This window comes from Mastacembelus armatus, chromosome 20 (genome assembly GCF_900324485.2).
Source record: "Mastacembelus armatus chromosome 20, fMasArm1.2, whole genome shotgun sequence".
NCBI lineage: Eukaryota > Metazoa > Chordata > Actinopteri > Synbranchiformes > Mastacembelidae > Mastacembelus > Mastacembelus armatus.
In genome coordinates this window covers 2346676-2418764 of record NC_046652.1, presented here as the reverse complement: position 1 = coordinate 2418764, position 72089 = coordinate 2346676, and the positions used below count along the sequence as shown (strand labels likewise).

The following is a 72089-nucleotide window of genomic DNA, read 5'->3' as shown; positions in this document are numbered from 1 at the left end:
AAAAATGAGCAATTACAAAATAATTAAAAACATACATTTAATAGCAATACAATATATAACAGTAACAGGTAGAATAAGGTTTACATAGTTACACTGCTATTTCTTCACAGTATATCAGTTCATGGTTGAGAAGCAAATATGGACAATCTGAAGAATAGACAGACGTGTTTATGATATAAAATACATCTTTAAATAATGAATATGATGAGTGTTATGCACCTCTAACACCTTTATCCAGCTTTCTACACACAACCACATAGATTTTGTTCATAAACCTAATAACTGTGATTGCTGTCATGACAACAAAGCTCTCAGCGCTGGATGGGACCTGTGCTTTGTATACTGAGGTGGGGGTAAACTGCATGTTGTTATTTATTGTGGTGCCTGACAACTGCTGTTTTTGTATTTCAGGCTTGTTAAATAAAAATCTGCTAAAAGTCAACATTCAACAGAGGAAAGCAGCAGTGAATCATTGACAACGAAAACACAAGAGTATTGATTGCAATCATGCACACAGAAAGACAAACTGCAACAGTATCAGTGACCTTACATAGAAGAAACTCAGTCGTCATAAAGGAGGGACGATCTGCTTATTATACACCATATATTTTACAGAAGAACTGAAGACAGAAAAATGTATACAAATAAGGTGTGCAGACAAAAGTGTTTAAACCCACAATTTCTAAAAAAAAAAAAGAATTACACTGTCTTAAGTAAAATTAAGGTTTTCTTGGTTCAGGCTGCGTGTTGCTGTATGTTACTACCACTAGGGGGTGCCAAAGTGAAAGACCCTTCACAAGTCAAGTTTCTGGGTGGTAAGAAAGCTTAGCAGTATCAGTGAGACATCTGGGCCTAAAGCTGTGACTGTACAGTTAAAATGACCTAAACAAACCTACAGACAAAAGTGCCAATCTTAAGTTCATGATATTACCGATTTTAATTCAGCATAACACTATTTGAGAACATAGTAGTGTTTTCTTACCACATATCTGTTGCTGTGCTTATAGGCTCATAATTAAGAACCTCAGGAGCTGAAAACAAAAACACAAATATACTAATTATCATTCAGAAATCTATTCATTGAAAAATTAGGACCTTGGTGGAAGTGAAGTTGAGCAGCAACTCACCAACGTATTCTGGGGTTCCCATGATCTCTCTGAGCTCATGGTGGTTGCAGACCCTCCTGGACAAACCAAAGTCCACAATCTTAATGTCACCCAGAGGAGAGCTGCTGGTGAGCAGGATATTCTGAGGCTGACAGGACACCAGAGCACAAACAGTGAGACACTGAACACTCACACGTATAACTGTTGAATCTGGACCATCTTCTCTCCTTCGTGTACTCTACTTCATTTCTTCTTGAAATGTTAAGTACCAAAACACTAATTCATTCTGGCTTTTAATGAAACTGTGAGCACCACAAACTAAACTTAATTTACCTCCATTGTGTCTGGTAAGGAACACAAATCTTAAGAAATAGATCATCTGAAAACCTGGATGAATAAAACCCAGTCAGATAACATATTAACTGAATGGTGCTAATAAAGGAATAAGAGTCGAACTGAATACAAAATAAATCTCCACTGACTTTCAGGTCGAGGTGGACTATGTTGTTCTGGTGGAGGAAGGCGACTCCCTCTAGGATCTGCTTCATGAGCCTCTTCACATCCTCCTCAGTGAAGGCTTCATCCTCTCGGTGTGACACACACTGGTTAAAGATCTCTCCTCCAGCAGCACTACAGGGGACACACATCAAATGAGAATTACTTGCCCCTTTGAAATTCGTGAGTGTCAAAAAAAAGCCTCACACCCAGGGATCAGGATCAATCACTAAGATCAATCTTTGTGTAAGGTCAGCAGAGCTGCAGCCTGAGCAGGTCACCGGTCTCATACACACACACACTTGCATTTCTCTGACCTTTACACTTGGTAAAACCAGCGTGTGTTTGAGCTGTGGGAGGACGACAGTCCCTGTTCTTTAGTTCATACAGAAGCAAAATGCTGACAGGAATTTTATGGTGAGTCGCACAAGAGACCATGGAGATAAATCACTTTCCAGGCCCAGTGTGTGAATGTGTGTTTTGTGTTGCTGGAGGCAATGGCCAATACAGCAGAGCACCTCTAATTATGAGCAGCTTCACTTGAACAAGGCCATGCCTACAGTTAAACAATTACTTTCCCTGCAGCTCTGATGTGAGAAAACAGCATAATGATTAGTAAATAAATAGCCAATTCTAAAGTGTTTGAAACTATTAAAAATACCCATCATTAATAACTATTACCCTCCTCAAAGCACCCCAATTTCCTTTGCCCTGATTTAAACAGGTGAATAAATTCAATCAGAAACTCGAGAAGAAAATGACAGAGGGGAGTCAGGAATAGACAAGGTGTCCCCTCAGGGTGCTGGTGAATTAGGCTTTATCTCAGAGGAAGGTGGCGAAGGGGAGGAAGAGGAGGGGTGAGTGAGACTGTTTTCAAGGCTGAAAAGAAAAGGCCTTTAATCTACAACCTGGAGAGAATATCAACATTGGCAAACAGCCCGGAGGTCTGACCAAATGAAAGTCAAATAATTTCTCATAAGACCTCTGTTGGACACACTTCAGAAAAACGTGCAATCTGGTTCCAGCCTGTACGGCACCTGATTCTGATGCAAAGTAAGTGCTTAGAGGACTACATTTAAATCTTATTAAAAATAATTCCAGCTCATTACAAATATTTTTTGCCCAGTAGCTTTGGCCATCGGCGTGGTCAGTAATAAAAACACTGTGCTCCAAAACTGTTTAGATCTGTGAACAAGGAAAAGCTGCTTAAAACTATTCAGACCACACAAAAACACAAGCAGGTGGACAGATTTTTAATGGACTCTGAGGTTAGTTAATTTTACTTCAATTATTTTGTATTCCCTTCTGAAAAAATAATGTTGTAGACTAAACTTACTATCTTGTGTGTTACATACTACACAGTAGAAATTGACCTGTCTCACTGGAGCCTTATCATGGGTCATAGAAACAATTTCCAAAACTATGAAAACAGTAATTTGTTGCTAGGTTACAAAAGGTTTGATTCAACTAATTCACACAAAGAAAAAAAATTCATACTTGACTAGTTAAACTTTGTTTCCATTAATCCAGATTTAACATTTTGTTTGTAGTGTTATAAGCATAAAAATCATTTGTTGATTGCAATACATACAATCTTTCTCAACTGTATAACAACTTTTATTAATTTCTGTACAAAGACAACATGTGTGTTTGCAGCAAGTTTCTGGAAAGGATGTGGTTGCTGTAATGTGTCCTCACACACTCACACACTCACACACTCACACACTCACACACTCACACACTCACACACTCACACACTCACACACTCACACACTCACACACTCACACACTCACACACTCACACACTCACACACTCTCTTACTACAAAGGGTTAGTTGTGCCTCGATCCAGATCCTGCTCCTTTAATGACGAAAGTAGTGTATATATGGATGAAGAACTAGAAACCAGAGAGCACAAGAAGAGGAGAATTATGATTAATAATTAGGTCAGCTGAGAGCATGTGTGCAAGAAATGACTCGTTCCTAATCTGTGTCACACACACACACCTGCACCCGACTGCTTCAGCACGTGAAGTAAACTGTTGGAAAGTTTGTTCTTTAGAGGATCAGACAGAAACTAATCCAGTCTGACATACAAAAACAACAACTGCAGACTACCTAAGCTTCCTGCTCTGTTTTGGAAGGTCCCACACAAAGGAGCTTTACTAAATCATTTTTGACCTGTACAGATAATCACATACGATGTAGATATTCTCAAAAAATGCAGTGTGTGTGTGTGTGTGTGTGTGTGTGTGTGTGTGTTTTCTGCTGGCTACTATCTGCTTGGATTTGAAAGATCAGTTCAGGAAATCTTCTGGTTGTTTATTAACCATGACGTAATTAACAAGACACTAACATAGATGTTTAAGGTTCAGTTATGTACTGACATTCTCCCATAGACACACACACTAAGCCTCTAATGGTAGCACTGGTGGCTCAACTACAACACAGAGACTCTCAAAGAGCCATTAACCTTCCAGTGACTGTCAAAGCTTCACCAGACTCCCCCTCTCTCCATCAGAGACAATGAAAATCCAACTCTCATGGCTGTGAGCTCTGGATCATGGCTGATCAGTCTCCTGTCTGTCCCCTGACCCTAATATGTGTCCTCACATTACGCTGAGATTTAATTCAAAATGTACTTATTTGGTTTGTCTCACTGACACTGTGTATTTATTGATATGCTCATAATTTCTGATTCTCAGTAAAAACAATGACATAATTCCCAAGGTTAGTTACACACCAGAAACAGACAGACCAGGAACATCACCTCTACTACTAATGATCCCAGACAACGCAGACAAACCTGTGTGTGTGTGGAGCCTGACAGTGGCTTTGAAGCCCAGTGAAAGGACAGGACAGTCAGAGTTTGACTGGCAGGATACTGCTTAATGATTTCAGTAATTAACAATTAATGAAATCAGTTTCAGCTCAGTGATGTGGGAATTCAGCTTTGATCAGCCACCCATTGAGCTCGATCCATATCAGGTTTGGAAAAAAAGAACGGAAAGAGCTGACCTAAAACAATGATATAGAAATGATCAAATTCTCACTGTCCCATCAATATTAAGGGAAATGTGCACCAATGTGGAGATGAGGAAGCCATTTCCACAAAGAACAGCAGGGACAAAGAGACAAATGCAGACAGAGGGGGAGCCATAACATCAGAGTGAGGTCAAGCGAAAGCCTCAGAGTGTCCATCATGTTCTATTCATGTCCAACAAACTGGAGTTTCCCACATGGTAATGGCTCCATTTACAACACATGAACAGACACTTACAGTTTGGTAATGGACCCACATTTGCCCAAATGCTTGAAATCTCTAATTACATTTAGGGCTAAGTTAACTTTCTATGGGATCCCAGGGCAAAAACGGTCTGCAGGCCTCTATTGAGCCAATCCAACATGATCCCTGGCTGTACTTTCCCAGAGCACTAGGAACTATCCAGTATTTTTGCACTGAAATACCTAAGACCAAGTAATATTATTTAATTACGCATAGATTTATTTATGAATATGCATCATGTGAACATTATAGAAAACATTCATATTGTATATTCTAGAGCAGTATGAAAAAAGCAGAAACAGGATCTTAATGAACAAGGTTAAAGCAACAAATTAACCAACAAACAAAACAAAGAAACAAGCAGATAAACATAAGAACACACAGATTTGACTGACAGAAAAACTGAAGACGAGATAAAAAAAAAAAAAAATTGTCAAGAAATTTACTTCTAATCAGTAAAGTAGTCATATTTGTTTTAAATTTTATGGAATCCAAAAATATTGTTAGAACGTGAATGATTCAGGTGAACAAAACACAAAATAAAACATAAAAAACAGTTTGCAGTATTAGACCTTCAATTATACAGCAACGTATCAAAGTAATAGACATTTTTGATCTTTTCATGGGATTTGTAACCAGAGAGAACAATATGGAACAACACTAGTCCCATGGATTATTTTTGAACAAGAGTGATTAGAAACGTAACTAAGACAATCTATACAGTTACAGACCAGTTTGGGGGTATGCCTATGAAATCAATCTGAACCGTCCTGTGTTTTTCCGCTGTATGTGAGTCTCCGGGCGAGCAGCCATGCTTTGGCTGGTCACATGCGGTTTAACTGACATAATAAACTCACAGCTGGAGCTCAGCCAGCAATGAGGCCATGGAGCTCTGTCACTCTCATTCCTCCTCTCTGGATGCTTTCCTCTTTCTGCATAACTGTCATCTCCATCACATTTACGCTATTCTTGCCTCTGTCTTTTCCTACTCATTTTTCTTTCTCTCCCTACCAGCCTGAAATAAGCTTTGGCCTGTTTTCCTCTTTTCAAAGGGAGGGATGAATGAGGGAGTTGACCCTCATTCACAGAAAATGTGATCCTCTCACTCCCTCCATCCACCCTTCAATTCTCCTCCATCACCATTTGCCCCCACTACTGAAATATCTGTCAGCTGTCAAAGAAATAAAAAGACAAACAAAAAGAGTGTTTACAAAATGCCACCCAACGGGACATTAAAGCATTCTGCTCTATTTTCCTTCAATATCAAAAAAACAAGTGTGCTTAGATGGACTGAAAGGTGCAAACATGAACTCCAGCAGTCTATCAAACATTTATCCCTTCACTCACATGATTCATGCGTTAACATCAACAAATGCTCTTTTCTTTGGTTGCTTTTAAAGGTTTATTTACCATAATTGGTGCAAGTAGTTTTTACTTGAAATATTTTTATTTTAAAAATTCATTCATTCATCTCAATCCCAATCAGCAGACATAATGACTATATATGCTGCCACATATTACAATATATATGGAGGGTCATATCATTGTATACTGTCAAACAATATAAAGTGTTGAAATAATTACTAGAAATGGTACCTACTACAGCAGGTAAAATGTAGAAGAGTCTGCAGTCTGACCCATAATAGGAACCAAACATTAGGACAGTCGGTGAACTTCAGAGATGAGCAATGCTAAATTGGAGAACTCTTTCATTCAGGTCAGACTCTTTTCAGAAGATGAAGACATACACTACAGGCAGTAGATAGTAAATACCCTGTTCTGTTGGTTTTGCTTCACTTAACCTCTGCTTTTGACACTGTTGACCATTCGATCCTAATAAATTTCTTAGAGTGGGCACTTGGACTCGGGATCAGCTCTTTGCTGGTTTTGATCATATTTCTCTGATCATCTGTTTTCTGTGTTTGGTAATATTGAATCTACACCCGTCAGAGGTTTTAAAAGAAACCCGGACAGAACAGTTGATGATGACTGGACTCCTATATGTAAGTCATTGTCAAATAATGTTTGATTTTTATTTTCTGTACAGTACTTTGTGTATAGATTCTTTGTCTAAAAGCACTATACAAATAAACTTCACCATCCTGTCAGTGGCTGTATGTGTAGAGGTTATAAACAGAAAGCGACAGCTGATTGAAAATGTGTCAATGGTGGTTTGCCTTAAACTTTTCATCTGTATGTGTATGTGTGTGTATGTGTGTGTGTTGAGGGGGGGTTTCTGGTTGAAGGATGGAGGCAAAATCCAATATGTCACGTGGAGGGACAGACAAGGACAGAAAATGCGAAAGCAATTGAGAGAGACCTTCTTTGATCAGCCTGGTGTGTCATGAACTGATGCACACAGACACACAAACACGAACACACTGTGGGAACTAGGTCAAGCCCAGTCCAGGCATGACCATGAGATGAGATCATCCACAACTGGTCTGCCTACTGTAGTCACCACCATACAGTATCATGTATCTGTCTGTCTGTGTGTGTGTGTGTGTGTGTGTGTGTGTGTGTGTCAAACTAAGCTGTGCTCCAGTTGGTCTTTATTCAGTGTTAGTGATGAAATTAACACATCGAACTGTTGTAACTCTGTTTGTCCTGATCTGCCCCTCTCTAACCTCCCCAGCCATAACCCTGGGACACAGGAAATCTAATCCAAATCTAATACAGGATAGTTCAGGGTAATGGGAGCATCATCAGTGTTAGTACAGACACCTTTATTTTACAACAGACCTGTCATACAAGCACAATTCATACTGGTTATTGTTGGGGATTGGATACTCACAACTCCAGGACCAGCACCATCTCAGAAGCCATCTCATAGACTTCATGTAGTCCAACCACCTTGGGGCTGGCTGTGGCCAACTCCAGCACTGCGATCTCATGAATGATCTCCATCCGGCAGTCTTGGCCTTTCCGTCTCTTCCTCATGAACTTTGCAGCGTACTCCTGGCCTGTGCATTTCTCTACACACTTCCTGACCACAGCAAACTTCCCCCTGAAAGACAAGAAGACATCAGTGCTGTGACACACGGGACATGTCGAGCTAAGGATATAACTGGAAGACCCCTTGCACTCTCTTTGTGTGACATCATCATGGCTCGACATTTCTAATTACTGTATGTATGTTTTCTTTTGTGCTCTGCAGTGCTGTACAAACACTTCACTGTACATTCTGTATGTCAGTGCTTCTGCACAATAGACAAAGCATTTTGAGGAAGTAACGTGCTTCTCTAGGTGTTATGAGAAATGACCTTACTTACTTACTACACACTGCAATTCTGATCTGAAAATGCACCTAGGCAAAGGAGAAAAACTGTCCTGAACAAGACAAACTGCCTTCAAATTATTTTGTAACTTTAACTTCCACAAGCTGCCACAAGTGTGACTTAATGAGAATTACTTTAATCAGAAATTTGGAAGCTCCTCGCCTCATTTTTCTTGGAACACACCCAAAATTGTATGTCATCGTGCAAATGACCTCTTTCAAGAAGTGAAACCAACTCATTAAGTTTCTTGGGTTTTGTCTGATGGACTGAGACAAGCAGTCTGCCAGGTTGGTTAATAAGATTTTCAAACAACAACAAAAACAAAAAGTCAGAAATCATTTAAAAAAGTTGTTTAAGTGATATCTAGAAAAGCTACAAAATGTATATATTAACTGCAACAAAGTGATTTACAGAAAAACAAATATCTGTAATTGCTAAGTCCAAATCTGGCTGTACTTCAGTGAGTAGAAACTAAAGTTGCTGATGCTCTGGCATCCAAAGTTTCCAAGTTAAAACACAGCACCAGGTTGGGACTAGGCCAATTTGGCTCGACCTAGTTTTACTGCTGACTGGAAGGTGGTTGCTGCCCAGGGGAAATCCTATGAAATGCAACCGGTGATTGAGATGACAAGCTCACACCAGGCTGTCTGTCTGGTTCCTGTTGGTAGTCAATGCTCCAATAATCAGTAGCAACACCCTGGCTGAACCTGAATGATCCACAGCCAAGTCTCACTAACACAATGGCATGTCTGTGCCTCTGTAAATGTGTTTGGACACACTTTCTCATTCAATTCAATGTTAACATGTCCACACTTTTGACTGGTACTGTAAATAAAGACTAGATATAAGGATTAGAGCAGAGGTAAAATACCATCTTTGCAGAGTTTAGATAGTTTGGACTGCATATCTTCCTGGTCTTACTCACTGTTGAGTTACAAATATTTCATCCATCCATCAAATCATGATTTACCATTCAAACACTTCCTTATTAGTGTTCCTCATGGTTTCATTTGGACATATCTATGAACATGACTGGAAAGATTTTAGGAGACAAAGGCACGACTGTGTGTGCACAGCTTTATAAATCTAATTCTTTTTTGGTGTGCACCATTTTTGGTTTCTGGGGGCATTATAACTCTCACTCTGAGGAGACTGTTACATCACTTAACATGAAATAAACATAAATGGGATATTTTCAGCATGTTTTCTATCGTTTCTTTTATTTCTTTTGCAAAGTTTTTGAAATTCTGTCCAGTTTTTACTCACAAATAATCTTTTAATCTAATCACAACATTGCAAAAGCAAAATGCCACATCCATTTTTTTGTACAGGTTAATGTCACACAGGAGTTTTAATTTTTCAAATACAAAACACTTGTTTAGACCTAGTTACAATAAGATATAAAAATTAAAAAAAATGAAAAGACTTCTGCGTATTTATGAAATATTCTAGCCATAACACACAGGACCTTCCTGATTTCTAGACCTGAACCGAAAAAGATTAAAATGTTAAATATTAAACATAAGTGTTTAGCATTTGACTGAGCTCAGTAATTATTCACTATGTTTCACTGGGTTTCTTGATTTCTGAGAAAAACCTTCTCATCACTGAGATTTTATATAAGTCAAGTTAAGATTATCGCCCACTGGATGGGGACAAGTATTTCTTTAACTCTATATGTCCAGATGTTCAATGTCTAATCTAAACTAACTTTGACCCAGTGCACGTTCACTGGGATCAGATCCAGAGAGCAGTGAAATGGGCAGCATCTATCCACATCTCAGTCTGGAAACTGCTCAATGTGCACATCCCACACTGCGTACTTACATACACACACACACACACACACACACAATCTCTCTATGACTGAACACACACACACACACACACACACACACACACACACACACACACACACACACACACACACACACACACACACACACAGCTACCAGGCAGAATGTTCTGTAATGTACACTTGTTTCATGGTCATGCTTCAGTGTTAGACTCTGTTGTGTAGCTGTGAATTTCACCACAACAGATAAAACACTGTCATAATGTGACAGAATCTTCTGTACAATAAAAAACACATTCAGTTTCAACTGAATGAGTAAAAAAACAGTTTAATTAACTCACGATAAATACAAATTGAAAATAATGAGTAAGTAATGTGTCTGTGTCTTTATGTATGACTGATGATTTTTTCTTTTAGTCCAGGTAAAAACTCGCAGTCACCACAAACCAGCAGAGGGCAGGGCATGTTAGACCACCTAATGGACAAGCCTTTAATCTGAAAAGACCCCATGAATGAAATTCCACCACATAGTTAAGAAGGACCAACCAAGAAACTGGCCTAAGTGTGAGAAAGCACAAGCTGTGTGGTCACAGAGCAACAACCAAGTGGTCCCTGTTAACAAAGCTTTAAACAACATCTGAGCTGAGAGCTCACAGGTGCAGAATATGCAAAACTGATCTGGTATGATCCTTATCTACGTTGTCAAACTCCCATTATTGCTCCTAAATGAAGGTGAATCTGCAGTAGCTGAAGCCATTGGTCTTCCAGCTGTGAGTGTTCATGTACAGTGTGTCTATGTAGAGGAACAGAACAAGCCAAATGTCCTGTACAAAACACTAAATAACGTGATTAAACAATGTTTGAAAAACACAATCACCTTCAACTCACTTCAGGCTCAAAGTCAGACTCACTAGGACTGGACTCAATGGATGTTAGTGCTGAAGCAGCGAATGAACTCACAGAAACCTTGACATTAGGAAGTACAACCATATTACTCCTGTTCTCAGATCTCTGCACTGGCTTCCTGTCGCTCAGAGAATAGACTTTAGCACTGATTGTGTATAAGTCTCTTCATGTCACAGCACCACAGCACATCTCTGACATATTGCTGCCAACCATCTCGGACTCCAAGAACATCAGGGACAGGCCTTCTGCTGGTGCCCAGAGTCAGGACTAAACAGGGAGAAGCAGTTTTTTATTTTAATTCTTGACTTTCAACTTGTCTTTTATTTCTGAAAAACACTTTGAATTACAGTGTAAACAAATAAACTCGCCTAATGTGCATTTCTCCAACAGTCCCATGAGCAGCTGAACATCAGTAGAAATATCTGAGTAACCATGATATGACAGAAGTGAGAAACAAACAAACAAACATCATTTGCTGTAAGCCTCATCAGGCAGACAAGAAAAGTCCATGAGATACTTCAATCCAGAAACAGCCACACTCATCTCTGATAACTGGACCCACAGCTGTTCTTACCTTCCGAGCTCTTTGCCGGGGATGACGGTGTAGTGGTCGGTGAAACACTCGCTGTTGATGCTGATGCGGATTTCTGACAACAAGCCGCTGACGCTGCGCTGGAGCAGGGCTCTGCGCCTCGGGTGGCCTGGGCATGGACAGTCGGGGATCATGGCCGCGTTAAAAGCACTTTAACAAACAGAGACTCACAACATTGACAAACAGTGTGAGAGTTTAGATCCTCCCTCTGCTGTGTTTTCCCACCGAGCTCATTCTGCTGCAGTGACTCCAAGTCTCAGTCTGTGTCTGTCTGTCTGTGTCTGTCTCTGTCTGTGTCTGTGCGTCTGTCCTCAGCCTCTTTACTTTGCTCTTCACTCACAAACACAGCAGCTGCTGCGTAATTGTGTTGATTGGCAGCTGGGCTGGCCAATTACACGGACCAATAGGACCAATAGTCCCAAACATCTAACAAATATAAACTAATATAAAATCTAACATCAACAAAATGTCCAAGTGTGATGTAACTTCAAAGTTTTTAAAATCATTTAATATGATAAAAGTTATTTTATCACTAGGTGGATTTTTTATTGACATTTTACTTGGAAAAATAAATTTAGATGGGATTTTGTTTTCAACAATGACCCCTCAGCTAACAATGCCAGCTGATAATCAAAACAATGAACTGCTGCTGTAACTAAACACAAACCTGGTTCCCTTGCAGTTTTCGCCATTTTACATGATGTTTGTTCAGTCAGACACTTCAGGTAGTCCATGTCTTTACTCCACATTCACCACAGACTTGGCACACCTAAGGATTCACAATCGTTAGACCAATTGTTTCACCATTGAGCTCATAGTCGCTACCACCAAGGAAACTGCACAGAACCATTAGTGAGGCACAGAACCCAGATGGTCTTTGTTATGGATGGATAGAAGTTAATTCTCATTGCAGTGCATCCCCATGCTTGACTTCTCCACAGGCTGAGGCACAGAATGACACGGTGTGGTGTCTTACCACAGCTGGCATGTGTAGAGCGCTCAGGGGAATTACAGACCAGCTCTTTGATATTTTCACAATATTCTGAAGTGCTTCAAAGTGGATTTCATTCAACAGATGACACCATTGTCACTGCGCTGTGTCTGGACAGGAAAGACACCTGGGCCTGCTGGGCCTGAACACCTCCTGCTGCAACTTAATCCTGGACTTCCTAAGTCTTAAACACTGGAGCCCCACAGGGCTCCCCAGGTTCTACAGAGGGACTACTGAGAGCATCCTGTGCAGCTGCATCACTGACTGGTTTGGAAATTGCACCATATCAGGTTGTAAGAACCAGCAGTGGTTATACGACAGTTGAGAAGATCAACTGGGTCTCTCCTCCCTCCATCAGGGACATTTACAACACACAACACATCTGTAAAGTCACCAGCACTGTGAAGAACGCTACACATCCATCACACAAAGTGTTCACTCCATGCCATCTGGCAAAAAGGTAACAAACCATTTGGCCCCTCACAACCACACACACACACACACACACACATTGCACACACACATCAGATCCCATTGCATGTATGTGCTGCTATTTTCCTTTGATGTTTACAATATGCTAATATGTTCTGTCCACATTGTTTATACTGTTTACCTGTTCTTCCTGCACTGGATGAAAATCCCACACACACAGCTAAGTGTGTATCGTGTCTGTGCTGCTCTCTTGTGAACTGTCTGGGTCTTTGCACTTTGTATATATTTTCTAGGAGTAGTTTTGAGCAGCACCTGGTGTTTTATTTTACCGTGTACTGTACCTACTGTATATAACTATGACGACAATAAAAACCACTGCATAACAACAGATGTTATCAAGACTGTTTTTCAATCTCAGTGCTGAGATGATGATCTTCCATTGATCTCAGCAGCTTTCTTCAGGTTAAGTGCACTTTAAGTTAGCAGGAGTTTTTCTGATAACACTACTCTAATAGGTTAGTTGTCTGCATGCACCAGGAAACAGCAAGTTCAATGTCTTTGGTGTCATCACACTTAAATACAACCTTTTCTCTTTCAGTGGCAGAAGCTTGGACAAAGTATAAGTTCAACATTAACTAGACTGATGCAGAGATGTCACAAGTGTCACACTGGGCAGTTTTTATTTTTTTCTCCTCCACATCTACCACACAGGGGCATCTACATGGACTGTATTTCCTATAGTTGACAGTAGGTGTCAGCGTAGTACCATCCATCCATTATCTATACCCACTTATTCCTAACCAGGGTCACAGGGATCTGCTGGAGCCTATCCCAGCTCTCTTTGGGTGAAAGGCAGGGGTCCACCCTGGACAGGTCACCAGTCCAACATCCTTTCCCTTAAGGTCAAAGTTTGAGTGTATTGATGTTGAGAGGCCTGTGTGTGTTTTGATTTTCTCTTAAATTAATGTGGTAATCTCCGGGATGTCGGTGCACACTAAAACACTGTCTCGATGTGTTTTGGTGCGCATTTTCCACAACAGCAGTTAGACCTGGAAGTATCCATCACTTTCAGAGGACCAAAACACATAGCACTCCATTCGCTGGTCAAACTCTGGTCCTCATTTTTAGCATCACTACTCAGCTGGGTGCTAAACTTGGTATATGTGAGGAAGTCTTGTTTTTGTGATGCTGTTTTGTTCATGAATTGGTTCCACAGAACAAAACATAAAAACAGGATAAATGTGAGCACTCTCTGGCTACAGGGGCATTATTTTACTTCTCAACACTACGATCTAGTTTGATATGTCAGTGAAGTTTAACAGAAACAATGCTACGTCTGGCTGTGGAGGATTTGGAGCTGTTTAATGGCATATCTGATGGAGCTGACAGCTGAACAATAAAAGTAAATAATACAAATAATAAAACCCATTAAATAAGTAACAGGTGGTCTTACTGACTCCAGCCTGGGCATAGATTACCAAAACTGCTCCTGAGCAAACTCGTAAAGGCTCTGCCATATGGGCAGAGTCATTGTGACATGTCACTGTGACAAATCCAGCAGTGAATAATGATCAAGCTGGATTACCTGGATTTGGATGTTCTGATCCTAATTAACAAAATCTTTGGGCATTGCACTTGATGGTGACAGCAGTTTTTGACTATACTGCTGTTTTAATGAAAAAAACAAAGAGGGTGGCATATTTACCATTATGTTTTTGTAAACATTATAACAATAATTTGACAAAATGGTTTTCTTTTTGGGGCAGCACGGGGGCTGAGTGGTTACCACTGTTGCCTCACAGCAAGAAGGTTCCTGGTTTGAAACCCATCAGGGGCCTTTCTGTGTGGAGTTTTCATGTTCTCCCTGTGCTTGTGTGGGTTTTCTCCAGGTACTCTGGTTTCCTCCCACAGTCCAAAAACATGTATGTCAGGTTGATTGGTGACTCTAAATTGCCCATAGGAGTGAGTGTGTGAGGTTGTTTGTCTCTATGTGGCCCTGTGATGGACTGGTGACCTGTCCAGGGTGTACCCCTGCCTTTCACCCAAAGAGAGCTGGGATAGGCTCCAGCAGATCCCTGTGACCCTGGTTAGGGACAAGGGGTTATAGCTGATGGATGGATGGTTTTCTTTTCCCCAAAAGTTAGAATGAATTTTGAAAGTTTTGGCAAGTGTTGTAAAATTCATGTTGTTGCTGTATTTTCAATCCACACACATGATGGCAAAGTGGTAACAAAGCAACTTTTTTATTGAGATTGTTGAATGGTATGGTGGAGCTATAGCACAGCTTGCATACTTCCCGTTCTCAGACAAAACAGAGCTGTACTTCTCAACATTATGTACATATGAAGATAATACACACACACACGCACGCACACACACACACACTAAACACAAAAAAGCATTTTTCTGCATCACCCCAGAACAGGTGCCAATATTCAGCCCATTCACTTGTCCTTTTGTTAAATTCTCTTTCAAAAATGAAAATAATTAGACAATAGTGTGAAAGGACACAAATACCAAACAGCCTCTACGATTTGCCGCCACCTCAGCTTTCTGTAGACATCCCGTGATTTCTTACTAAAGCTTATTTAAATATTTTTTATAATAGCATCTATTAATGCACTTACATATCAGGAGTGTTCATAACCACTATTTTTCTAGAATAAATAGCAGAGATCAAGATCTATAATGTATTTACTCAATATAGGAACCCAATAAAACAAGACGTCTGTATGCTCTCTTCATTTTCAACAAATTACATACAAAAAGCTTATTCTATGTATGTCATTTGTTTTCATTCACTGCTCAAAACACAGATTACTTGCTGGATACATGCGGCGGTGAATTTTATGACAGACATATGTGACATGGAAGTAAACAGAACCTGAAACTGTCACAGAGACAACAGAAAAAGAGAAATACTGTAAGACCACTGGAAATATAAACACCATGGCAGCACATTGCTTGCACTGAGCGACAGATAACCAGCGAGTTTAGTATACAATAGAAAAGATACAGATATTAAAACACAAAGGTTTCAAAAGTGAAGGCAAACACTTTGACTGATGCTTCTCATCACGTCATCAAAAAACTGAAAACTAACAAAACATTCAAGGAAAGCTTTGCGACTTCCCTTTACTTATAATTACAATACAGTATAAATAACTGTACAAAAATTGTAGAAAAAAAGACAGAATGCAATGTAATCACAGCCTTGTCCTCTTGGTTGTAGACGTGTGTGGATTAGACCTCACCACTGCCAAGGATGACAGTGAGTTTATCATGACAAGATAAAGATTTCAATCATTTCTGTAGCTAGCAAGCAAATGAAGAAACATTTAGGTGACACAGCACATCATTTGAGATGTTTATCTTAGTCTGTCAAATCAAAACAAAGTGTTGAACATGAATATTCAACTGTTTTGAGAGAACAGTGTCATTTTGTGAGGCCAAATTCTCTCGGCTGACAAACACAGAAGTTTGTCAGAGATGTTTGTCACACCTACAGTATCTCTGACATAGGTTGTGAGGTACTGAATTACCGTATGTGTCCCAGGGATACTGGGCTGTATGACTGAATAATCTCGAGCTGTGATGTAATACATTGTCATTTATTCATAGTCACATTTAATGCATACAACCACCTTCTTCTGTGCTGGACCACAGGTAAAGAGGGTGACACTGCTTGGTGACTATAGACTGTCTATAAAGACGGACAATGTGACAGCTCCACAAATAAAACCCATACAAGTCTGCGGCCTCCTGGTAGCTTCTTGTCGTATAGGTCACAAACCACACTCCCTCCATGTTAGCAGGAAATGGAGGGAAATAGAACAAATGAAAAATAAAAGTACAAATCAGATACATTTTTAACAAAGGTGATTTCCATCATCTTGGGTTTGTCTACAAGTATTCACTTCTCTAATAGGTTTCGTTTTAATAAGTGAGGACACATAAAGAGGTGTACTAACTGGGAGCCAGACACTGCACAGAATCTAATTGCACAACGCATCATAAAAACAAGACGGCAACCTGTGCATTCGCAATATTTTGCCATGACTTTTGCATAGTGGCAGGAAGTGGTGACATGTTGTCCATCTTCATATACAGTCTGCTGGTGACACACAGGTTTGGGTTGCATTGCATTTCTTCATAAATGCATTGCAAAGTTGGAGCATAAAATCCCTCCTAAGTTCTTACCAATTACTAGCTGGTTTCAGACCATTGATTTTTTAAATTGGGTTGCACCATTACAACTTAAAAAGTGTCATGAGTAGCTTAAACTTTAGAAATACGTCAATCAGGGGCTACAGAATATTTGTAATGCTGCCCAAATCACATACATCATTTATGTCAGTGGGAAAACAGTGTAGCTCTACAAGTTTTAGAGATGTAAAAGATATAGCTTTTGTAAATGTTGGTACTGTTTTATCAGTGTACATGAATAAATACATGTTCAGAGTAATCAGTTTTTATGAAGTTGCAAATATCCAATTATGTTACCAAACTATTATTTACTGTCAAATATTATTGGTAAAATGTTACAAATTTGAAATATTTTATTTTTGTGGAAACTATTTTAAAATCTCAAAGATTTACAACATCATTAAACAGCATTTACAGGTTTAAGATCAGATGTGTTAACCAGACTCCATGTAACCTCTTTTATGCTTTACTCTAAGTGGTTTGGATGTTAAACAACCTTCGGCTGCACAAGCACTATGTCTGGGTTTGGTGGGTGTGAATATTTGCCAACAATCTCCACCTGCAAAACTGGTTTTTGTGGTGCAGCCCATTTTAATTTTGTCTTTTGTAAAAAGACATTGAACTAAATAAGTTATTTACCCTTATTAGGCCCACAATGGGGAAATTGCATTACCCACCCAAAGTGGACACACACAGCAGTGAACACACACCCGGAGCAGTGGGCAGCCATTGCTGCAGCACCCGGGGAGCAGTTGGGAGTTCGGTGCCTTGCTCAAGGGTCTCACCTCAGTCGTGGTGAATGAATTTACGACAAATAAGCAGAGCCAGAGATGCCATGTTTTGTTTAAATTTTCTACACGTTTATTCCTGGTCCTTGTCTTTTTGCTCTGCTACTTTACTCCCAACAGCTCAGCTCGATTGTGTGTCTGTTCTACTTGGTAGCAGCCAATGTGGCCCAGAGCAGGACATAAGGAGCACGCTGCAGGAAAACTCACTTCTTTCTAATTCCACACCTCAAAGTTTATTTCATTTTCAAACTTGTAGTTTTTGGATTTAATTGACACTGATTCAAATGACATCTATAAAGGACATTTATCTCAAGCTTAACTCAGGGCTTTTCCTATCAGAAGCTCAAGTACTAACCACTGAGTCCACAGCGCACTGGGCCACATATGAGGCAATGCGTGACTGAGGCACGGTTTCATAACTGGACTGGAGATGTTAACAAAGGGCGGGGGATCACTGTCTGAAAGACCACACAGACTGAAGGACAGACTGACATAAAGGTCTTAAATATTGCATATGATACACTGGTTTGTCCAAGAGCTCCTGTTTGCATGACACCAGATGGGCTGGTCCAGAAAGCTGAGCCAATGGAGACCCACACACTGCTTTGCACCAGACTTATTGTTTGAGACAGTAAATATTCACATACTGAAGTACCTGCTCTGTGCACTGATTGACACCATGATGATTTGTACGCAGAGAGGAAAAGTTCCTCCGTGGAAGACTTGAATAAAAGCACACACACAGCTCTTATTCAAACAGCAGGAGCAGAGATGCTGCCAGGTGGAGCACCACTCTGGCCAACAGGATTAACAGAAAGTCCTCTTTAGCCAGCTGGAGCACCCACATCTGCATTGTTTGTCATCAAGAAATCATGAACTATGCTCTTTGCATAGCTGACATGCTCCCCCCCGTCTCTATAGGAAGAATCCCAGAAGCCCTTGAGTTGGAATCATATCTACTTTGTTAAGAGGAGACATGACATCATTGTCTCTGCTTTTTGAAGCATTGCAGGGCAAGACAGCTTGAACAGCCTGATGGAGCTGTGTGTCAGTAATATTGCTGACCCTAATGATAACTCTTACCGCACCCATTTACCTGGATTTGTTGTCATTGTACTTTATCTGAATTAGATTAAAGGACAGTCGCTTATGAAGTTATTCAGTATTACTCTTTCACCCATTTCAGTGTGCCAGGCCACTCCTTTTGCTAAGCACAGACTTTCAGTACCCCTCGAAGTGTCTGTGTTCACTAGTGAGGAAGAACAGCTATAAAATTGCTATAGTTCATATAAGATGTATGGATGACACTGACATATATTCCTTAGTAGTTCAGGTCCTGAATTTCCTTGTGTGTCATTTTCATGATCTTATACAAACACTCACCAGCTCCTCATTTTAATCTATGTCTTCATCATTTTCAGGCTTCATCCTGGATTCTAAAATTATCTACAAACATGTTTTGCCTCCACATCTGTCTGATGACTTTCCCTCTCTCCTCAATAACCTTGCAAAGTGCATGATTAGATGATTGCCAAAATGTCTTCAACTTGAATCCATTATTATTTCTTCTTGTTTCTGTTTGTTAACAGTATATGAGCACACTTGTGGTTTGATTATTAAATCTTCTCTGTTTATTTGAACAAATTAAAAGTTCTCAAGTGCTTATCTGACCTTATAATTTTATGTAAAATTCTTTTCAGTAATGTTGTGTTGCCAATATTTTTCTTAATCATATATATTGCTCCTTATTTGTTGCTGTTTTTGATAGCATTAAATATTTTATATTTCATTTGGATGGATTTCGGTACATGCAAGTTTAAATTGCATCCTGATTCCATTTTACATACAGCTTTCTTTGGATGTACACACAGACACACACACACACACACACACACACACACACACACACACACACACACACACACACACACACACACACACACACACACACACACATTGTCCAGTAAGTGAGGAACTTTATCTCCACACAGTACTACCAAAATAGTGACGTACATATATCCACACGATCAAACCCTTTGTACAGTCCAGGAATCATTCTGAACTATTGAGCCCAAAACATCTGCTTTCCTTTGCAGTCATGCACAGAGAGATACAGTGTTGATTTGCTGGTCCTATCTGTCTCATTCCAGACCAAATGTGCTGGTTTCCTCCACAGCAATTAGCAGTTTCTCATACAGCATGTTGTATGAAGGGTATGGCGGCAGGTCCAGGCGGTTAAAACAGGTATGAGCCCTGAGAGAGCAAGAGAAACAGAGACAGAAAAGTTTATTGTCTCCCAAGAACTAAAGAAACTGCTGCAATAAAACAGACACGTCATGAACACATACAGTAAATACTTGGTGAATGAGAAGAACTGAAACTACCACTAGAAATTAGAATAAGACTGGAAATATGGGAATCAGCTTAGCTAACATAACCAACCTACAGTACCAGCATCTCTAAAGCATATTTTTCTATTGTATCAATCAAACACACATGCAAACACCCCTATCTCCTTTATAAACCTCTTCTTATTAGTAGACCTATAGTATCCTACAGTTCTGGCACTTCTCCCAGCCCTGCAGTGAGTGCTGCTCTCTGTTTCTGCTGAGTGCTTTCATAATTTAACTGCAAATTTAATGTCCTACTGTAAGGTCACAAACTTTGTCCACTTGCACTGCAGAGGAAGGAAAATAACATATATAGCTCCTCTGATGAGCTACTGCTTTGTTGTGATTGGATTTGAATAATGTCAGAGCAATTTTATAAATGTCCTAGTGATGGCAGCATAATATTACATGTATGCAGTAAAGAGAAAGTCCTGGTATATTTGGAAGGTGTGTGACAATTCAGCTGTTTCACCAGCCACCTCGCACTTGTCTGCAGTCAAAAAGTGCTGCTTTGCTGACAAAAGTAATACATATGAGCTGCCACTTTAGGGTGTGAGGACTTAGTACTGTACGATTGTGGACTTGCCTTTACAAGAAACAGGGTTATATACCTGGGTAGTGATGTAACTTTGCCCCACTTCTCAATACAGAAACGTCGGAGACCATTGGATCCCCGCAGGGCAGCGAAGCCCTCATAGGGCACACTAGAGGTCCCTGTGACAAACTGCAGCAGGCGAAGGCGCTGCTCATTGTTGAACCGCTCCACAGTGGCCCAGAACCAGCGCATCACTATGTGACCATCATGGTAACCTGTTAGTGGGAGACAAGGTGTTAACACGAATCAACGCAGATTAAGGGTCTATTTCCAAGTTGATGCTTTATGTAATGAAATAGCTGTATGTAATTCACAATTACATATAACTATAGTCAATTCACATAAAGTAATAATTGAATTAAAACAAAATACTGGACCATTCAGGGAATATTGGAGACCAGTACTTAATTATAAAAAATACACATATTAACTTTATAGCTGAGAAGATTCCTATCATTCATATCTGTACAATAAATGTGAGCTAACAGCTGGTTTATCTAAATGTACCATTCAACTAATGATGTGGACAGACCATACAGTCCGTATTCACATCTGTCTGAACCAGTGTGAGCCAGATGTGGTCAGACAACATGCATTTTTACTGATCTAGGTGGTACAGATGTGCATGTTTATAACCAGGTGTCAAAGGGCTCTAAGGGTTATTTAGCTATAGTTTCACACATACACACCTCCTCTGTACTCCGTGTTGCTTCTCCAGTCATTGAGGTCGATTTCAACTGTCCCAGCAATAACCAGCTCCAGCTCTCGTGCATCAAATACGGACACCAGCCTGGAGTCAACCACCTGGCATGGAGAAAGCGTTGACAGGTAAATATTTCAGCTGCCATATGAACTGTGGTTGTGCTCCACGTGTACGCATGTGTACTATGATATCTTCACAATCTATTGGACTTTGCTGTCTAAATGAACTAAATGACTTTTAAACCAATTAATCAAAGGTGTTTGCCTTGTTTTGTTTCACTACAGATTTGATCTTATCACAGAAAGTGTCTTATTTTGTTAAACTGTATATCTGACTCCTGTTTACCTTCTGGTGTTAAAATCATTCCATTATGTTTTCTTCCATCTGAGAGCTGAAACAGTATTGCTCAGTACTGTTTACCTCATAGAAGCCTCTGACCAGTGCCTCAGTTTGCTGCACCACTCCTCTCTCCACCCTCCATTTGGCCATTCGCTCTATATAATCCTTCTTGTTCTTCTCAGTCACCTGCAGGTTGGAGCCACCTGACTTCAGTTCCCGCTCAGTCACCTATCAACAAAGGAAGGGTGTAGTTACCAAAAGTTACGAAAGCAGTAGACTGAGGAAATACATGTTGTGCATCATTAAAAAAGAGATCTGCATGTACAACAGATCATGTGCACATGGGTTGGACGTCGTCATCATCATCATCATCCACCGTAACAAATGCATGCAGACACACACAAACACACACACCTGGCCAAATACTTCTTCATTGACAGTGAAGGTGAGGTCCAGGATGTTGGTGATGTCATTGTCTTTCATCCACTGCAGAGACTGGTGGAACTCCTCATCCAGATACTCCAGATCAGACAGGTCTGTTGGTCTGTAGGAGACACAGAGCTCATATATACAACCCACAATACTACAGTACTGTGGATATACTGGTACACAGCACTACTAATCTGTTAGCTGGAGCAGTTTCCTATCAAATCAATTCAAAACAACAAAAATACAAGTACTATAAATCCATAGTTTGTCAAATAAAGTGTTCTGAGCCCAATGATTTAATTAACTGCCCTCAAATCTAAAAGGTAAACAAGTCGAGCTGCCCACTGCATAACTGGTTTTCTTAACCTAGAACCTTGAACTTCTGTTTGCTTTTCCTGGGCAGCAAAGGTAACTAATGCATAAAAATTATATTTCTGAGAAGTTTGGAAAACATAAGTAAATGCCAGTGTGTGGTACTGACAGTCTGAGCAGGGCCTTGTAGAAGGGTCTGGTGAAGAAAGCATCCAGCAGGTATTGGTGAATCAAAGCCAGGCCCAGGATTCGACCACTGAAACGGAACCTGGATATAAACAGGAAGATTTAGGAGAAATTGGTAAGTGAAGGGGTACAATTAGCCATTGTTTTCATTATTTTCATTATGTGTATTGGGCTGCTTACCACTCCAGGTGATTTTCAACAAATGCTGACATTGGGCTGATTTGAACGGTGTAAGTGTCATTGGCTGAGTATTCAAACAGACCGTAGTACGGATTAAACAATTCCTGAGATAAGAGGAAGAAGAACTCTCTGGACGGACCACTGTAATCTAACCTGAAGAGTCCAGAGAGAGAGAAATGGTTTTCTTAGATTAGAGCTTTCATATTTGGACAGTTAAACTGGTGATACAGACTTAGATATAAAAAAAACTCAATCTGACCATTTATCTACCGCAAACAAAACAAAAAAAACCACAACACTAACATATTGCATTGCATGAATGTAACACACACTTTCCTTTTAGCTTTTCTCTATAGAGGGTTCATCAGAACCTTTTCACTGAAAACCAAACCAAAGAGCTGAAACATCCACATAGGTGAACAGAGCTGAGAGAAAATACAGAGTACACTGAAACTTCATCCTTGCATTTGGGAGCTTTACCTCAAGTACTCTAACTACCTCTAAACAGTTAGGAAAATTTGAAATGATCATATAGTGCACAGTTGCAGCGAGCTTTTGGGCATAATCTCCTGCAAGAATTGCAGAACAAATCTAAAGGAGTTGTGGTGAGGAGACTGAGGAGCTGCAGCTGGCCACTTCAGCCTTTCTAGTGATTACTCAATAAGTAAATTATGTCCTTTGGGAAAATTGCCCTCCTGTTTGGTATACTTTTTGGGTGGTACAATTTGCAATTTTCTAATTTTGGTTACATTCCTAGAAACATCCGCTCAGATATGGCTGTGTAATTATGCATAGTGGTGCTTGATGTGGCTTTAAAAGCCTGTTATTGTGTGGCCCATGATCAAACCATATGTGTGTGTGTGTGGGGCATTAAAACACATTTTCACAATATAATTACACCTAACATAGGAACATTTTCACTATTTCAAAATAAAACACCTTGAAGACTATTGTTCACAGGTGAATTTGTATGTGACAGACACTGGATATAGAGCATGCCATGCTACATTAATGCAACAACATTTGACCATGGCATAAACAGGCAAAGCTTTTTTTCCTGACTGTGTAAATTATGTCCTTTGGGAAAATTGCCCTCCTGTTTGGTATACTTTTTGGGTGGTACAATTTGCAATTTTCTAATTTTGGTTACATTCCTAGAAACATCCGCTCAGATATGGCTGTGTAATTATGCATAGTGGTGCTTGATGTGGCTTTAAAAGCCTGTTATTGTGTGGCCCATGATCAAACCATATGTGTGTGTGTGTGGGGCATTAAAACACATTTTCACAATATAATTACACCTAACATAGGAACATTTTCACTATTTCAAAATAAAACACCTTGAAGACTATTGTTCACAGGTGAATTTGTATGTGACAGACACTGGATATAGAGCATGCCATGCTACATTAATGCAACAACATTTGACCATGGCATAAACAGGCAAAGCTTTTTTTCCTGACTGTGTCTTCAGCATTACTGATGAGAGACTAGGTCTTGCAAGGATACTCAGCAGTACAGCAGTTTTATTTTCTTTCCTGGAGACTATATGCATAGAAAGACACATTCTCAATGATCAGCCTGTACTTGTACCAGCTGTCTCCAACTGTCAGAGTCTTATCATTATTCATTAAAAACCCTAAGACACAAATTAATTGTGTGAACTGCCTTACCTTAGAATTGAAGTTTATTCCTGCATTTTCAGTATTTAAGCTTAAACTGCTGTCTTTAAATCCAAAGCTCTGACCAGATTGCTGCAGCTAATTCTGCTGTCTGAGAATGTTTTCAGGTTATTAATATTTTCCATTTTGTATATTTCTTGTGTAGTTTTAGGCAGAAATCCACATTTTCAGGTTGCTCCTCATAAACACTCATTTTAAGTCATTTTAAACCCTCTGCCCAGGAAACCTGTCTGTAGAATTGTTCTTGCCGTACTGGATTAGATGGAAACAGTAACTTAACTAATTTCCTTGTTGTTGGTTGTGTCCATGTAGATGTGTGAGTGCATGCATGCCTGTACACAGTACAGTTTTTATTTACATCTCTTTCTCCTTTCATGCAACTATGCAAATCTAATTAAAATCCTAAATATACCACATAACACACTGGAGAACAATGTATTTTGATGTGTTGTATCACTTGTTGTGTGTGTGTGTGTGTGTGTGTGTGTCTCTCACCCCTCCTCCCCAAGGAAGGTGATGTACAGCTTGTTCCTCTGCAGCTCTTTGCGGGAGTACGCCATCACCTGATTGAAGGTTCCTTCCAGAAGGTGTTCTCTCCTGATTAGCAATCTACAACAATCACAAACATTCACATCACGCAGGAGCTACATGAGGTTACAAGTCCCGGATAATTACGATCTCATGTACAAGTGGTTGTCTTTTTCCTCATTATGTGATCAGGATATTTGATAATACACCTGGTCTAGCTGCCACAATCAAACAGAAACATATAATAATATAATTCTAGGATCAGTCAGTTTTATGTTGGTGGTTACAATTATGGTCAAATTATTTTCTAGTCTAATTCACAGTTGCTCTTACTTGATTTTGCCTGGACCTTGGCCATAGCCCTTGGTTTCTAATTTCCTGTAGAAGTTTCTTAATTTGGCTTCAAAGTCTCTGCGGTAAGGAGCTGGAGCCCTGGCCCTCTGCAAGCCTTCACACCGAGACAGACCAGAAATACACAGAAAAAGACAGAAAGATTGGAAAATATAAAAGATTAGTTAAAATAAAACACTGTTTCATGCAGATGTTTATAAGAGGCAAAATACCTGAAATATGATCAGGACATCAAAGACTATCAATAGAATTTGCAGACAAAGGCTCAAATATGTTCAGAAATGTCTAATTCTGTTAAAATTGGTTTTCATAGATTGGTTTTCATTTTGGTACTGACAACGCCACTCCAGTTCAAAAAGGTAAGTCTCTGCTAGTTGCTCTTCAATACAACTGTGTGCTCGATGCCTGTGACCTTTTTTGCAATAACATCTAATAGCAAAGAACCTCCAGACACTGTGTGGTGATTTTCAGGCTGGAGGACCTACCAGGAGAGTTCTGTGGCGAGGACACAGGTGAGCAGCGAGGAGAGAAGCTGAAGCTGGGGTGGATGGGGTGAGGTGGAACATAAGACATGATTTCCTCTTCAAATAAACTGCAAGAACAGGAGACAGAAAAGCAAAGACATCCTCTCACTGAAAACCAGAAGAGCCACTAACAATCAACACATATAAATATAAAGTTACTGCAAAAACTGAAGGCAGCTTTAAAGTCATTCAGGAGCAGGCAGAGGTGGAAACATCTAATCAATACAATGTGTGCCAGCTGACTGCTCAGGTACATCAATTACACTGACCTGCAACGCTTGTGAGATTAAAGAGCAATAACAGTTTCTGGGAGGCTTTTGAAACATTATGGAGAGGCAGACATGTAACACATTAAAGAAAAAAAACAAACAAAACTTAACATGTTTATTAAGGTGTTGGGACGTCATATGGCACCAGAACAGCTTCAATGTGCCTATTACCTGAGCTTTACTGGATGTAGGACCAAAAGACATTCAGATATGCAATGTCCTACCTCATGCCCTAAGGACGGGGGCGTCTCACTGTAGAATAGACTCTATTAGGATAAAAATGTTTCATCAGGCACATGGAGAACATGCAAACTCCACACAGAAAGGCCCTAATCAAACCCAGAACCCTATTGTTGTGAAGCGACACAGTAACAACTGCACCACTGTGCTGCCATATCACAAGTCATCACAGAGAAAATGTGACATTGAGGCAGATTTAGTATGGAATAGTCTACTATCAACCAAGGGAACATCCAGAGGTTATTGTGAGTCCTGGCAACAAAACTGAGCAGAGATAGCCAGAGTCCAGGCACAGGTCAAAAACATGAAGACAGTCCAAGCTGAGGTAACAGTACAAATCAACTGGAAATTTAGGGGCTAACCCAATAGTCTAGGACAGAGTCCAAACACAAGGAAAACATTTGGCATCATTGGATATTCCTTTCTATATTTCTTAGCTTATTCAAACAGTTGTTTACATAGTGTTATGAGCATTGCCTGCTAATTTATGTTGTTGCTGTTAAATCTCAATCTTTTCAGAAAACATCATCAGCCTAAATGCACCTAAACAGTCCCATGGCACACCTGGGATTTACAGTATAATTAGCAGTTGTTTCCTTGTCCCCTCTTCCTCTACCTGATAATTGTTTTAAAGAAAACTCTCCCTCTGTCATTTACGTATCAACTTTACATTTGCTGTGATATTTTTTCCGCACTACATACAAAGAGAAGTTGGGGGTCATTTGTGAGCACATTACTGAATGGTAGGATGAATCTGGGTTTAGCATTAACATCAGTGAGGCTCCTACCTTAACAGAATGACCAGGTCTGCGTCACACGACAGCTTCTCCACCCCCTGAGTACCTTCTGTCCGGATGTAGTGAATCTTTTCCCTGATTAGTCAAAAAATAAAATAAAATAAAATAAAAAAAGCAAAAGTCCAATTCAAGCAGGTGTTCATGCAAGGAAATATTTTTCTGACTTCTTGTGTTTTGTCACCAAAATATATGTAGAACGGTATTGAAAGTTAATTACTGGTAATAATAATGATAATAATAATAAGTCAGTTATTTTTGCAGCCTCTATACTGGACAGCTCAGTCATCAATTTGGAGCAAACCAACTATACTGTGGGTTTGAAAATGCCCTAAAAGCAACTGGAGGGTCTGAAAATATGGGTCTTTGTTTTGTGATGAAATTCTGCTGTGGATCATTTGTGGGGTGAAAGAAAAATGTACCAAACACTATTTATGGCAAATCCATCTAGAGTTTGCTGCAAGCCAGGTTGTCGTGTGTGTTCAGATTCATGATTACTAGACTGGATGACTTAGAGGAGTGGGAATAACAATGTATGTACATAGTACTTTTTAATCCATCTACTGCTATAGAGCAATGACAACAGCTCTGGCAAAGAGAGGAAATTAAATTGTAAAAATAATGTTCATTTGATTGTCATAATCTGACTGTTGAAGCCTCGACACAACATCAGCTACAGATAAATGTGTTTTAGAAACCCTCACTACATACATACAAATAATGACAATAAAAAAAAGACACGTCAATATTTTTGAACTAGTCCTTTAAAAAGAAGGCTACCTTAGTGCATGGTTTCTGCTCAGGCTGGGTTGTCGCTCCTGCAACATATCAAATATGTTTGGTTGTCGAAGAAATGCCACTATCTTGTCATTGTAAGCTGGTGAGGCAGAGACACAGGATGAGATTAACACAGACTGACTCTTCACAAAGTCAACAGAAAGAATTAGTAATAGTTGAAATAAGTGTAGTCTATGTGGCTAATAATGAGAGGTTATTAGACTGCCTACATGGAGCTGTCAGTTGCTGGGAATCAACAAGATGCTGGCTTCGTATGGCGGCTACCAAGCTGTTCCCAGGCCTGACTATTAGAGAAGCCCCACGACTTCTGGACACATCAGAGGCCTGAGAACAAATGCCAACAGGACACGTTTCATTAAGACACAGGACAACAACAGTCTGTGATTTTCAAAGTCCTTTCAGCTCATTAATAAGTTTGGAAACGTTAAAAGCAAGTATAATATTGTTATAGATTCAGTGACATACACACTAATAAAGAGGCATGTATAAAAGCTGTTTTTCTTTATATTTATTGTAAATACTGGTGCCATGCTGAGACAGCTACTGGCAGTTCATATTTGCAATGCAACCATAGATGCAAGATTTGGAGTTATACTTTTTATATGATTTCTATGAAATGTTCTGCACTGTAACATTTCTCAGCTGAACTGCTGTTGAAACTGAGCGTACCGTAGCACAATTACGTATATGGAAGCTTGCTATTGCATTTAAATGTTAAGTCTGGTGATATTGTGTATTTTATTCTTGCCAACAAATCTCATATATAGATAAATAAAGAATGTGTACCACTAACAAAGTGTCGAATGTACAACTTCACTGAACCATGAAGAAGAAGATTTATTATCGATTTTTTATTGATAGTTATGTCAAGAATGTATCACATCACAACAAGCATTGCACCCTTATGAGTAGATGGCTGCAAAAAGTAAAAGATGTCAGAGCTGTTGGTGAAATCTTCATGAAATCTAATGTGACTGATACAGATGTGCATGCGTACCTCCCCTGCACTGTAGCTGCGCAATCTCTGCAGGTGTTGCCTGTGGGCCAGGTGGCCAGGCAGCCGACCATTCTGAAGTGGGATTCGAGGGTCGATGAAGGTTGTTGCTCGACTGTTGTGGTCCACAAAGAAAGACTGTGAGACAAGAAAAATTAATTAAAATGGAAAAAAATGAAATCCACAGTTGGCATGGCAACATCCCAATTTTCATCCCAGACATATAGACAAGTTATATTGCATTTCATGGTATTGGTATTATTGTGGCTTCATAGTCTGGTCTGCTTTAATTAGAGTGTAAAACTTTAGTAAAACAATACAAACAGTTGAACATGAGTATCAGTGCAGAGTCCTTGGCATATTTTGGATTACCTAGCAGTTCCACGTATGACGCACCTACTGACTATTGACTTTATCACCCATGCCCCCACAATTCATTCTGCATGTGTAGTGTACGGCACCTTGCCCTGGGGGTCGGTTTTGATCTCCCAGCCCCTCGGCAGCTCCAGTTGGGTGTCGGCGAACTTGTTAAGGAAAACCACCAAGTCCCGGTTATGTTGGTATCGCTCAAAGTTTCTGGCATCTCGACGAACCTTCAGGATCATGTGCTTCACGCAACTGCTGCTGGTGAACATCCGGTAGGCTGCCTGGAGGACATGCACAGGTTGACATTTAAAAAAGTGAGGTAGTGTACCACTGACAGTGTAAAGTGATGTTTCCATCTTATTGTGGCTGTGTATTTGTGAGCATGTGTGTGGGAAGACTGGCGTGTGTATTTAAAATACATGCTTTTCCCAATTTTATATTAAATATTTAATGTTATATGTGACAGTGAAAAAACATGTACAGCTCAAACATATGCAGATGTGTATATATGATTTTAGTATGTTGCATGGACACAACTGTATTCAATAATTTAGATTATGTCAATGGGTGTCCTCACAACAATACAAAGATACGGCTGTGTGCATGTGTTACTCACATAGTTACTGTGCAACACAGTGAAGAATTCTGGGTGTGTGATGAATTTGACAGCAGGTGACTGGAGGAGATGGCTGATCTTCTGCTGATTGACACTGGAGGCAGGGACTGCAGACAGAGAAGAGGTAATTTTATTTCTCTACTGTATTTTTAAGCTGTTTACAGAAATAGGTTTGCTCAGATTTACAAAGGTAGAAACACTAAAACAAATCAGAACTGAAAATGACGTAGGTAAGAGCATTAAAAACAGGATTTATGGCGTCAAATAATTAAAATCAGTCAATAATCATAATCATACAAATGAGCATGGACAGAAATTTCTTCAGTGTGTCCTTTCGGTTACATGGAAAGTGCAGATGACGTGAGGGGGCTCAGTGCTGTACCTGTCGGAGCAGAATCAGAATCAGTCTCTGTGCTGTTGCTCCACTCTAACCTCGGACTGCCACCGTCCTCCTCTGTGGCCATGGTCCTCTGGATGTTTTGGTACCTGCAGGAACAATAAGTGGCCCTCTTTCAGGAGTGTGGAGGATGAAACAGGCATGTGAATCATTATTATTGGGTTTGTAAAGGTACTCAAAGAATGTGCACCGTGTATAATATTAAAGCACCATTTTCATGAGTATATTTTTTGATTTGCCTTATGAGGTGCTGCAAACCAACAAAGCCTGTTGGTTGAACTTTTATTTCCAGTCACCAGATGTCAGTGTAACTTCACCATCTGTAACAGACTGCAGGGCTGCACAGACTCTGATTATAATTCACTTCCTTTCTCACCTCCATTCTCTTTTATACAGTATTTCCTCTTTCCTTCTGCTCTTGTTTTGGGAAACAGGAAATGTTTTTGGATATACAATATAATATGAAATTATTTTTTAATTAAAAAAAAAAAGAATTTCATTGCTGCATCAGATTTCTACCATCATGGGAATAGTTGTTTTATAATGAGAAGTTAGATCCTATTTGTATTATAATATTTTGCTACCAAAATAATTTTTCATTTTGTCCTGTAAAAACTGGACTTTCTTGTTATTAAACACATTTATAAAAAAAACACTTCTTGTTATAAAGTGATAAATCAATATGTTTCTACAGGAAACGTTCACCTTCGCCCTCAAATACATTTCCCATGTTGTTGTAATTTGATTGACAACACTAGGTGATGAACACGTGTCTGAAAATTGTTACAGTTGTCAATACAGTGCTCTCTCCCAGGCTGACCTCCTGTTGAGCTGCTCCATCTGCTGCGTGGACCCTGAGCGAGGGATGCCGTGGTTACACTTGCCACTGTGGCTCGGTCTCTGCCAGGTTGTTGTCCGGTTGACATGGTCGACATAGAAAACTCTGCCATGGCTGTCGATACGAGCTTCCCAGTCTGTGGCAACAGAGGTGTGGGAGAAACAGAAGTTGTCAGCTACATCTCTGCCGCACTGCTGTGTTGATCAATCATGTTTCACTTAGCGGGATGTAAACAAACTTCCTCCCGAATGTCGTGAAATATATTGAATTCAAAAACTGATATGAACTTATTACTGCTGACCAATTAGTGATTTCCCTTTGTTGTCAACCAACATCCACACTGTCTTCTTCTTCAAAGTCCTGTTTCTGTCGACCAGTTTAAAGAAATGCAGTTACAACATTCAAAGCTCCTTTTAACTTTCCACATAATGAAACACTGAAACACTTTCATCAAGTACATGAACCTCAAATATACAGTTTCTTCCTGTAACTGTGGGTACCATTTGTTTTACTCTTATTCACACAGTATACCAAATCATTTCTTACTTTCGTATTACAGTCACTTACTCTGACTGTAGCATTCACTCTTTCCAGCACATGTTCCAAAGTATTCTGCTTATATTGACCCTGTGGGTTTTTGACATATAGAGAAATATACAGGGAGGGCAATTTTTTCAATATGTTGATGTTGTACATCATAAAACCGAGTGGATAGGTAATTCCTTCAGGCATGATCTTTTGCTTTGCTTGGAGGTCATGTGGACTTTCAGATGCTTCTGACAAAGTGATTGTAAGATCCAGGACTACAGATAACATGATTGAACAACAGAGAACACGCTTATCCCTCAGGAAAACAAAAACAAAATCTTAAATATAATGTGGGAATACAACAACTGACCATTTTATTCTGAAACACTACCTGTGAATGGACAGTGGTAAAGCAATATAATACCAATGAAAATATAATCTTAAGTAAAACAAAACTGAACTGCATTTCAAAATCTTCATATTAACGAATTTTCTTCTGTAAACCAAATTAACATTTTCATTACTTGTGGCACAATCTTAATGAAATATGTGACTCTTCAAATGAGAAACGTCTACTATGGTCACTGGCTTGTCTCTAACTATGTCTGTCTACTGTTTGGTGTTGAGGAGGTTCAGTGGGTTCATGTAAAAAGAGCTACCCTCTGCTACTTGATGCAACCCAGAACCAAACAGTAACACTGGGGGCAGTGACACCAAAACAATGAGGTGAAAATGCTGAACTATCCACAGGGCCGATTCTCTGTGGGTCCATCACTAACATCTGCCAAAGTGACCTCTTTCACATATAGAATCCTCTGACCCATTTCCATTATAAAAATAGTGATTACAGCGACTTTACTAACCTAATCTCCTGTAACAAGAGAAACTATTCGCCAATGAACAAAGAACATTTCAGTTAATTTTTTAAGAAAATTAACTCAATTAAAATGTTTTCTATAGCTGTGTTTGAAATTCCTTGATCATATTGTAGTGATACTTCTTATTTCCACATGTTGCCCCCAATTACTACAATATGAATAAGAACTATATGAATAAGGACTGTAAGAATCATTCGCACATCAGGACTGAGATTATGTTTCGTTTTTAAAGTGAATCTCCTGTGGCTCCAACACTTGATTAAAGCAAAAACAACTGCAACTGAATCTGTTTTAACCAAAAGTGCACAAAGAACTGGGAACAGAACAATCATTTTCAAGTAACCATATTACACCACAGGACTGGAATTAGCTACTGCCAAAATTATGGCAATCATAAAATAATGCATCCTTTCCATTCAGAACTGCGTTTACATTTTCTGACACATTTCACTTTACTGTAGTTTTGTTTTGTGTTGGAATAAAATAATGTGAAGGTGCTACAGGACTTTAACAAATAAATTAACAAATTTGTTCTCATACAGTAAACTCTGTTTAGCTTCTTCACCACTTCCCTCCCACCACAGAGAGGAAGGAGGAGGAGGATGGTGAAGCCTGCTCCCTATGGACAGAAAAACCCTGTTTGTCATGACACTCACACACAAACACACACACACACACAGAACAGCCTCTCACTGCCAATCCTACTATTTTTAGGCAGTCAGTATTCCTACCATGGCTTCGTAGCCCCTTTGTATTCATCACACTAAAAGTAATTGTAAAGTGATTTTATCTTTCTTGGTGGCTTAGTTAGTATTTTGTGTTATGTTTTCTTATTTACTAAGGAGTAAAAATGGGATTTTGTGCCAAAAAAGGAAAAAGAAAGATACCACTGCTAGAAGAATGCATGTTTTTTTCATCCATTATTTGAATGTGTTCCCATCCAGGGATGCAAAATATGGCAGTATGGTAGTTTTTCTCTCCTGATATGTTTCTTTATGTTTCTAAATGGCATCTCCGTTTCTGGGATGTCAAAGGAAAATGTGAGAGACTTTTACAGGCGTTTCAGGTCAAAACATGCTTCAATTACTGCATGAATAAAAAAAATATTTGTGAGACAGATGACGTGTGATTGCAGTTTTAAACTATAGTTTGAAAATATGTTTTTTATGTTTATTATAATAAAGTTCAAAAGCAGTAACTATATACTTTCTTCAACACTCTATCTCAGTCCACACATGCTCAATATAGGGACCAGTGTTTTCAAATTATCACTGCTGTGGCTCTGCTCATTTAAAACAGTGTTTTTAAATATACTACAATGTTTTGCACACCCTAAAGAAATTTGCTACATCTCCCCCTTATTAAGCAACACAAAAACAAGTGAAATGCGAAGATGCTTAAAATAAAATCTGTAAAGAGGTGAAATCCTGAAAATAAATGTTTTGTGGTTCTGTTCTCTGTCCATGTATTTTGATTAGTGGTCGGTATTCTGAATTAATTTGTGTAGTTTTATATCAAGTCTGGTAGCCTAATATGCATTATATGAAAAATAATTGCTTTGCATGGGAATTGTATCCCATTTATATATTCATATTTGAGTAAACACAGAAATGAAACCATAAACACAGATCACCTTCACAGCATTTGAACAGTCTCCTTGTCATTAAGAAGACGTCATATAAACAACTGGGGTAGAGTATAGGCTGCATATTGCGCAGTGTGTTAAACTGTGATCAGAACTAGCAGGATGGGAGTGTTTCTGACAGTAGGGCTGTTGAAAAAGTTACAGTCTCAAATGTTGAATGCAGTATTTTGTCACAGCGCTCTGCTGCTAAAACCTGTTCACATCCATGATACAAATACAGTCACGATGTCCAGCTGTTCTTCACCAAAAAATAGTTCCACGTTCATAAACAGCAAAAAGTGTCATTTTGTGATTGATTGTGAAAACTAGGGAGAGTGAAGTTTGGGCCGTCCTGTTCTGAGACCATTGATCCCGCAAACCATCCAATACCATTTGAATCCAACTATGAACCATACATTACAAAACAGTATAAAGCTGTACATCTAAAGTTAAAGGGGTATGCAAGGAGGGACAACAGGATGATGGTGGAAAACATAAAGCAGATGGAATATGTTTGGAAAGCAAACATTCAGCATGCCCACACAAACAACCACTCTCACAGCAAACTAAGGTGTTGGATATGACTCCAGAGTAAGACTGGGAGCTGTTGCTTCTTACTTGGAGGTAAGGCTTGGTCAGTGGCAGCAGGAAAATGGTTTAGGTCATGGCTGGGTCGCAGGACTGGAAGATGGCCAACAGGAGGGGAGAAGCCTGAGCCTACAGGACATCAGAGAAACAGTATAGGGTAAATTACCACAAGGATGGGGATACACTACACCACCTTTCAGACTAGTAAACACTGAACATCGCACTAAGGATGTAGAATCTTTATAATTACTCAGACTTACAATAACCTTGTACTGTAGGGCCATTATCCCTGGAAATTAGTAAATCCAAAACAATGCTCCTTGCAGTTGAATAAACAGGAGTGTTGATGATAACTGAATGTTAGTTTATCACTTAGAGTAATCCCTTGCACACTATATATTTTGCAGAGTCATCCAAGATCAATATTCTCTCTTCAGATATGATTGGTAACTCAGATTTATGCCATTTCTGCTGGCACAATACTCAACTCACTCAATATCACCTCACTATGATATGATGACAGAATTTCCACCTGTGCTTAAAATACTATTTGTACCTGAATGTCTGATATGAATGAGAGAAAATGTGTTAATGCAAAATGGGAATGTGCTTTGAGATGGAAACGTGGTAAGATCAGCAGGTGAAAATGTAATCTATACAGTGTCATTAGATTAAGGAGGAAGCATTCCTCCACTAGGCAAATATGTTATCATCAAAGCAGAAGCACCAGCATATCAGGTGAAAATGTCATTGCAAAAGCCACAAGCATAACAGTCTGTAGAAAAATCACAATGCACAGAAACACATTACATGTAAATCTATCAGAATAAAGGTGTCTTTAATACTCTAAGCTCATCAAGAATAAGCTGCCAGGTGATGACAGATTTTCAGGCAAAGAAAGTTGCTCTGAAGTTTTACAGTAATGGCAGGTTTACATCAGCTACAGCAGCACAACAGCAAAATCATTATTTCTGCCTGATAAAATATTAGAATCAAAGGTAGGGTAATGTGGGCATAGCATCAGGAAGTTTGAAAAACAACTTTCAAGTAAAGCAATAAGTCATCTGTCACTTCTGTCAATGCCACAGATACAGAAACGAAAGCAATACTAGACTTGCAGACAAATATATTGGGGTCCAAACACCTCTGTCTTACCCTAACCCAAATGAACAACATCTGGCCTGCTGTTTGACACTTACACAGTAACCTCACAGTAGCTTCACCAGTCTCAAATATGAGTCAGCAAAACATAATTTAAAGACAGAACTTTGTCATCACATTTCCCTTAAGCTGTATTATGTAAGCAATATTGTGTGCTGTATCAGGAATGTATTTTATTTTAAGGTTTGTTATCTGCAGAATCCCTGCAATGTAAAATGTCCTGCAGAGGTCTAGTTTGCCTGTAGCTGCACACATCATCACACAGTGTCAGAAGATGTAAATAAAAAGACAACCACTATTCTAAGATGACATCTGTCGCTACAACCTCTTCTTTTTCTTAAAAGTGTAAACATATAAAAAACAAGTGACTTAGGTTTGCACACCAGATAAATCTATCCATCAGGGAAAATAAACTGATCCCAGTTATGTACTGCTTATATCACATCTCTCCTCATTGGTTTTGCATGACAAAAAAGAAAAAAACTAAAACAAAAAAGTATTAAAAGCAAAACAAAACAAAAATGAAGGCAGATGACTAGTGCTATTTAGACAAATATACAGTTTTATGGTGGCTGTTGATTCAACCTTAGTAAATGATAAAAGCTGCTTCTGCATCAAAATGCATGTCTCATTTCATTGTCAGTTCAGTGAAAGTCTATTTCACTGTGGAGGTGATGGGAACCAATTGAATTAGTACTGAATTCAGTACAAATCCTTCAATCTCAGTGTTTTATTTTTCAGTTTCAGTGCCATATTATTTTCTGTGCCAAAGTTCAGCTGTCACTGTTCTGGCTCCATAAGTATTCACCTTGCTCAATCAGAACATCATTATTATTGCCTTAAACATGTTCAATACTTTTATTCAATGGTAACACTACAACAGCACTCTGTCTTTCTGTAGCTAGACCTCACTCCTTTCCTTCTTCTATAGACTTCTTCCTGACTCCTACCACTTTCAAAATCATTTGCATAGTCAATTTAATCATTAATGTTTAAAACAGCAGCTAGTCTTTCTCACGTACTTATGTTAATAGATGTCACTCTATTGTGTCAGAATATCGAAGTCTTTGTGTAGCTCTTGAAATTTGGAACAAAAATAAAAAAATTCTAAATGTTAGTATGTAAGTATTAAGTATACAGATTTAAAGGTAAAGAAAATCCACTGAAGGAAGAAACCTGGCAGGGAGTCTAGCAGTACACTGATTGCATTTCAGAGATGGGGAAATTTCATTCATTGTGTGGCTGTATATGTGTGACCTACTTTTCTATTACAGCTGTCATGTAAAATGCACAGATACAGTAGAAAGCATGAAGACAGCATTTTAATTACTTTTTTTGCCTTTATTTTGAAGATTTAATTGCAACACCTGGCTTGGGCTTTTCTCCATAGATCACCATTAATTATTGACCATCCCGTGAACACGGGATACTTCCTCCCCCATCTCACAGTGAATTAATTCCCATCTCAATTTTCTCATAAATGTCAACATTTATTAGGCTATGATTAGAGTTTTGCTGTCTGTTTTACACAGTTTTACACGGTGCCCTGACACATGCTCCTTTGTTGTCACTGTCATTTAAAGTAAACTCTCATATAAAAGCAACCATTCACATAACAGCTCTGCCTTAATTAATATCCAGTATGAATAAATAAAGAGAGAGTGGATTATATACTACAATGTCTCAGTGTATTGTAATGTATTGGGGCAGTGACATTTTTTGTTGCTCAGACTCTATGCATCAGCATACTAAGACTTAAACACTGAAACTGTATATGTTCCTATGTACTACGGAGTTGCAACAGGGTTTTGCAGCATCAGAAGAAAAGAAGACAAGTGGCACAACCAGAAGTTGCACGTTTTGGCTCATGCATTATATATTGAAAGGCATTCCCACTCAGGAAAAGAGAATGACGATACAGATAGACACAAGATTTACACAGATCCCCTCAGCATCAGTTTTGCCACCACTGTGGCAGCGGGATTTGCAGCTGATGAGAAGAAAAAGCAGATTTAAAATTTGCAGCGTTGTTGTCAGTGTGCCAGCTGCTATTCATTCGAGATCAACATCCATCCATCCATCGATCTTCTATACCCGCTTTTTTCGTGAACCAGGGTCACGGGGATCTGCTGGAGCCCATCCCAGCTTCGAGATCAACATCAACATTAAAAACACATTTGAGGAAGGACAGGCTGTTTCCACATGGCATCTCTCTTTGAGATGCCCAAGGAGAATGTAAGAGACTTTTGCAGCCTTTTGGAATAAACCATCTTCAACTAACAAACAAAGTAAATGATAAAGTGGTGACAGAAGACTATGTGATTGCAGTTTCTTCAAACATTTTCTAATTAATTCTTTTACACCTCAGCACAGGCCATACATTAGCAATACAAGCACCAGAGTCACTCACTTTAACAGTGTCCTAGCTGTGCTAGTGCTCGTAAATATACCACTAAATTGAAAAACTGCAGTGATCAGTGCCATGTCAAAGATTCAAAAGTCATGCTTTTTGCTGCATATTAATTTGAAATGATTTCATACAGAAAAGAGCTTGCTTGTGAGTCAGAGCTGTCTATCAATATGAGATGTAAAGAGCGACCATGCAAGTAAACTATAACGACAATTCAGAGAGAAATCAAATTGGTTGGTTGGTTTGTTTAAATCAACAGTTCTTCTGTAAATGAAGGCATCAAAAACTACAAAATGGCAAGATGTTCATGTTTCAGGTTGTATGAGCTGATGAAACAAAAATCAACTTATATGGGGTGTTGACTTTAATCCTACAAAAGATGAGGCAACATGGGTGAAAAGATGGCAACTATGGCAATTCTATGCCAGAAAGACTCAGTTTTAGATACTGACTGCACACCAGCTCAGACACAGAAAGATTTGACGTATTTGATAGAGTATTTCTGATATAACTTATCCTTTGGGAGGTTTGTGTAGGTAAAAAGTGCTGCACTTTTATGTGGGAGTCCTGAGTTTGCTTTCATTTTACATTACACACAGCAAAATCACCAGTGTTAAACTCTGAGAGTGTTAATTTAACACAAAAAACTTTTTATAGGTTTCCAATGTTCACATATTACTTTTAATTTTCACTGCACATAATAAATAAGTAGAAGTCAGTCTACAGTCAGAAAACTGACTTTTTTGCTGGAGGATCAGATACTTTGGTTGGAAACATTTTACTGACATGTATCAACGTATTCCAATAACCAATGAGAAGGATAGTTTTATCTCACCAATGCTGTTCCTGTCGCTGGCCCCAGCCACAGCTGGCTCCCCTTGCTCTCCTCTCCTGGTCTCCTTCCACTTTGCGGCCCTCCTCTCTCCTTTTGTCCCACCCACCTCCTGGCAATCTAACATGTGTCCAGCATGAGGTACAGACTCAAAGGCACTCTCCTCATCTTCATCTTCATCCTGGGACGAGAACACTGTGCTGCCAGAAAGTCTGTTACTGTCCACTGAGGAGAGACGTGTGTGGCTGCAGAAGCAGTTCCTCCCCTCATAGCCTGAGTTGCTGTAGCATGATGTGCTATAACAGGAAGTACTGTAACAGGAGGTGCTGTAGCAGGATGTGTCGCAGAACTCACACTCGTTTTCACCTGGAGGTCTGTGGGTACTCCCATCACCTCTTCTTCCCCCCCCATTACTGGAATCCCCCTCTTCACTCTCAAGGCAGGAGGGAGAAATCCTTCTGACTGCTTCATGTACCCCTCCTTCGCCTTCCAGGAGCCGGTTCAGCTCAGAGAGGCGTTCAATGGAGAGACTGCGTGGTAGAGACCGACGGCAGCAGGGACCTGGACACTCTGGGACCTGCAGATATACACAGACACTATTTAAAAGACTGTCTTGGAGCTCAAACATTAGTCGGTCACACATTTTTGCCTTTCAAAACTATGCATGTTAGTGATATATGGGTTCAAATTTAATCATACACAGATTTGTTCATTTTAAAGTTTAGAGTTAATTCATTTCTATCTGCTTTGTTGACACTGTGCTTGTATGTTATGGGTTGAAACACATCTCTATCGCAGAACATGAAATAATGAGCGATATGATTGAACTTCAAGTGGTTAATGATTCACTGGTTAACGTGAATGTGAATTGATTTAGTCCATTTGTCGGCCATACCTGAGAAGGAGACTGAGTTGTATCCTCCTCTTCCTCATCCTCCTGTTCGTCCTCCTCTCTGTCTTTGGAAGTTTTGAGTGTGGGTGATGTGGAGATAGTGTCTTGTGTGGTGCTTGTATTATCTCCCTCCCCGGCCTCCTCCTCCTCCTGGCTGGGAGGTCTTTGTTGGGCAGAGGGGAGACTGTGGAGGAGGTGGTGAATCCGGATGTAGTGGGATCGTGGTGTCTCCGGCTCTCCGCAGGCCGAAGCAATCACTGTCTCTAACTCTGACACCGGAAGGGAGCAGGGGCGATTTTTACGGCGTGAGGGAGCATGGGAATTGTAATTTGAGAAAAGTGACTGGCAAGTGCAGGGGGGACAGCTTCTGTCTCCTGCCTCTGTCACTTCCCGTGGAGCCCCTTCAGCTGGTTCCACAGGAGCCTCCTGGGATGTGGTGCTTGCTTCTTTGGGATCCACTGCATTAGTGGCCCCATCATCTGTTGTTACTGCTACAGTATTGTCAGAGTCTTCCTTTAGCTGTGTTTCCTCCCCAACCTCCTTTTCTTCTGCTGTTATTTCCTCAGCCCGGAGTGCAGGCTCTTCTTTCTGCTCTCCCACGCCTTCCTCCTGATGCCTCTCCTCATTTGCTCTTTCTTCACCATTCTCTCCCCTGCTATCCTCCTGTGGTTCAGCAGAGGCCCCCTCCTCCAGCTCCACCTGGGGCATAGTAAGCGGGGGCTCGTCTCTCACTGTGCTCTCCTCCTCCACAGTTCCATGCTCCTCCCCTGCTGATGCTTCGACCTCCTCCTCCTCAGTAGCAGGTTGGACCTCCTCAGGTGTAGAGTTCTCAGCAGTGGAGGCAGGCAGCACAAGTGTCTCAGGATTGGGACGGGCATCCAAGGGAAGGTCAGGCATGTCAGGCCCCACACTTAGTGTGTCATCATCAGGTGCATCGGCAGCATGGTTGGCATCTGCTGCATTTCCATCCTCAGGACATGCTGGCTCTATGACCAGGGAGACCTCCTCATCATCTAAGAAAAAAACAAACATACATGTTTTCATTAATGTCCACCCAACTCACTTTTCACAGTTGGTGCCTTTAAATTGGACTTAACCTTGGAAGTGGGAATTCCCATTGATCAATTCTGATCACTGGTGTTTTAAATGAAGACTCCTATAACACTGTCAGACTTAAACAGAATAAAAACATGGTATCGCTAGCTGTCACAGTCCTGTTTTGGATGCTACTGTTAGTCAGCTCCTTGTGGAACCAATCAAAGGCTCTGGTTCCCCAGCCAATTCCATATTTATTAGCAACAGGCCCAATAAGCACCAACCTGCCAGCCAACTGCTACTAGGTGTGCTAGTTTTTCCACCTACTCACCTGTTCTAGATCCTCCTGCAGCTATCAGTGGGCCTGCTCAGTCTCACAGCCTGATGACCAGGCAGCGGGTCACCAACCCACTCCCCAGGTTAGGCTTGGGGTGGTAAAACTGTGTTTTATGTGCTCTGTAGCCCAGCAAACATCAGCCCTCTTTGAGTGGCCTGCTGTCTCCCAGCTGGCTTCAACTCTAGCTAGCACTCCAGCACCCAGCCTTCTAATCAACATCCAGCTTGTATTTTAGTCTGAGTCCTGTCTACAGGGAAACCAGCCTTCACTTGACTAGCTGATTTTAAAGTACAGCAGCCGTGGTGACTTGCCTCACTACTCCTAGGAGATAACTATGGGTGATGACTCAAAAAAAGTGATATCATCCTGATATCAGAACAAATGGTATCCATCCTTTTCCTATCATTGCCAATGCCTTGACTGCTCCTGAGTCATTCGCTGATTAAGAATTAAATCTTGCCTTTGGCTTTCTGGGTGAGGTGTTGCCGCCAACGCCTTGTTTGCTTCCAAGGTGAATCATTAGTTGACCATTGCCATCACTGCCTCTCAGCCTACTCAATCCATCTGAGTTGGCCTCCCTTAGTGATGTCTCCCCAGTGTTCATGGGCTTTTCAGTCCAGTCTGCGTCTTCAGCTTTAGAGTTGGTTCCGGGGTTGACTTCTCCATTTGAAACGATAGGCTGCAGAATTAGCCTCCCTTGCCCCTCTGCTTCTGCTAACGGCCAGTTTACCTACAATACTGTGCACCATCTGACTGTGGTGCATCCTGCTCCATGCATGTGTCCTTCTTGCCCTTGCAAGGGTTTCCATTTTCAAAGCTGACCTCCTGCCCATCATCCAGGAGAGTTCTGCATTTGGCTCATGCAGAAAGAACCAAATGTTCACAATGTTGGTCTCTATTTTCGCTGCCAGAGAGAGTCTCTCCTTGCACTTGCTTCATCCTCCTTTGGAAGCATATCCATGCTGCATTCTTTGGTCAAGACCTGGTTGACTAGTAAATGGAAGTCTGTCCAAATTCTCCTGTACCACAATTCTCTATTCCCAGGGCTGTTCACCTACATTTCCTGTGCCGTTTCTTTTGTGTGCCCCCCTTGCTGTTCCAGCCACCTGGTTTTTTCCTCATACTGCTCATGAGGAACATTGGTTGTCTAGGACTCTGCCTTCAGCCAGCCTGCTTCTCTGGAATTTACCTGTTTGCACTGGTTAACTTACCTGTATGTGAACTCTGCCACAATTTTTTTGCCTTTGCCTTTGGCCTGTGTTCCTTCTTGGATGTAAGGTAGGATTATTGATTCCTCACTACAGACATCCATTCAGTCTGTCACTTCACCCTTGGTTCTCCCTGTTCAGAATTAAAGGGCTTCACTCACAGTAAAAGTTTCTATTTCTTATCCAGAGTCATCTGCTGGCCTTTTTGTCTCGTGTGTGTATAACTCCTCAGTTGCCAAGCACACAATGTGATGACTTGCATGAATGAACTCCAAAGAAGCAGAATCAGAGATCATCTACTTTATTCCATACATCGTTCTTCTTAAAGCCTGGTGTCAGTGTGATTCAACCACTCATAGACTGGAGATTAGCATATGTTATGCTAATAGCAGCTAATTCATCCCAGAGTCTCTCCCTCTAAAGCAGAGATGAGGAGTCCAGTAAGCTCATTTGAAATTCATTGGTATTAACTCCACAATACAAGATTTTTTCATTTTCAAACTCATAGTCTTCAGTCTCAACTGATGCTAATCTTGATCAGAAACAGCTCCATCTGGAGCAACTTTCTTCACATATGCAGTAGTACTCTCCAATACCCCAATAGTGGAAAACACTTTGACGTGGAAAAACCATTGGAGCTCTAATTTAAAAATGGCAAAGGCAAAATAAAAAATTTCTAATTGGTTATTCACACTAAGCACTGAACAGGTCCTGACAGCACATCTGATTTATGTGACAAATTAATAATTCACCCACAAATAATAAATTTAGGTTCTTGAATCAATTTTAGTAATTAGACCTTGACTAGCAGAAAATTGTTTAGACTATGAATGGACAATGACTTGCTTGGGTTTATTACAGTCTTGGTTTTTATCCTGACAGATTCTTTGTATCCTTTATAATACTTTTATACGTATTATATTTTATAATAACACAATGTACAGATTTCATCTATACATTGTGTTATTATAATAAAGAAAGGAAAAGATCCGGTCTCATCCACAGGTAGGATGTAGCATAAAAATTCAAATTCCAGGCACTCAAGTATATAATTAACAATAAAAACCCTTTAATAAATACAAGTTAGCTAAGGTTGACATCTCATTGTAAAAAATACTTCATGCTTATTTATTATTACATTAGTAACATTTGCAAATGAGTTCATAATTTCAAAGTGCAATTATTATAATTACTCTATTTTTGCACTACAATAGTTTTTAGACTGAAAAGCAGCACCTAAAACACTGTGCTCAGCTAGCAATCAAGTGTCCTCACAAGGTAATCACTTGAACCGCTTTTCACGTTTGACCTCATCTACAGTAGTTTCCAAAATTCAAAGTTAAGGCAATTAACAAATGACTTGAGTGAATTAAATAGCATGTGAATGTCAACAGATTAATTTATAGCCAAGAGCCATATGATGTTTGTCCAGTGCTATGAGATGGTATAACATACCTGGGTGAATGGAGGAGGTCAGCTCAAAGCGAAACTGCAGTTGGCCACAGACGTGATCTGTTGGCAACCTGCGACCCAAAGAATAACTCACTACCCGATCCCTGCAAAACCAGTCACAGGCAGAGAAAAATAAATGAATACATTGCTTTACAATATTGATTTGGACCAAAATACACATTTACAGATATAAGATTAAAGAAATCCTTGATCAATGAAATCCTGAATCCTTCTCACCTGTCTGTGTGGTTAAAAAGTTTCCACAGCTCAAGAATAATATTCTGGGTGATGATAAATACTATCCTGCTCAGTCAAACAACAAAGTTTCTGCATAATGGTGTATTGAATTTTACCCAATGGCGTGTTTTTCCAGCAGCCTCTGGACAGGGACAGAGAGCTTCCCTAGGAAACGCTTGATGATTGGCCGACTCTTTGCAAACTTATCCTTCACCTCGATCTCCAGGACGTCAGTGGGCAGAGACACAAAGTTAAACCTCTGGAGAAAAGGACACAGAGGAGAAGGCATCTCAAGGATGAGAATGTTACTAGACTGATAATATGTCATATGAAATTATGTACGATACAAAAAATTGTAAACAAACATTGCTTTGTATTTTACATTTCTTAAAAATGTGTAAAATGTAAACAATTTAGCAGATTCTAGTGATGACACTGCAAAATGAACTACAGTACTACACAGTAGTAAACACAGTAGTGCACTATATGGTGAGCCAGTCAGCTATGCTATGTGATTTATTGGTATAGAGCAAACCATCCTATTGGACTACCGTAGTAAACATATTCTGGAAAAAATCCATTGATAGTATAACCTGGTCATTCAGTAAATTCAAGTAGTCAGCTGACCTCATTTTATTGCCATGTAACATTGCTGAATATAGACCATGCCAAATGGAGCAAACACAGATCATAAGAGTGGGCACTAAGTATGATGCATTACTTCAACCCAATTTCAGTCATTTAAGCTGTCTCCTTAGTTGTTTTATATTCTTGATGCAGGCCAATAATTTGATCTTTCTGAAAAATCTACAATTGAAGCGTCTGTGATATTTAATTTTCACTAGATATGAATTGCGAGGTTAACAAAGCAAGACAGAGGAGTAAAATGAGAAAAGGAGAATGTAGAAACATTAAGAGTGCACTGGGGTTCAGGTGAAACTGCACTCAAAAGGTATAAAAAATGAGAAAAAAGGCCAAAGTAAGGCGGGTGGGCTGGGGAAATCAGCGCGCAAGCTGATAGTGGAGGAGGATGAAAAGGAGTTAGAGTGAATAATTTACAGGATGAGTCAGAAGGAAGCAAATAAAGTAAAAGTGTGACTGTGAGTGGAAGATGCAGGAGAGACAGGGGCCGGGCTGGGAGGAGCAGAGTTTGTCTTGGTGCAGTAAAAGTGTACAGTGTTTGTTTCCTCAAGGCTAGATTACTGTAACTCATTACTATCTGGATGTCCTAATATCTTAATAAAAAGCCTCCAATTAATCCAGAATGCCGCAGCCAGAGTCCTGACAGGAACTAGCAAGAGAGATCATATTTCTCCTATATTGGCTTCTCTTCATTGGCTCCCTGTAAAATATAGAATAGAATTTAAAATCCTTCTTCTCACATACAAATCCCTTCATAATCAAGCTCCTTCATACCTTAAAGACCTCATAGTACCATATTATCCCAATAGACCACTTCGCTCTCAGAGTGCAGGCCTACTTGTGGTTCCCAGAGTTCTCAAAAGCAGAATGGGAGGCAGAGCCTTTAGCTATCAAGCTCCTCTCCTGTGGAACCAGCTCTCAGCCTGGGTTCAGGAGGCAGACACTCTCTGTACTTTTAAGGCTAGACTTAAAACCTTCCTCTTTGACAAAGCATATAGTTAGGGCTGGCTTCAGGCAACCCTGAACCATCCCTTAGTTAGTTATGCTGCTATAGGCCTAGACTGCCCGAGGACCATCGGTGCACTGAGCTCCCCTACCCTAACCCCCCCCACCTCATGTATATTCCACCATTGAAAGTTACTAACCTTGTGCTCTCTCTCTCCCCTAGTTTGTGCTCTCTCCCTCCCTCTCTCTCTCTCTCTCTCTGTACCTTCTGCAGGTGTCCCTGGTCCTGGAGCTGTTTATCGCTGATGTGCAGTTACTGGCCCCACCAACTTGCAGTGTCTATTTGTTGTTTATTGTTGCTGTTCTTTTCTCTCTGCTCTATCCACTCACCCCAACCGGTCGAGGCAGATGGCCGCCCAAACTGAGCCCGGTTCTGCTGGAGGTTTTTTTCTTCCGTTAAAGGGAGTTTTTTTCCTCTCCACTGTCGCCAAGTGCTTGCTCATAAGGGAATTTTTGGGTTTTTAGTTTTAGTTTTTGTAAAGTGCCTTGAGATGATTTGTATTGTGATTTGGCGCTATACAAATAAAATTGAATTGAATTGAATTGAATTGTTCATTTGTAGGAAAAGGAGTTAAATGAAGCCGTAAACGAGGACGTGATGATGGGTGATAGGCTAAGAAAAGGTCTGAAGAGAGAAAGGGAGTGAGCGAGCAGAGAAGAGACAAGTGGAACAAAAGCTGAGCCTGTATTTATTATATAAAAGCTGTGAGTTTAGTCTTAAGAATGAAGGAGTAACACAATTAATATTGAAGAACAAGAGAAATGTACAAAGCTATTCACAGCAAAGTGAAGGAGTAATCCTTAAGTAATGGGATTATCTGACTACCTAATATATTTTGACTTGCTGCATAGTGTGAGTCGATCCCTTGAAACTTTTATCCCTTCCCATATTGTATCATCTTTCAGACATCATGCCTGCAGTTTGTGATGCTGGCACTTGGTTAAAAAGTGTGTTCATCCAAAAGACCAAGAATAACTACAGATTGTTTAGGAATAAAATGTTCTACTTGGGGAATTGTAAGCCTCTTAGTGCTTTCTAGTGGACACACTTTGATATGGAGAAACAGTTTCTGAATGACCTCAAACATACCTTCGACATTCCCTGTTATTTTTAGTCATGCTACAATTACACACATACCCAAAAGTGGACTGAGTTTACATATCAGCCCAGCTGCTTTACTAATTATTCAGTCATAATATATAACATTATATAACTGTCTTATGCAGTAGTTTGAAAAGCAATGAGTTAACTCCTGATGCTTAAAATAGGTGTAATGTTACATTTCAAACTGGGATTAGGGAAGAAACACAGCACATCTGGCAGAAGTGCATCGTCAGTGCCTGATGCTTAGGCTGAAAGACCTTTAGTTTGGCTGTTAACTATGGCATAGAGTGTTTTGTACTTTTTTATTTATATGACATCCAGGAATCAGTTTGGACGTAAATCCAATGAGGCTGGCACCTAACATTTTCTTTATTATTCTTCACCAAACAGCAGAGGGCAAACTACTACAAGTAGTGTCCTTTGACTCTAGTCCTTCCTGACTCGATGTTACTCAGTACATATGTCTGAGTGGGGGAGCTTGTCAGATGCTTTTACATTACATTAACATGTAAGCGTATGCCCTTATAATAGTGCTTGCTGTATATTCTGATGTGTTTCCAATCTTGGTCTATTACACCGGCAAATGAAAATAAATCCATCAAAGATGCTTTCCAGCACTGCACATGTTTCCAGCAATACCATTATTCTCATGGCACATTTACTCACATAATATTTGAGATATTATTATTTCATTTATTTCAAACTGAGTAAGAACTGCTTCTCAAGTGTGCAAGTACTGGAGAGCAGTATGGTTGGTATGGTGACTGAGCTAGCATGCTATGGAGACCCATTAGAGTTATATAGTACATTACTGACAAATAGGGAGAGCTCCACTCAACATGGAAGCAGTTTGGAAAAGGAAAGTGGCTTGAGCTGAGTGGATGTTGCCAAGAGGGACTCTGCATTAACTGAGTGTGTGAGGCCTTCTGAAGGACACAATAAAGACTAAGATAGAGACGATGCTGTGGAGCATCCCTAGACATTCACGGCAGTCAGACTGAAAATTGTTCAATAATATGAACAAAGCTCTGAGTCATTTCTCGGGTTACATCAGCCTCTGATTAATCACTGACCCATCTCATTTCATGTTTTCCCCGAAAGCTGTTCCACCAGAAAATATGCCTGTCTCACCAATGATCCTTTTACTTTAATGGTATAAAACAGAAAACTGCTATGGACTGAGCTAATTGTGGGTGACTGTGCGGTCGTATAAGTGGCTGAACAGGAAAAGTATGAAATTAAACCACAAGGTGAACAGAAGAGGAAGACTGAGGGGAAAGAGAAATATCTGCAGTAGTGCAGTTTGGCTATAGTACATTTTTTCTTTTTTCTTATACCCAATAAAATAACTTAGTTTTCACACTGATGCTTGAACACTGAATTTTTAAGTAGTAGTAAGTAGTGACACTTTCACATCAAAGCTGAACACTACATAAAATGCTTATATAAACATATCTTAGCTTATAGTTTTGTTTAAAGAACTAAGTCTTAATGTCTCTCCTAACAGAATTCCTTCCTTCAGATGTGAAGATTTAATAATAATAATAATTGTTTACCATTAAAGGGTTAGCTACCTTTAATAGTTTGGAGCCATGAATTATTTAAATATTCTTTACAAGGTATTAATAATCATAAAGTAGAGTAACACTACATATGTGAGCACTGTCAGCTGAAGAATAGTTGAAATGGCAGGGCAACATCCAAATAACTAGCTTATCTTTTTTATTTATGTCATATCCAGCATCAGGTACTATTAATGTTTTGTGAAGCTTATTTTCTTTCTTTTGTTTGACAAACTACTGATCTGTGACATATTTAAATCAAGCAGAAAAGATTTTCTGTTTATTACCAATAAAAAAGGGCACTGTGGTTATATTTCACTGCAGACCATGGTGATCAGCATCTGGATCAAAATGGATAAATCTGCCTTATTTTTAACATTGATGTCACTTGGCGATACCTGAACCATTCGTTCAGTGGATGAATGCTCTAACAGAGTAACAGAAACAATCAACAGCATTAAATTCAATGCATTTATATAAAAAAAACTTCCTTTGGCCGTGCTTTTAAATATTGTTACATCCCACAATATTGTTTTTATGGGATTTTGGCCACTTATGCATGGAAGTCCAGTGTTGCTCCCTTTGATTCAGGTCCTGGTGATCCTTCCCAGTCTCCACTCACTGGCTGAGACTGACACACCTGCAGCTAATCCTGGTTCAGTTGCCAATACATACAGTATAGACTGAGGAGCTGCACGTCTGGTGCCTGCTTTCATGTCTGACTATTTTGCATTGTGAGAGCTTAGTCCTTAGCCTCTGGTGGTTGTAGTCAGGCCATGTGGATTATTGGTGTATCTGTGTCTTTGTATTTTTCTCTGTACCCAAAGCATTGCCTGAAAGACAGTAAGGAAGAGCTGCAATTTTGGGAATCTTTTTTTCTTCTATTGTTCCTTGCTCCTAGGGATTCAGACGCAGGGTTGTATGTTTAATATTTTTTCCTTGGAGACTAGTCTGTAGCGCAACCTTGTCTTTCTTTGTTGTTATGTTGACTCTCCCTGATGTTTATGGTAAAACCTCCTTTCTCTGGTAATAAATATTTTATTTGTGAATATTCACACCATCCAAACTGACTCGTGATTTTTCCTGTCCACAAACACTATGTGGACAGACTTAGTCGGGCCGTAACAATATGATGAAGTTCTACCTTCACACAGTATATAAGGTGGTTATTTTTTAAGCTATTGCCCATGGCACTAATCTGCTGTGTCCACAAGAGGACTGGCTGGTGATGAACTTTTCAGAAATGTATGGCTTCCAAGAAAATGTCCTGAATGAGAAAATCAATGGGCTGATCTTATTTTCTACACAGTAAACATGATTTTCATGGATTACTTTGACCCTCTTACTCTCCTTCTGAAGCAAAGCAGCAACCAACTATGTCTTTTCTTTGTTTGCATTCTGTTGTAATGGGTTTCAATTAGGAGCTATGAATTTCTGGATATTCTTTATGGTTTTTGGTTCTTACGCATATATTTTCCCCCCATTAAACATCATGGGCTTATATCACTATGCCACTTTTTATTTTAACTAAGCTGAAAAATTGTTTCTGCTTTGTTTGCAACTGTTTTTGGAATAAATTTATTCCTGCTAAAAATGAGTCGAAACCAAGAAAACACGCAGACCAACATACTGATAATTAAAGAAAGGTAATCCTTACGATTAACAATAATATTATCCAGAGATATAGATGCGATTGTAAATTTAAAGGTCATTGATATAGACATTATTCAGCTAGGCAGGAATATTACTGTATTAAAGTTATCCAACCTTTTCATTTGCTAGTTTCAGTGTGTAAGTCAAATACCGACACTGTGTGAGAGCCTTTACGATCTGGTATAAACAGATGCCTTTCTGTTAAATACGAGTTAGTTACGAACATTTGTGAAGACTCATGTCAAATCTGCTGACAGTTCTAGCCTTACAATACTTTAAAGACATCAATATTTAAATGTGAGAAGGAAGCGACACTTGGCAACTTACATTTTTACTGCTCTGTAATTATATTTGTGAACTATTTGTATCTTTATTTACCTGTTTCTATTTTATGTACTTTCTTTTATTTTGACAATGGCTTGCCTTTGTCTTAATTGATTTTACACTGGCTTTCATCGTTTCTTGGTTTAAATATTGGTAATATCTTCTTGTGTCTGAAAAGCACTTTGAATTGCCTCTGGGTATGAATTGTGCTATATAAAGACCACACATGCAAGAGCGGGGGAATTCTGGCTGAAGTCTGTCCTACCTCTGTGCTCCACTGTGGGTTGACTGTGTTGCAGACCACGCCGGACCGTTTCTCCTGGCCATGGTGTGGCAGTGAGGGGAAGATGCTATGCTTTCCAGGCTGGATGGAGAGCTTTAGGTAAGGGTCAGGATTGAAGAACATCCCCTTCTTTAAACCAACAGCCTGGAGGTCTGAAAGACATGAAACATTAAGGGGTTATATAATATAGTGACACAAAAACATTTGTCTTCTGTTACAAACTGTGATGCAGGATTTTCATTGGTGACTTGTATATTCTAACTGAGAAAAAAACTGCAGTATTTATTAGAAAACATTTTTAAAAATCCCCCTCAAAAAAAGTTTTTTCAGTTTTTAAAGTCATGAAAATTTTAGCACACTTGGCAAATCTGCCCAAGGCTGTTATAGTTGGACTACAATACACAATATCCTACAGAGATCTGTTTAAGTATCTTGCTCCAAAATATATATATATTATAAGATCATTTTTCTTTTGAAAACATAAAACATAGGACACTATAATGGATTGTGGTGATATCCTGTATGTTAAAAGCTTGTAGACATCTTGTTAAGCACATAATGTTGCAGTACATGCCCCTACAGGTCACAGAAAAGGTAAGACGTTAGTCTTATCCTCCATATGGACTTGCAAGTTCATTTCAACAATATTGTATATATTCATATTGTTTTCACATTACCATGAGCTACTGTAGCATCAATTTAAACTAACCAATGCTGATAGACCATCCACCCTAGAGTTACATTGCTAGACAGAGCTGCAGGTCAGCAGGTGGGTCAGATGAGGACAGCACTGACTAAAAGGCACTGTGTGTGTAGCATACCTGATAGGGAAAAGTTGATGAGTCTCCTGTTGCCCATCCCATGGTTGACTTCAGGACTAACCACTGGCTTTAATACCTGAAAAAAGACAGACATAAATAGTTCAGAACTGTCTATAAATGAGAGGAACATGGAAACACACTCAGCCCTTCCTTCTTTTATACACAAGGATCTTCATTTGTTTCCTGTAAGAATGAAACTTTAATGATGTCTGTGAGTAAAGTGGGTCACTGCAGCCAAATATCAGTACACAAGAAAGAGTACCATATAGTAAAACTAAATACAGGCTGAAAAGAAAATATCTGTAGCAGTTAATTACACTATGAATACCTTCCATTAAAACACAGCTATCAGACAGCATGACTTCAAATACATGTATGTTTAGGTAGGGAGAAGCCATCCCATTCAATCCAATCTAATTTTAACACAGTGTTTTAAAAGCTCCATTTTCAGTAAGCAATCAATACTGTCTTCATTATCCTGCCAATGATTCTTCAGCCATGAAAATGATGAGTATGGAGGATAGGAAAAGAGACAGTGGAGCTAATGGAGAGTGGAAAAAATGGAGGACAATATCACATTGAATCAACTCCACCATACAGTGGAAATGCCCCTTATATAACCCTAAACCCAGTCATGTAAGAGCAAGAAAAGATAATGATAGCACAGATATTGCAGAAGCAGTAATTGTATTTTTTTGTCTATAAGGACCCACATATTCCACCTTCTTATGCCACACTACCAAAATGTTTTGCCAGTCCATTGCCACTCCATGTAAACATTTCTAGATTTCTAGCCACTGCTTCCAAAATATACACAAAACCCCAAACATTAACATGCTTCACCACAAACATATCAATAGTAGAATTACCAGGCAGCTGATGTACAATGGTGCAGCAATTGCTGAAATATCAGTAGAACTAGTTTGTGCAAACAATTTGATTACAGGTAAATCAATTTGTGTGGTTCTCCCTCTCTATATTTTGGAAAATAGGTAAGTCAAATAAACATAAACAAAATGTTTGAAAAATATCAGTCCTTACTTATTGGTGTGAGAAAAAATAAAACAGGCCCTATAGCTTTAACAAACCAATAGAAGACAGGGTTTGGAGATTTGCTACTTAGCATTTAGAAAAAGCACACAAGGTCAGTTAATATTAAATCCTGCTGATTTAGATTTAAATAATTAATGAAGGCATCAATGCTGTGCCAGCAGTGTGTAAACTAAGCAGGATCTTGGAGAAGTGTGAGTTTGCCCCTGTGACATGACGTTTGGTCTGAGCTGAAGGATAAACAACTGAACTTAACCTACTGAAATTATAGAGGTTGTTGCCGCCCCTGTGTGTATCATCAGTGCAATATATATATATATATATATATTTTATAATTTATCACATCTTGCCCTTGTGAAGCCTGGACCTAAGCCTTTGCATTTAGTGTCCACCAGTAGTTCTGAGACTGTATTATATTAAAGGATTCAAATCAGGATTCATATATAGACAATTACATGTCACAGAGTGCTTCATGTTCAGTTTGTCAGTCTGGTGTACAACTGAAAATTAGAGCGCTGCATGATTCTGCACCAGGGACAAAAAACTACATCCCATAAGTGAACATGTCTTATTGTGGCATATAAGATGAAACATTAAAACGAACGGTTACATTACTTGAGATGACTTTACATGTAAACCTGGAATGTGTCTGGATCTGATGTTCAGAAAAATAGTAAACAATATCTACCAGGAGATTCACTGTAAATGAAACACAGCACACATTTCTACTGTTGTGTGATAAATCCTCAGGTAAACTACAGAGAAGAGACTTTGTAAGTTGCTGTTAGGCAGATCAGTCAATCTATACACCAGCAGTACTGATGTTTCTGCAGAACTCTGCGTCACAGGATTACATTCATGTACAGGATACTGTTGGCAATCTTTCCCAGTCTCATTAAAATGTATTTTGATGCTTACGTCAATAAAACAGTCAATGAAAAACATTGCAGCGACCAGAAAAAGTATTAGTTAGTTATTAGTAGTTCTGTCAAGTTATGCTTTTTGCTAATTTGGTTATCCATCATTACAAAAACAATGAGATAACCACAGACGTGGAGCCATTATGCAATAGAAACATGAACAGCCAAGTGTGTCAGTCTTCCAAAATAATATATCAATGATTGCTTATGCAACTGTCTGGAAACAAACAAACTTGTAGTGAAAACAACAAGATAAGGGGATAAAGGATATGACATATGTTTGGACCAATTCCTTTTAATGAGATGCTAATCTGTCTTGCTGAGTACAGTCAGAGGTCTCATCTGTGATTCTAATCTCACAGATAAGCTAAATGACACCTTCATCCCTCTGCAGTGCACTTAATAATCTACCTCCTGCTGCAGAATCAACCAAATACCAGGTGCTTTAAATTTTTAGAAGGAACAGAATGTACAATTTATAAGCAACCTCAAAATGTTGCAAGAAATCTTAAATTATGTAAGAGGAGACATTTTCACAATAAAAGCAGCACAACCATGATAAGAGTAAAAGAGACAGCCTACATTGACAAAGTTGATGCATATCTTTACATTACAAGTCAGATAGACCAAGGCGCCAACTTCTCTGTGTGTGTGAGAGATATCTTAATTCATCCTTGTACCTCTTAAGGCAGGCTGAGATGTCTGACAGTGTAATATAGAGGGGGTCAACTTGGTGCTGAGAGCAGATATGGCTCTACACAGTTAAAGCACAATCAGTGAAGAGTGTATTGATTTTCTCAGCAAGATAGCAAATGTCAAATTATTTCTTTAATAACCAAATTAGAGGTAATGTGAAAAGTACCAAGCTTTCATTATATGTTGAGTGTAAAGTGAAAAACTGCTTTCTAGTTTATCCTGACACAGTATAAGTTACCAGTAATATGTCCAATAAGTAATTATTGTTTCCTGTCCTGTTTTGGTCCTACAAATCAGCCTAGTGAGTGTACAGAGGGATGACCTAAATGCATAACAAAACCATTCATTCATTCATTCATTCACTATCTATACCCGCTTATTCCTGATTAGGGTCACGGGGATCTGCTGGAGCCTATCCCAGCTCTCTTTAGGTGAAAGGCAGGGGTACACCCTGGACAGGTCTCCAGTCCATCACAGGGCCACATAGAGACAAACAACCTCACACACTCACACTCACTCCTATGGGCAATTTAGAGTCACCAATCAACCTGACATACATGTTTTTGGACTGTGGGAGGAAACCAGAGTACCTGGAGAAAACCCACACAAGCACAGGGAGAACATGCAAACTCCACACAGAAAGGCCCCTGACTGGTTATCTTCTTGCTGGGAGGCAACACTGCTAACCACTAATCCAGCGTGCCGCCCATAACGAATCCATTTATCACAAATTACTCATTAGTTTATCATTGCTATTGATCACTGCTAATATCTGTGTGTAAAGTAGCTGGAGTCAGGATGTGATTAGCCTGGCTTAGAATAGAGTGTAATAAAAGAGTGTAAGTGGAGGGAAATAGCTTGGCTGCATCTGCCTCAAATTCAAATAATGCACCTACAAACTTTTCTAAAGTTGTATCTTGTTTTTTTAACACAAAATGCAATTTTTGCTGGACGACAATTGAGTCAGCAGCTCAGTACCTCTATGCAGTCTCCCTCGCGATACAGTATTGAGTTGCCAGAAAGCTAAAAAGACTGGATTATTCCTACTGTATAATGCTTCGACTGTTCTTGTTCATCAACTCACATATAGCAAACACATCAGGCTGAACAATAGCCTGTATTACAAGCCAGAGGTTATAGTAAATAAATGTATAACAGAATAAATTGCACAGACACAATGAGAAAGCAAAGTGAAAAGCAGATAACACATTGTAAGAAGAAAAGAAAGACAAAATGAATATTTACAGTTAGCCAGGGTCTCCAGGCGAGCCTTGTTCTCCCGCTCCTTCTCTCAGGATGACTGGGGGACACCAGTCCCAGCTGGAGACATATGCTATCCATTACACACAAACAACTGCTGTCTTTTCTCTGCTACAGAAAATAACAAAGCAGATGAATCTCTCTCTGCTGCATGTCTCTCTGTCCACAACACACACAACACATCTTCTTCCTCTTCTGTCTGAATGTGTGGCAGCCTCCAGGTTGACCTGGTGCTTTTCTTGTCACCAAAAACCTACATGTAAATGCTTCACTTTTACCGGACTCTCTTCTGCTGTATCTACTCCTCCTTCCCTATTTGTCTCTTCCTATGGCAGTTATTTTTATTCCTTTGTCCTCAGGAAGCAAGAACAGATCAGGTTCTGGGCCCATCAGCATTTTCCATGGGCCCACAGCAGCAGAATGGGAAGGCAAACATGGAAACCCAATCGCCAAGCTGGACACTCTTTGATACCAGGGAAGTTTTAAAGGGACAGTGACATATATATATATATATATATATATATATTGATTGATCAACACTTACTGAGCCACAGGTCACCTACATCTGAACGAGAAAGCTGACTTCTCGTCTTTCTAACAACAGATATTAAGTGTGATTGGCTGTGACTAGTAACAGAAACTTTGTCGTTAAATAAGAATAAGAGAGTATGAGCATAATTTCATTGTATTTATTTAGTTGATTCTGGCCAGACAGGAGACTCAATAGCATCCCCAGGCTAGCCACTAACATTACTAGGCTATTGTGACTTTGGTTAGCTTGCTGATGATTTGGTTTCGGAGAGAAATTGGAGACTTTGAAGATAAGTTTTGAACTTTTTTAAAAATCCCTTGTAAGGGAGTGGAGCAGTAAACAAGTGTTTTGGGTTGCACTTTTAGGTTTCTTTGTTTTAGCTCTTCACCTGGAGAGTCTGGAGACTGTGCAGCTGTTCATCATTTGAAGCAAACTGTGTTGTTCTTTTCTTAAACAACCTGGAAGTAGTTTATTGCTCATTATTTTAACTCCCTATTTTCATATCGTCACCATTAAAATGGCAAAATACAGTACAGCTTTGTGCCCTGCTGTATTATCCAAACATTGCTTCAGAGGGTGTAGTAACACAGTCTTTTCAAACACTGTAAGTACTCAGCAAAGGTTGGGACTCATGTAAAAACTGTTTGCATCAATTTTCAAACCACAATTTACCTCCACTGTTGCAGAAAGTAAACCATTACTGGCATTTACATAACAGAACTGGATCGACTTACATGTCAATATAAACTGAAAAAATGCGAATGATGTCAAATTTTTGACCGATAGCATATTTTACTTTGTCTTATTTTGAGTGGGTTTTAGGCATTTTAGATGTTTTGAGTTTTATAAATTACACATCAGCGAGACATCTGATCAGTCCCAAATTCATTCTGCAGCATGACAATAAACTTTATCATAGAGCCAGAGTTACAAGAACAAGGGGTCCTGCAACAGATGACATGGTCCCCCACAGTCCTGATCTCAACATCATCAAGTCAGTCTGGGAGAATGTGAAGAGAGAGAAGACACTGAGGTAGAACAAGAGAAACTGTGTCAAGATGCTGCCAAGTACCTTATACTCTACATACTCACTGTCTTCTAAAGCAGAGCTGTAGATGCAGCTTAACATAAGGAGCAACTTGTACCTGATTGGCTGTTTGAAATGAACAAAAATGAAGAAGATGGACTCCCTTTCCCACTGAATCACAAGATACTGAGTGACAGAAAGCTGCATAAATCCATAAACTGTGGTGCAACTCACAGCTGCAGAGCCCTTCTTGATGGTTACGCTGGGAGTGGTAGCCCTCAGTGCTCCAGTAACGCCGTGGTAATATCTGAAGCACACCTGGGTCTCAGCTGAGGAGGACACAGAGATGTGTTGTAAAGGAAGGTAAAAATGATGGTCATCTACACTCAATCTTATGCCACAGCCTTTTTCATTTGGCTTTTAAAATGTGCCTGTTACACAACATATCTTTTTCATTTTTTCAGAATGAATCTCTCCAGCAAAGACTTCCTGCTTGATGTAGCCTGTCGCTGTGAAATGTGTATAGATGTGAAATGTGTAACTGGGTCTTCAAGCTGATGTGATGTGGTTTGAGTAGAACGACAGTCCCAGAATGACAGCACAATGTACAGTAGTGGTGTGGTTACAGCAGAAAACTATCAATAATTTACTGCTGACTTTAGTCATCTGTACAGAACATAATACTTTAATTTGGGGGGTTAATCAAAAACATCTGATATGTCCTTAGTGGCTTCTGAAAGATTCATAATACTAAATTTGTGAATGATCATTTATTAATGATGACTAGACTTTATGATTATTATAGTAAATGTTATTACAGTGTGCTTTTATTTGAAATGTGTCATTTCTGTGACTCCACAGTCTCTTGGAAAACAGGGGAAGCATAGCAAAAATACAAAATGCTTGGAGGACACAGGCAGATTAAGGTCATAATTAAGCTCCATGTTTTCCAGCTTGTTTGGCCAGACACAGATTTTACAAGGAGAGGTGAAACACAGCAACACTGCATGCAACCTTTCTGACCGCACCTTATAGACCTGCAGTCTGACGTGTGTAAATTATTTCTTTCATAAGACATTTAATACTGGTTCTTAATTTTTACCTTTTACTATGTACTTTCTCTCTCTTTTATATTTTATTTATATTTTATTTTATTTATATAATGTGAAGCATTAACTTGTGTTGTTTTAAAGATGCTATATAATTAATATTTGAATAGATTAGATTTGATTTAAACTGGTATAAGAGGTTTAAGTCCAACTCTGATGTCATGGGACCAAATAAAAAGCAAAACAACAATAGGACACTTATTGTACTATGTGTTATTTGAGTGAATTCAAAAGCTTAAACCAGCATTAAATCACCTTTTGGCCACTTAGGGATTTTAAACACAACACTGACATATTTTCACCACATAAAATTGTTATGGCTAACTTATTTACACACCCAGCAAACATGGAATAGTATTCCTTTGGATTCATGTTTATGGCCAGCCATTCCCTCTTAAATCTTTTTTGGTCTTTACTAACTCCTGAGAAAAATATACTGTACGGTTCTGGCTTCACTATGTCCACCAGGTAGCTTCTAAATGTTTTGTCTGACATTTGGTCCTGAGGCAGTGCATAGTGGATTTATCAGATCTTTCCAATGATTGCTACTGCCAGAAGAGCAAACAGTCATGTCTGTTTACATGCACAGTTAAGTTGAGCAGCTGTTAAAGCTCGACTAGGCCATTTAATTACATGACTGTCCCTGTCCGAGTGACTTTCCAACGACAGGTGGCGATATGCTCCCTTTCAGATTGTCAGTATTGGACCCTTTTCTGGTTGACCTATTACTCACAGACCAAACAACTGACAACCTAGCAGCAAACTGATGGCATGTCGAGCAGTGAAAACATGGACAACTTCACAGCTCTGTACATTTTACATATGCTGCTTTCATTCCATCCTTGTCTTTGAAAATGTTGAATTCTTTAAGTTGGCACAGCACAAACTGCGTCTCCTCGTATGTTCAAACATCCACGAGCCTCAGTTTAGCACTTGCCATGTCCGTTTTCATTATCAGCTTCTTCTTCTGTTATACAATTTGTTTCAGGCCAATGCCTGGGGTGGGAACTGTGGAGCACACACAGAGCGTTCATTTTGTGTCTCATTAAGTGTGTAACCTGACTCCCATCCACATTATCTGGGTGTGTTGGTTACTTTAAGAAATTTAGTGCAATTTCAGTCAGACTAACATACATTGTTATTTGTTCTATTGGTAGTGTAAGGTTGACTAGGCCTACCATGACATGGGACTTGTAGAGTCTGACTGAATTCAGAAATGAAATGTGCAAGATTTCACTGTTATATGCTACTATGACTTGCATGGAGTGCAACTAATTTAATAATACAGGCTATTTGTGGAAGATCAAAACTTGAGCTGATTTTAAGAGAAACTCCTTCCCCCGGGGAAAAACATTTTTCTACTAACAGATAAATAGTGGGAAATTTTGTTACTTACAATCACTGAAGTTGGAGCTGGAGTCAATTTTCCAAACTATCTGTCCCTTGTGAGATCCATTGATGCCACGGTTCTTATAGTCCAGAAAGTTCTCAGACAAAACCTCATCTGAAAAAAGAAAATGAATCTGATAAAACCAGACACCAACTTCAACCCGCCAGAAATCTCTGAAGGTTTTTTTAATATAATTTCTGATTAAACCCTTTTTGACTATCCAAAAGGACATGTCAGTGGAGTGCACCCTCATTACAGTGAACAATCTCTTACACATCACTATTTCAAAAGACCTCATCCAACACATATAGTAAATGGTCTTATACTTGTATAGTGCTTAAACACACTCAAGTGCACTCAAAGCATTTTTTACACTATTTGCCCATTCACACACACTTAATCGCTCACACACTCCTACACTGATGGAACAGCTATCAAAGGCAGCCTGGGGTGGATTCATACTCGACCTGCTCTACCTCCTTTTTGTAATTTTTTTTTTTTTTTTTTTTTTACCATATTTTAAAGCTAAAATCATCCAGTGTGATTATGTTATATCTCGCTTACCAACAAGATACATCCCAATCCAGTCTCCAGCATCCACTTCCTCCTTGATGTCCCATGTGATCACAAGGTCTTCAGACTGGCCTATGGTGTAGTGGGAGGAGCTGACATTGAGGGTGGAGCGGGCATCTGGGGAGACCAGGTCAGTGTCACTGGTTGATCGTGACAGCCCCAAAATAAAGGCCTCCTGGTTCAGACCATTGATGGCACAGGTCTCTGGGCCATAGCTGTGACGAACTCCATCCTTACAGCGTTGGCGGGTCTGACTGCTACGGGTTGGGGAGGCCATGGCTGCTAAGCCCAGGAACCGATTCTGGTACAAGTTCTGAAAAAAAAAAATACACAGCTAACAGTTATGTTCTAAAGACAAAGGAAATCAATTAATACAGCAGTTGCTGTTCTTCTGTACTTATCTAGCTTCATCCTCTGTGGGGTCCACTAGACAGCAGCTTAAAGGATAGATCCATATATTTTCAAGTCTTAAAAAAATTTGTCTTAGGGCTGGATGTTCTGTCAAATGCATCCAGTTATGTTTTGTGTTTGAATGATGTGAAAAAGTCATAAGTGCTTGTTCTGCTGTCACTTAAACACCAGCACCAGCAGTTTCCGGGGTTTAAACTGTAACAGCAAGCTCTCCCCATTTCACTGAAGAAGCCAGCACACGTGCACTTTGCCAGGTCTACAAGGTTCAGTAACAGCAGTTGCAGCAGCTAAGAATAACACCAAAGAAGGGTAGTCATGCTACCTCTGTGAGTTTAGTTTAGGCTGACATTGCAGGGTAAAGTTCATAAATCTTAATTCAAAGCAAAAGCAGCTGCATGACAAACCTGTTGCAGGCATGTTTATCCAGTGGTGCGTTTTTATTCATCAATTCTTTTTGTTTTTAACAAATACTACATAGTGAAGTGAATTCTAGCTTAGTCGAAAAATTAATCTAATTTGGCCTATAAAATAATATTGGTACTGCTAGACGATGTAACATGTGGAATGTCGGGGTAATCAAGTAAACTTCAATTAGTGCCGCAACTGTCTTCAGTCTTATAATCATTCAGCCCATTGAAGTCGTCAGTGTGCTCTGTGATATGTTTGTCTGCACCAAACTGAACACAGAAGAGATTTAAGGAGATGAAAGAAACAACATTTGCTACAGTTCGTTCCAATACAGTGTCTGTAGTTGGAAAATAATACACATCCACTGGTGAAGAAGATGAGCACTGTGACTTGACATCAGGCAATTCCAGCGTCTTCAGTTTTTTACACTATTCAGGTTTCCTGGTTTCTTTCTAAACCACTGCTGGGCTTAGAAAGTCAACAACGTGCTTTGCCTATTGTTCCTCTGCATGTGAATCATTCTGCACAGTAATGCTCCAACATCCAGATGACATTGACATTAGAGACTGGGGGGGTGGGGCTAGTTTGTGAGAGGGCTCCCAGCTAAATGTAACATTACAGTAGAGGATGAGTCTTCACCAACTCAAAGCACAGCTTCCAAAAACAAGAAAAGAAAATATGACACGTTGCCCTTGACTTCATCAGTACAACAGCGAGTAACGAGGAGACACATAACCCCAGTACAGCCATTCATTTGGGATAGATGGTAATTACATAGCAAAGATTGGTTCACTAATTCAAATGATTACTTTTTTAGATGAATGTGCTCAACTTGAATGTCTCACTGCTGTTTGCACTGAGTAATGATACTACTGAATCTCTGTGGCTGTCACAGGCATTACTTCTCTTTTGAAAAAGATTTATCTGAATCTGTTGTTGCTGAGCCATGGTTGGTGACTAAAGTCATGTTTGGACTATACCTCAAGATGCATTTCAAAACATCTCTGCAATCGCTCTTATGGATTAATCCCTCACATATTAATGTATTCAACAAAATTCACAAAATGTGATACAGATGATCAGGTCGTCACCTCACAGCAAGAAGGTTAGTTTGAATCCTGTTCGACCCTGAGGCCTTTTTCTGTGGAGTTTGCATGTTCTCCCCATGTCTGTGTGGGTTTTCTGTGGGTACTCCAGCATCCTCCCAAAGTCCAAACACATGCAGTTTGGGGTTAATTGGTATTTTAAATTGCCTGCAGGTGTAAATGTAAGAGAGTGTTTGTGTGTCTCTATGTGTTTGGCAAATATATCCAGGGGGAATTATGCATCTCGCCCAAGTTGGCAGGGATTGGCTGCAGCCCGTCCACAACCCTGGATAGCATGGGCTGTATAGATAATGATAAAACCATCAGTATCACAGTCATGCCCCTGCTTCCTACCTTAACTCCATCCACACACCTAAAAGTTACACTGCTCCAGATTTGATGTACTGTAACTACACCACTTGCTAAAAGTGACTTGCAAACCTAACCTCACACAGCATCTGTCAGGAGACATGTCCCTCTACAAGCCGCAATGCTGTGGCCAAAGGGGGACACAAGTCCTTTCTGCAGAGCAATGGGCAGAGAACCTGAAGCCAAGCAGCCTGCATGCCACTGCCCTGGTTGCACTCACTGAGAAGCTGTTTTTTTTTTTTTTTTCAAATGGGTGGATTTTACTGCAAGCTACGCAGTTTCGAAACAGATAAAAAGCAACCACCTTCACCTTTTCCCCAAGACATCAACATGTTTTTCTACTGCTCAAACACACTAGACTATGCAAAAATGCATAGCTAGGACTCTATAGTAACTGACCTGTTAGGATACATGGATTGCTGCAAGTCCCCACCACAAAACATGCAATCCAAGGTATTATAAAGAGGAGAAATGATCTTCTAAACTTTCAACGATAGCCCACATACTGTGCATTTAACAATAAATCATGCAGTGCAGTTTGCATTAATTCACATACAGAAGCAGTTTGCATGGGATTAAACTGTGTGTTTATCTGGTCCAGTGTAAGATACTAATGGTAACATGCAAACTAGAGATTTACAGAATAATACATGTACCTGGATGAGTAACACTTGCCACATTCTGTAAGTACCCTCGGGACCACAGATTAAGTTCGAAAAAGGTGAAGTGAGCTGTGGACTGAAACAACCATTGTGTGAGAGCCAAGATGCTGCTATTTCAAAGTTTAGAGTAAAGGTGATTTACCTTCAACTGGAAACCACTGAAGAGATGGAGCAATAGCATTAGCCTTATTATTGCAGCATTATATCATATATGTAGCTGCATCATAGCATCCACGTGCAGCGTGGATGCTATGATGCAGCATCCCTTCCAGCAGGTCCAGAAGTGAGGGGAAGCGTTTTCCATCATGTGATCTCAGATCAGATAAGAGAATGTTCCAGTTAGAAAGGAGCTTCAGGGCACGACTCACCCAGTCTTGATAGATTTATCTGAACGCTGAAGCACTTTGTACTGCAGCTTGTGATAAAGAAAGGTTATCTGCACACATAGTATCATTTTAATGTGTATGTCTCACCACGCGAGTAATATTAGTAAAATGACAGGATTGTTATTGATTTAGCCTAGGCTTATACTAGTATATTACTTTTAATTGATATGATTAATTAAATACTGTTTTTGTTAAAATATGTACCTTTTGGCACGAACTTCATCACATTTGAAACTGAATATTGTCCAAGTCACCCGGAGTCTCACAGACAAACTGGGAGCTGGGTGATAGTAAGCAGGCGAATGAGACTGTGGTGGTGGTCGGGAGGAGGGGGGCACTGACCTTGATACTACAGAGCTGCATCAGCATAATGACCAGTCAACCCAAAGTAGACCAAAACCTGAGGGAAGGGGGAGAAGGGTGGCATGTTACAAACCACAGAACAAAAAAACAGAGCTAGTGAACGTAGCAGGTGAAGATCAAGCATGGTAATTGTGTGCAGTTATGTTAGAGGCAATAAACATCATCATTATGCATTCATACTTCATCTTTGTCAGATAAAAATATGAATAATTGAGAAGGAGACAAAAGACAGATAGACAAACAACAGATAACAAATGCCGTGACCTCCACACACAAACATGGATATACAGCAAAGAACAGACACAACACATCATTGTCTAATGATGTTCAAATTAAAACTTATTGAACACAGCAACAAAGAACCATCTCATCAGTTATCATGTGCATCAATGAATGGTCACATGGTTTGCACTGCTGCAGAGGAGAGGCAGCTTGCAAAAGGAAGAAATTATCAGGAATATAATGAAATCTAGGGATCCAGGCCGATGAATGTGGTTCACCTCCAGGTGAAGGGTATGATTCAATATAACTGTTAGTGGGCTATATTCACTGTATTCATGAATACTACTCTGGTTATGGAGCCATAATTAACCTTGATTTAAGTGGCATAGATCAACGTTTTATTCCAATGACTTTGTGAAACAATGTGATAACGTTAAAGGCACTGATTTAAAATTATCATCTGAATCTGCAGCTCCACTCGCTTTTGTCAGTTTCTATGTATTGTTAGCTGTCATTCTCAAATGTCCTATAGCGCCATTTTAGGCAGCAGCAGTTACCTGAAACTTCACTAAAAAGCCACTGGTCACTACCTGCTCTTTGGTGAACATAATGGAGCATTTAGCAGCCGAAGAGCCAGATATTTCCCTCAGGAAATAAATAGAAAAACTAGAGTTACCGCTTTACATTTGTACACCTTCACCAACCATGCATAGTGGACTGTACAACACTACTGACTATGAGACACCAGATTCGAAAAAACTCACACAAAGTATTACTGATGTATTTGCAAGAATGGGACAACTACCTAATCAGTTCATAGTTGAGCCCAAGTGGACATTTTTGTCAAATTTGAAGAAATGCCTCAAGACAACCCCAAAACATACCACATGTATAAAAACACAACTTTAAATCCTTCATGTTGGTCCACGACTTCCAGGTGAGCAAATGAAAAAGTGTTTGGAATTTGGAATATCACCTTAAAATGTGATCGTATCTCAGTGTGTGTTAACAACTTATTTCTTTTGGCCTGGAGTTAGTTATAAGATTTTCATGAAATCAACCCTCTCTATAAAAACTTTTTGTGGTCACATCTTTTAGCAGTAGGCATTCAGTAATTTTCTATATATAGTCTTGTAGAAGAGCTTTTGTTCTTTATCATTTATTTATGAGGATGCTACAATAGCCAACTTAATGTTTACCAGTCACATTTACTACATATGTTATCTTACTATTAAAAAACAAGACAACACTTACTGTAGTGCCAAAGCTACAGAGTTACAGTATTTTCAAAAACCTACAGCAGGGGTCACCAACCCGGGTCCTTGAGGCCTGCTGTCCTGCATGTTTTCCAGAAATCCCTGCCCTACACACTACTGATTACCTGGAACAGGTGTGTTCAGCCAATCAGAAACTGGAAAGGCAGAGATAGTTGGAAAACCAGCAGGGCAGTGGGCCTTGAGGACCAGGGTTGGTGACCCCTGCCCTACGGTCCCTGCAACCACACAGTGGGATATTGGTATGGTGCCACAACCAGCTACACATTGGCATACTGATCCCCAGGTAAATGTTCTCAGTTGTCCTTCGTACTTGTTTTGACAGTTCAGTTATTAATCAACATAACTGCATATAAGATGACATGATTATTAATTCAGTGTACATGTGGAAGACAGGAAAGCTTAGCTTTAACTGAGATGATCTAGTAGTGTGGTTCAGTAATGACGTCTATAATTATATTGTAAAGTAGTTTTCCTCTTTCAGCTCATTGTTCAACACATGATCGAATCATTATTGAAGATGCTCTATTTTCCACTTCAACTGAAAGGTGATATGTACTTAAGTGCTGATGTGTTTCATGAAAAAAGTACTAAACACCATGAAATGACTGCACCTCATCTCCTCCAACACTTATCAAGCTACAGTTCTCAGCCTGGTTTTGTGCAGCTGCCTTTGGAATCCTCAGGGTGAAATAGGCCAAAAGCACTTCACAAATCACTATTTGCAAGTGTATCAGGTCGTCCACATGAAAGGAGCTGAGAGTCTAAAGCTGGGCAGCAAACACCACGGCTGTGACTTGTGATGTCAGTGCAGAAGGGCCATTTGGCCATTTATTGCTGGGAGCAAAAAAACTGACGGCATATAACTGAATTTAAAATAGTTTCCTACAGGAACATGACAAATTTCCCACATGAAGTTAGGATTATATACTTAATCTTTATTTAAGAATGTAATAATACCACTGACGATGAAGTACTTACCAGTACTTAACAATAATGCAGTGAAAAAAGCCCAAACGGGCCAATGAATAGCTAATAATATCCAAATTGGGTGCATCTTTACAGACACAGACCGGGTTTTGGGGATTGTCATTCTCTTCTTCAATTTCTGTGTTAAATTGGTAAAGCTATACTTCAAACTATCACTTAAGCATATAAGAAATATAACACCAAACAAAGCCAAAGCAGCAAATCTTCACATTTGTGATGCAGTAAAAAGCAATGTTTGATGTTTTTCCATGATGTTACTAGAGTGTTATGTGATCATGTACTCTGCATTAACACTTTATGTTAAACCACATGGTTTACCGTGGGTTGGCAAGAAGAAGAAATCATCAAACGGATGACTGCAGCTCTGTTTGATTTTGCTTGTTGGAGCTTTCAGTTTTACCCAAGGCTGCGATTAGTATCAGATCTTTCTCTACTGTAAGGTGTGACAAATGCCTTAATGTAAGTTCAGACCAAATTCTAACAAATAATTAAAGTTCACTAAATTAATTCATACAATTAATTAATTAATTCTTACATTTGCCTGAAAACATTCTCAGTTACAGTAAAACTTATACTGTAGTGCTGTAAAAGTTCATTTTTGCATTAATAGAATCTGGTGTATCTCCCACTACACTTTGGTATAACACTATGCTAAGTGGGGTCCCACTGGTCACCAGTCTCTAATGCTTTTAATTTAAGTGTCTTCTTCTTGTGGAAAAAAAAAGACTAAATGTCAGTTCTACCATGAGGTCATTACGACCAACAATTAGCTAAGTGATATGTGACCTGAATTTCCCTTCAGGGATGAATAAAGTTTATTTTATTTTACGTCTACCCACCAAATAATGACACGGGGGGGAAAAGAAGGAGTTCCATACTAAAGAGCCACGGGATGTTTTTCTCCATGACCATTCAACCACAGTAAACCTGTTTTCATTATTGTAACCATAACAAGACAGGACAATCTTTTCATAGACCTAAATCGAGTTGTTATTGTGTCTAAATAACATTGTCCAGTTGTTCCATAATTGTAATGGCACGTTAGTGTTTGCATAATGACACTGGTCCATTTCACTTACTGTCCTAGCAATGTGTTTCATAAGGTCTGGGAGCCTGCCAATCAAACATATATATTTGTCAATACTAGAAGTAATCATTAGGCCTTGACTCTAAGTATCCTTGAAAGGTAAAAGAGTTAAAGCACAATTTCAGTTTTAGGCAATGTCACAGAGAAGCTGATGTTTCAGTTTAAAAGCAAAAAATGGTGTCAGTGTCAAAGTGATGTTCTCCTTAATTTTTACAAAGCATGCTGAGAGGCAGCACCAGCAGAAAAACTGAAGATAAAGAGCTCACGGCGCAATGTTTTAGAAAAAAGTCTAAGAACGTTACATTTGGTTCACACATTATGTAAAAACGTCAAAGGTCAATCGCTGTTAAAATGGCAACTTGCTTACGGGAATAACATGATTAGTCCGCTGCCCTGTAGCACTACAGCAGTACTGCTAAGGGGCTAAGAGTCCACATAGACTATCTGGGTTCTCCTCTGGGACCTCAGCCAACCACTGCAGAGCTTTATTCACTGAAGTGGCTTCATAAAAATGGCCAACCTCACACTACCAAAACCTCTAAAATCACAGCTTTGCTACATATATGGGACAATATCCTACTTAACTACGGCCAAACCATGTTAGAGAATATGTGCATATTTATAAGTGTCAGAAACAGATAGTTGGAGATTGAGATGTAGGAGTTTGTGTTGTGATGGCCATAATTTATAAACAGTGTGACAACCCCCATCACTGGTGACATATAGCCCAAAGTCACATCCATAGGTGATACAGTCATTTTCATCCAGGAACCTGATCTAATGTATTATTTGTTTTTTATTTGCTTTATATCAAAACGCTGAGGAAAACCGGTGGAAAAACACAACCATAGTGTGTTACAGCAGAACTTATGAGGGTTTTGAGGACGGGAATCCCCCACGTAAAGAGGGAAGGGAGGTCTTCTTTTAGGCCTATTAGCGCTAAAACTTCAAACCAGGAGAAACTAGGGTGAATCTGCAGGGCTCTGACATTTCCAGAGTCAATCGGCTACATTACACCAGTCATTGAGGAAAATAGTTGAGGCTATTTAAGGCTGTGTTGCTTAATTGCAATAAATAAATAAATAAATAAATTTAAAAAAGAGTGGATATTAGATTTAAAAGTGACCTTACATATCAACCTACTGTTTGATTCATCCCAGATCCAATAGCTCTATTGTTTAGTTTTTTCTGTTTGATATAAATCAACTATCAGGAGTGATGTGGTTTGGTAGCAGCCATAAGGTCAATCACCTCAAAAAAAAAAAAAAAAAAGAAACCCCCAAAAAAACAAAAAACACTTTCACTGAAATGAAACACTGTGGCCATATGAGCTTCATATCCGGCTATAAGAAAAATATTCAGACAACCTCATGTCCTCAGATGATGTTCTGCTACCAGTAAATCTGACTTCATCTACGGGAGAAGATCAACACATTTGCTGGGCCGCTGCTGGAGACTGATGTGACAGGCTGCATCCTCTAACAGCAACAAAGGAGACGACCTACCTGGGACAAAATAACCTGCCGGTGGATCATTCTCCAAAGGCAAAGCTGAGAGCTGGGACGGATACACGGCTGCTAACATCCACCGAGGTCCATTTCGATGGTAAAGAGCAGGAAAAACACATACAACGCATCGAGTAAAGGGCCGATGAGACAAACCAGAGAGGCTTTAGTCACATCCTCTCCTCATTCTCTGGACACAAATCAAGTTAATCACTATACAACATACATGTTCCGGCTACTGCCACAATTGGATACCCCCCAAAAACTGTACCACGTGAATGTTTATCATGGTTTTTGGCGAGTATTTTTGAGGGAACATCACCAACATACAATAAGTACATGTGAAAGAATTGGCTTTAACCTATTTGAAACGCTGCTCGCTTTTCCAAGCGATTTCAAAGACGCTTTTATTTTGAAAGTTCCACTTCTGGTCATGTTCAAGATTAATACATCGGACTTGACAGATCTGGGTACCAGTGTCTTACAGCCAATCAGAAATCGCGTTTCTCTGCTCGCGTGCGCTGCCTCCTCGTCTCTGCCCCCCCCCCCCCCCTTGTGATCGATCGCATCAACATGTAGCGCACACGCGCGCATGGGCTGGCTCCCGCGCGCAGTTATTATCCACGCCACTCCCTGTTCTCGTGCACTGTGGTGAGAGCTGCAGCTGATGTGACACATTTAAAGCTGCAGACCTTCAGTTTCTCACTGTCATTAAAGCAAAGCACCAGGATCAGTTCACCTCAGTGCGCACACTTATACCCTATTGCCGAATATATAGATAATATATATGACAAATATATAATATATAAATATATCTTGTATGTAATAAATGTTACTGGTAATATATATGACAGATATATAATATATAAATATATCTTGTATGTAATAAATGTTACTGGTAATATATATGACAGATATATCTTGTACTACTATTAAATAGTGCTCATCTCAGCGCTGAGGGACTAGCCTGGATATTCAGTGGTGGAAAGAAACTACTTGTATTCACAGACTAATATCATGACAACACTGCAGGTGCAAGTTTTTGGTTTATGTTCTTCATGTCTCTGTTTTCTGGAGTATGTGCATAACAGAACACTTTGTTCTCAAGGTTGCATTTTGTTCTCTCTGTGGCTACATACCAATGTGTGAAGGAGTATTTGTGAGTTATGCTTCTGTGAGAATGGAACAATGTGCACGGAGGCACAGCTGCCAAATGAGATTGTAAATTTTTAGGGAATTATCTTTTTAGTAGAATAGAGAAATAGAAGTTGTTTGCGTCTCTGTATAAATACAAGCCCTCAGCCCAGTAGGAACTGAGCAGACACAGCGACGTGTGGGTAATTTGTGCTGCTCCTTTTCTGGCAAGAAAACAAAACTCAAAAGACATTTTGGTCTGTCATTCTATTTATTTCTCACCACTGGGTTTTTGCCCTGACACAACCTCTTGTAGTCACTTTATATACCACAAATCAAAAATCTTCTTCAATTTATCCAAATCAAATAGGTTTTTGCCAAATGTTTATTTTGAAAGAAATAATGAATGAATAATGAATCGTCATTTACCATGAACAGTTTGTCACAAAAATTAATATTAAGCACTAAATATGTTTTTATATATGTTATTCATAAAGTATGTGTATATGTTATACATTTTTCATTGTGGCTGTGGTACAGAAAAGTGGAGTAAAGAGAGAAGGCGGAGAATCAAATAGTTAAAGATTCGGAGATAAACATAAAAAGAGTCTGAAGACCAGAAGCAGATGGAAACACTAAGCAGATACATCACACATGAACAGGTTCACAGGAACAAAGAAAAGGAGCTCTCTCTCTCTCACACACACTATGAATTTACTACCTTTACTCTGGACTAAAGATAATGGACCTTGTTTTAATTAACCTTCTTTCTATTATGTCACCGTCATTGGATATTTAGGTCACTTTTTAATTTGATGATTTTATACAGCACAATGGAGAAACAGATTAAAAGCGAACTAGACTGTCGGGCTGAAATAGGACACAGACGAAAAGGCACGCAAAATCTCCTGGTGCAAACACAAATGGGGGTGTTCGATACATTTTTACAGGGATGTAAAATAGAGCTGAATATGTTAATAGCTGGGGGAATACAAGACTTGCAGATTTCACCACTGACCAATTACTCGACCTCTTTTCATACCTGAAAAGCAACAAGGGAGGCAGAAGGGCTGAGGTGTAATATTGTACCTTCACTGACACATAATTAAAGACCATGTTCATTAACTTCTACCAATCAACAAAGTCATGTGTCTGAGGCTGGTTCACGATCTATAAGGGCAGAGATGCACTAAACTGACAACAAAGGCCGACTGTTGCATGTCACCTTTATCTAAGAAATAGTTTGTAACCAGAGGGAAAATGACATCTGTCTTCTGGGAAAAGGGCAGATCCATCGACATTTGCAGACAAATATCTGACTGAGAAATACAGATTCTCAGGTGATGGCATTTGATACGCTGAGCACAAAGATACAAGCCAGGACAGCACCAAGCCTTTGCGTCACACACACATCCTATTACAGATAAGATCAACGATCACTGGTCAAATTTAAGGTAAAATGTTCAATTGTTAATGGAAATGACAAGTAACTACTTGACTGTAATTATTCTACCTCTTCATTTGCTTTGATGAGATGCTACTGCTGAGATGGGGAGAAATAAGGGGCACAGATCTTTTCCAGCTCTTCATCCCTGTATCTGGTTGACCTCTTCAGCATAGTCCTAGTTACCCTGGTATTTGTTGTACTGCATTT

The 72089-nt window shown here is 39.5% G+C and overlaps 2 protein-coding genes across 2 annotated transcripts in view; both read right to left on the bottom strand.

Moving 5' to 3' along the window:
- stk17a (serine/threonine kinase 17a) overlaps positions 1 to 11763 on the bottom strand; it is an 18027-nt gene extending 6264 nt beyond the window's left edge. Inside the window, exons 1-5 of the mRNA XM_026292915.1 lie at positions 11440 to 11763; positions 7681 to 7893; positions 1589 to 1736; positions 1128 to 1254; positions 983 to 1031 (exon numbers count right to left, since the gene is read on the bottom strand). Coding sequence (XP_026148700.1) covers positions 983 to 1031; positions 1128 to 1254; positions 1589 to 1736; positions 7681 to 7893; positions 11440 to 11591 — 689 coding nt within the window. The 5' untranslated portion in view covers positions 11592 to 11763. The remainder of the gene's footprint in view (positions 1 to 982; positions 1032 to 1127; positions 1255 to 1588; positions 1737 to 7680; positions 7894 to 11439) is intronic.
- An 8252-nt stretch (positions 11764 to 20015) lies between these two features.
- hecw1a (HECT, C2 and WW domain containing E3 ubiquitin protein ligase 1a) lies at positions 20016 to 69331 on the bottom strand. Its single transcript, XM_026292277.1, has 29 exons — positions 69302 to 69331; positions 60531 to 60852; positions 59973 to 60080; positions 57702 to 57796; positions 51983 to 52058; positions 51144 to 51313; positions 44704 to 44846; positions 44354 to 44454; positions 40322 to 41331; positions 39430 to 40003; positions 35054 to 35152; positions 31388 to 31541; positions 30553 to 30656; positions 30171 to 30277; positions 29650 to 29835; positions 29192 to 29326; positions 28404 to 28518; positions 28177 to 28273; positions 27391 to 27474; positions 26055 to 26161; positions 25552 to 25666; positions 25186 to 25299; positions 23009 to 23161; positions 22812 to 22910; positions 22316 to 22445; positions 21983 to 22129; positions 21549 to 21663; positions 20876 to 21074; positions 20016 to 20127 (listed from the first exon to the last, which is right to left on the bottom strand). The coding sequence occupies exons 1-29, from the start codon at positions 69329 to 69331 to the stop codon at positions 20016 to 20018; spliced, it is 5001 nt and encodes a 1666-aa protein (XP_026148062.1).
- Positions 69332 to 72089: the final 2758 nt, after the last annotated feature.

Excerpts from the sequence above, each read along its gene's own strand:
- hecw1a (XM_026292277.1), bottom strand. The coding sequence starts at position 69,331 with ATGATCCACCGGCAGGTTATTTTGTCCCAG. Across the intron at positions 40,004-40,321 it reads CAACTCAGTCTCCTTCTCAG|GTCCCAGAGTGTCCAGGTCC; the intron begins GTATGGCCGACA and ends GTATATCTGCAG. Across the intron at positions 27,475-28,176 it reads AGCAGAAACCATGCACTAAG|GGAAAAGATTCACTACATCC; the intron begins GTAGCCTTCTTT and ends TTGACTAATCAG.